We start from the raw sequence: 72089 nt of genomic DNA on the forward strand, positions 1-72089 counted from the left end.
GAGCAGGTATGCGCTACTCTGATGATTCCATGTGCTAAGACAAAGTAAGTCAGATTAGATTAGAAAGGTTCACATATGCAATAAAAAATCTGGGCATGAACCAGAGAAAAATTTGTTAGAAATTTGTGGGTTGCCCCATGTTGGGTGCCAATTAATGTACGCCAAAAATGTGGTCTTCAACCTGCAAGAAGAAAAACACTTCAAACACACCAATGAAGCATTGCATTAGAGTTAGAAATCATACACAAGTTGGTGGATTTAAAACTCCTAAAATCGCCTCATTGTACTCTATCTCTAAGATCTCCAAGATTCAAGGTGGCTCTCACTTGAAAGAGCAGTTGATCTCTTAGATGACAACCTAGAGAACAAGATTTTAGTGATGTGCTAAGATTAAAATGGATGCAACTAAGATATTAGCTAAGATGAGATGATGGATGGAGATAGGATGCAAGATGCAAGACTAGATGATTGAGATGTTAAATGTATTCCAAATTGAAGATTAGATGATGCTAGATGAGTATAAAATACTATGAGATGATATGCAATTAACTAGATGATATGCTAAAATGAATCTAAAACGCTAATGCTAATGCTAAATGGCTTGGATGCTTGAAAATGGCTTGAATGCTTGAAGATGACAAGATGAGCTCCTTAACCTGCAAAATGACTATAATTTAGATGCACAAGATTGAGATATGAATTGAAGGAGAAATGGGCTCTATTTATATAAGAATTAGAGAATTGGATGGCTAAGATTGAATTGGCTTAAGGATGGTCAAGATTGAAAGTTATCAATCCATTTGAGATTTTCAGCCCAATCCCATGTTGACAAGAGTCACCATTAGATTGCTTGAGAGGAGAGGGAGGAGGCATTAAATGCTTTAGAGGACTTAATGGTTAATCCCATGTGGGCAAATTCATGGAATAAAGCTTTTATCCAATGAATAAAGATATTGTCCAATGGACAAAATCTTGTGCAAAGCTTAATGTGTTGAAAATGTGAAGTTTTGTAGGAGCATTAAAAGCTCTTTGGAGACCTTGGAGGTTATCTTGTTGGAAGTTAGATAACCTTCAAGACTTTTGTGAGAGTCCTACAAATTTGGGGAACTCAACAAAGTTAGCTTGTTGAAAAGATAAAACTTTAAATGCATTTAGAAGACTTTCTTCCAAAATTAGAAGTGACTTCCCCAAAATTTAGGGATGTGACCATGATAGAAGAATTAGACTAATTAAGTGGGTTTTGAGAAGTTCTAGAAGAATGCTTAGGAAGTTAATGAAAAATGTAGAAGAATGCAAGTGGGAGAAATAGGAATTTTTAATTAAAATAAAAAGATTTATTTCAACTAAAATGAATGCAACTTGCATTTGGATAGATATTTAAATAAATATTAATTTATTGAAAGAATGTGAATTTTGGATTTTATTTAAATAAATCTTAATTTATTTAAATGAGAAAAATGAGGATAAAGCATTAAATGCTTGAAGACTTTGAGGGAAACCATTAAAGGCTTAAGAAGGCTTTAAGGGAAACCATTAAAGGTTTGAGAAGACTCTAGAAGGAAGCCATTAAAGGCTTCAAGACTTTAAGGGAAGCCATTAAAAGTTTCAAGTGGGTGGGGATAAATAGGATTTCAAATAAATTATTTATTTATTTAAAATTATGGTGCAACTTGCATTTGTAGGAAAATGCAAGTGGGTGGAGGAAAATATGATTTTTTAGATAAAATAAAAGATTTATTTTAGCCAAAAGGAGATGCAACTTGCACATGTTGTAAAATGCAAGTGGGGTGAGGGAAATAGGTATTTTTAATTAAATGTAAATTTAATTAAATGAGAAAGGGGATTTTAATTAAATGATGAGTTTGATTAAAATGGAAAGGGGATTTTAATTAACTGTTGAATTTGATTAAAATGGCTAGAAGGGGATATTTAATTAACTGTTGAATTTAATTAAAATGGCTAGAAGGGGATATTTAATTAAATATTGAATTTAATTAAAATGACTTAGATAGAAGAAAGAGGGAATTAATTAAATCTTTAATTTGATTAATGGTTGATTAGAAGAAAAGGGATATTGATTAAACCTTAGTTTAGTCAATAAGCGGATTAGGGTAATTAAACAAATATAAATTCATTTAATTAGTTGTGCAAGTTCTAGGTGTCTACAGTATCCATAATCTAGAGAGCTTGAATGGAGAGAAAAGATAGATTTAAAAGAGAGAAGAGGAGGGAAAGAAGATGTCGACGAGTCATTTAGAAGATTATGAGTCGTTTCCACTGACATGTGCAGGTGACAAATAAAAAGGTGTGCTCACAATCGACATTTGAACGTTGAGATTTCACAAGATGAATGCACAACACGTGGATGTCCATGTGGCGTGCTAGTATCCAAATGAATCATGCTCGAAAATGGAAGGAGACAACGGAGACACACAACTAACAAGATTGCTGCCATGAGGGAGCTGCTAGAAAGGGGAGGTCTTGAGCGTCCTGAGAGGGAAAAGGTTGATGCAAGGGTTGAAGTGAGCCTACTTAGGTGCTAGAGGAATGATCACCAAAGTGGTTACAAAAGATGTAGGTCAAATAACAAAGGGGTATGCAATTTTCAACACTAAAGGGTGACTTAGTCCCCTCACAATGTTGTCAAGTAATCTAGATTGATTTCATAAAGTTAAGTGTGGATTAAAGTCAATTTGGGTCTTTTTAAGACTATTTGAAAATCCTTGTATAGCCTTGTAAGGAGGCATGGATGTAGTTGGTATGCAATTTTCGACACTAAAGGGTGACTTAGTCCCCTCACAATGTTTTCAAGTAATCTTGATTGATTTCATAAAGTTAAGTGTGGATTAAAGTCAATTTGGGTCTTTTTAAGACTATTTGAAAATCCTTGTATAACCTTGTAAGGAGGCATGGATGTAGTTGATACTAATTTTTTGGGTGTGTTAGGGTAGTTTTTAGGGAGTTTAGGGTGGATTGGAGGTGATTAGGGTCCTCCCTATTGTCTCCCTCATGCATAGGTGTCACTTAGTGATCAAAGATGTTGTTTGGCACTTCATCTCCACACTTTTTTGCCAGTTTCATGTTTCTCAAGCGCCCTCAAGGTATTTTGACCACACCAATGTGTTTTTGGTGTTCAAGGGGCTATATTATGTAACTAGTTCACTAATTGCCTATTAGCACGTTTGAAGGACTATAATGCAAAAACTTGGTAAACAAGGGAGTACAGTGCAAAAAGTGGACTAATGAAAAGGTTTAGGACTATGGAACATTAAAAGGACTAAGGCATGCCACACCAATGCTCATCTTGGCAAGGCACCCTAGTCCCTTGTGGGCGCCCTTGCCCAATTAGGTTGTTCAATAGGAGTTTTAGAGTCATAGAGGGTCAATTTGACCTCACTAGAGATGCCTATCAGTGCTTAGGATGTCTAGAGAATATTTGAGGTTTCCTTGTTATGTTTTTAGTGAGTTTGAGTGGTGTTGATGGTATTCATGTGCGATTTGATACTTGTTAGAGCCTATCCGTGAAATTTAGAACCTAAGAGAAGGGTTTGTTTGTTGAGTATAGTCTTGTAACTTCTTAGAGGGTCTTGTGTTCAATCTAATCACCTTATCAACCTTTTCTAATGTGTTTGGATACCTTTCCCTATGCCTAGTAGACATTTCATGATCTAAGCATTATGCTTAGAGTGCATTGTCACAAGTCAACAATTTATCATATGTTCAAGGTTTGAGCTAATGTTATTCCTTATGTTGCATATGTTGTACTTAAATGTTCCAAAAAAAATAAATCCATGCATTCTTATGTCTATTTAGTTCATATTCTCGAGGGTTTGTTGGAAATTGACACTCATCTGATGACTTTCGGTAGTTGCTTATTGGTCTAGGGTTGTCATTGATGGCAACTCTTCTTGGTGATTCGATCCGATGATCATGATTCATCGTATCTAAAAGCTGGAGTTAACCGGTAGACAGTTAATCGGTAAAACAAGGCATCTCAGTATTATTTTGGTTTGGAATGACTTGCATTGATTGTAGTGTTTTTGGTGATTGATTTTGTGATCTCGGTGAATGGAAAGATCCTTAAGAAGTGTGTGATTATAATATTTTGGTTTGATGCTATGTTTTGTTTGAGATTGAAGTCGACATGTGACTACACATTAGACTTCCTGAAGTTGACTTGAAGGAGATTACTTTTATGTTAAGACTGGATATATAAGATTGATTTGGCGATTAGTTTTCGGTGTAATACTATTAAGGTGATTCGTTTTGGTGTGATTGAGCGTAGTTTCACATGCACATTTGGTTTGCAGACAATCTGATAGCTGACTAAGACAGAAACAAATTATTTCTAGAGCTAGTACAGTTAGAGATCTAGTGCTTAACTGAAACTCATTCTTGCATTGTTAGATGCTATCTCAGAGTTCATTTTACAGTATTATCTCATTGTAATCAAATTGTAAGTTAGTGAGACTTCCCTGAAGGTTGTAGCCTTCCGGGTCATTGTATTTGAGCAGTAAGCTCTAGGCAGTGATCCTGAATACAAGTACATTCCCCATCTATGTAATATTTATGTACTCTTGGTCATAGTATATGAATATTGTGGGTTCCAGTCCCACTGTGGTTTTTTCCCTTTCCAGGAATCCACATAAAAAAAAATTTGGTGTTGTGGATCTGTGGTTTATTTGTTGCATGTTTATGTTCTTTTCTATTATGCATTTCTAACCAGTGGATAAAGAATAAGTTTGTGGATTTGATTTTTGGCAAATCACTAATTCACCCCCCCTCTCAGCGATCTTTGATTCTAACAATTGGTATCAGAGCCTAGTTCCTCTAAGAAATCTTAACCACTTGAGTAAGATCTGAGAGATTAGTTCAATGGATTCTGGTTTTCAAAGACAACTTAATGTGGCACTTGAGGATCTTGATGTAGCTAGAAATGAGATCTATACCCTAAAGAAGAACTTGAATGTTGCTGATGAATTCATTAGTGAACTGAAGGATCAAGCAAGTGTCTGTAGAGAGAAGAGGAATGAATTGATGGACAAGTTGAAGGAGAAAGAAGATCAGGACAAAGCTGATGAAGTTGACAAGCTTGAGAGAAAAAATGTTTCCTTGAAAAATAAGATGCAATCCATTGTGATGAGGTTGACTAAGGAGATTGAGGACTGGAAGAAGAATGAAGAGAATCTAGCACAATCATTAAAGGAAAGAGTTGATGAATGCTTCAGGCTTACTTGTGAGAATGATCAGTTGAAGCTTGAGTTGACACAATCAAGGAATAATGGTCAAGAACTTGAAAGACAGATTGCTACCTTGAGGGATGAACTTGCCACTGCTAATGAGTACAAAGACAAATTCAAAGCTAGTTCAGCAAGGCTTGATGAGATGCTGGAAAGTCAGAGACATGCAAGGTTTAGGATTTGAGAAAGGTGAATCCTCTAGATCTGGACAAGGAAATGCAAAACCTGATCAGAAGAAGAGAAAGAATCCTCCGATAAGGCAACTTTGTAAAGTGGAAAATTGAACCCTAGTGGCTCCCCACCTATGAGAGAGAAAGGAAGCCACTAGGATGATTTTCACTTGGGAGATACTTTACATTCAAAAGAGGGGTTGAATCCACTAGTTTCAAATCCAAGGGGAATAAGGATGTGAATACCAAGTGGATTGCAAGGGTTATAATACAATTTTCCCTCTTTTGTAAATAGATATGTTGATTTGTTGATTATGTAGAAAATCGGAGACAAAATGGATGAAATAAGGAGCTACTAGTTCAGGATCGCATTGTAACTTCGGATCAGGGATATTTAGACTGATACAGATCTACCCTGCAAATTTGGAGAAAATTCATCGAGACTAGGTTGAAAGTGTACTTGATCCTTCGAAAAATCCGCACGTCGAAAAAGGTTTTTCCATCTCTGCAAATGAAGCCTAACCCGCAATTACAGTTGCGCACCTACAACTTACACACAGAAAAGAAGGGAAGAAGGGTTGTGGATAGGGGTTTAGCTTAGTCAAACCTCAGTTGAGGAATCAACCTTGAAAGAAAGTAATTGCAAATGCTTAAATGTAAATGATGGAAATGTATAGCTCGTAGATTTGCAATTTGTTGATGATGATTGCTTTTCTTCTTGGATGTAATCACAAGTGTTGCATGAAATGGCATGTAACATGACAAAAACCTAACACACACACATGCTTGCAAATGAATGTTGTAATGTTTCTCCAATGGATGAATGAAGAAGACACATGAAGAAGAGAACTTGATGAACGCTTGAAGACCTTCCTCTTGAATTTTGCTTATTCTCCTTATCCTTGTATATCAAATGAGGGAATTGAATCTCCTTTCTATACATGCCTAAGAGAATTATTTTTTATCTCATTGAAGGTCGACATCGGGGAGATTAAATCCTAAAAAGAAAACTGGGTTCAAGGGTCAGATGGACCTATCTTAGGGCCACCTAAAGAGGCGGGGATAGGGGCGCCACACCCCTATCTTGCCCTATTTTGGGGCTTGGACAGGGTCTTGAAGTGATATCAAGGCTGAAACTAAAGGAGACTCAGAATGAAGGTGCACAGAGGGGCCTCAATTGAGCAAGGAGATGCAGTTGCAAAGGTGAGGGCCTAAAATACAGTCAAAATTGCAAGGGTCGCAATTTTATGACTCTACAAACCTAATGCTCATAAAGTCAATGGTAGGTGTTTTACTTGCAATAAGTTTGGTCATATGGCAAGTCAATGCAGAAGTAGGATGAATAATGGAATGATGAACAATAACAATATGAATAATGTTCCTACCTTTAACGGTCAATGTTTCATATGCAATAACTTTGGACACAAGTCAAATATGTGTAGGGAAGTAATGATTAACTTTCAGAACAAAAGATTCTACGCTTGTGGAATGTTTGGACATATCTCTAATCAGTGCAGGACAAGACCAAATCAGATGAACTTCAGACCTATGCAGAATAATGTTGTTTGTAGTGCATGCAACAAAATTGATCACATTGCAAAGTACTACAGAAGCAAAAACAGTGCTCCGGTAGACAAGAACAAATTAGATGAAAAGGGAAAGGCAAAGGTAGATGAGATCAGAGATCAACATAAGAAGATGTGGGTAAAGAAGAATGAATCTAAGGTAGATAATTAATATGTACTTGAATCTGGTGCAAAACCTTCATCCGGTAACTAGGGCTTTTGGCCTTAGGAGGAGGCAAACTCATACAAATCTTGCAATACCCCTTGACGAGATTTGTAGTTGATGGATTATAGATGACAGGAATCGAATTTCAGTTGATATCTAGGATTTAGATGGTTGATTTCAACATCCGGTAGTTAAATAGGGCATTCAGTTGGATATCTGAGGCGCATTTAGAGTTTGCAAAGTTAAAAGGGAAAATATGAGAGTCATTATTCACTTTGCGAATATTGTTTTCGAGCTACAGAACCAAGGTGATCAAGGCTTCCAGGCGATCAGTGAGCTAAAAGCAATCCAGCGAGTGATCTAGGGCATCCGACAGTCAGTTGAGGTATTTTTCAAAAAGCATTTCTAAGTTTGGTTTTTTGAAAATTTGAAATGGCATCCTTGTCCTCCATTGCTACTCCACTAGTTGTTGAGGTCAAGGATAGACCCCATCCTGAGTTCAAGAAGCACCCCTACAAATATATGAAGGTTGACCTGATTGGAGCATTCTCTTCCATTTCGTACAGAGTACTGCATATAGATGATGTACGAGCCTATATTCACTGCGAGATTGAGGAAATTGACAATGAAGAAATTTTGGACCTATATACCAACAACATCATGGATGAGATCGGGAACCCCAAGCCAAAATTTGCGTAGTTGCAGAGGAAGGGTTTCACTCAATTTGTGAACTTTCTGTTGTTCGATGAAAATAAATGGGTGAGGTATGTATTGAGCAGAATTCATGCTGAATTTATATGGCTTGACGAACCCTACAAAATTACTTCAAAAGATATTAGGGTGGTAACTTGTTTGAATCAAACCAGTGACAAGCCACCTGCTATGCAAAGTCATAAACTCTACTATCAACAAGTTAACCGGTGTAGAGTTTGATGGATGCTCAATGAAGATCAACACAATCAAGGAAGATGATGTTAAGTTTGCTACGATGGTCATAGGATACAAAGTGTACCAATCTAACTGACTAAATTTTGTATCTGACACTACAATACATGCAACCTACCAGATGGTCAAAGAAGATCTTCATTATGATTTGTGTGGTGTTCTGCTGGAGGAATTGAAGATATATTTGAAGAAAATTAAGCAAGATAAGAAACATGTCTTCAAATTTGGTTCCTTGGTTATTTGTCTAGCACTTTACTTCATGAATTGGATCCCCATAACCAACAGAGTGCAGTGGGCTTTTGACAGACTGGTGGCCCAACAGATAAAACAGGGGCTTGACAAACTTGGTAATAGAGACAATCAGAATGTTGCATTGTGGGCATTCTTCAAAACTTTTCAAGAGAAAATGAAACAAAGAGTCAGAATCCCCAAAGAAATTATGAATTATTATGAGGGGACTATCTGCTTCATGGTAAACAAAGATGAATGTCTCATGGAGACGGTTCAACCCCAAACAATGTGGATAATGCCTATGGGCTATGAGGTTGATGCAGGGACTTTGGATGCTTATGCTCAACACTTGCTTAACGCTCCGGTGGATGCTAAAGAAGAAAGGTTCAGAGCTTGCCAAGAAAAATCAATAGAATTACACACCAAGTTCATTGAACTGACAAGAAAAAGAAAAGTTGCCAAGATAGTAGAGGACATCCTTGTTCAGGAAGGTCACCCTCATGAAAAAGTCAGAGCTGCAAGAGTTGCTAGGGATACAGTTGAAAAAAAAAAGAAACAAAAGATTACACCTACTCCAGTCAAGGTGAAAATGATAGGATCTTCTTCCACTCCGGTGAAGACACCTCCTGCTGAATTAGAACCCTTTGGTTCATCTGCAAAGGGGAAAGGCGTTCTGAGGAAGAAACAAAAGCCCCAAAGAGAGTATGTGGCAGTTTCTCCGGTGCATTCTGAAACCAAGTTAGATGTGGACATTCCTAAGGCTCTGAAGAAAGGAGATTTTTCTAGGGTTATCCAAAAACCCCAATCTGGTGCTGAGGAAAGGGCTGAAGGAGAAGAAATCAAGGTGATAGGGAGAATCTCACAAAAGAGTTGCGCCTTGATTAGTAGGTTGGTAAAAGATGTTATAGTGGGATTCCATACTTGTTCACACGCTGCTCTTGCCTAGTATCAAGTCAAACAACTAAACTCCTTTGGAATGCTCCCTAACAACTTATTTTCTCCTATTACTCAAAGATCATGACTGGGATTCACTAGAGTATATATAAACCTCCAGTTGTCAAAATCTCCACATTCACTTGCAGGGGTCTAAGATGATGTTGAGAAGGTGTTTCAATTCCCTTCATGTGGTTATGTGACCGGTTTCTCTCCATTTCTCCATCGCTTTCTCTTGTTCCTATTTTCTAGGCCTAGTAGCCCTAAGAGCCCCTTTTAGCCCTACCTTCTCGTTTTTTGCCCAATTACTCAAAAATATTCCAAAGGACCCCCTAAGAGATTTTGTGATTCGAACACCCTTTTCGACACTCTTTGAGAATCGGGAGGTAAGGTTGTCCAGTAAGACCGTACCGGTATGGACCCCAAAATGGCTCTTTTTGAGGGTTTAAGGGTTTTAAGAGTCTTGTCCGGTAGGGTTTGCTAATTTCCACACCTTGTCACACCTCCTTTCTTCTATTGAGACTCCATTAGGATTCCTTCTTCCCTGCCAAACACTTGGAACAACCACATTTGATCTTCCCTGCAAGCAATGATAAAAATAACAGTCACAATCCCTAGCCGGGCTATGACAAAGCTCGCCTAGTTTATGATGAAAAATATCTTCAAAGAAACTTATGGGACACTAAAAATAATATGTATACTTTACACAGGCTCCATGACTTGAATCCCAAGGGCTTTTGAGAAAGAACAATGGGATTTCAAGTTGGAGCCATAGCTAGGGTCTTGATCCCTTGCTCAGACTGAGAGTAGTGCAGTTGAAGAAAATTTGTAAACAAGCACTAAACCTGCACTAAGAAAAAGAGTAAAATCACTTCCTAATCTCCACAACAATATGTACTAAACCACCATGAAAGGACAATACCAATATCAAACCATCTGGTACAGACTGCTATAACCAAAATTACAAATCTTATGCAAAAATCTGAAAATTGTCTTCAAATATTATTCAGAATTTGCTCATGGATCTTCCAACCCATTTAAAATTATTTTAAAAGCATTATATATTCCTCCTTGGTCATAACCAACCACCCATCGGTTCCTGAACTACCGATTTGATCATTTTTCTAAAAGTTGCTCCAAAAATTGCAAAAAGTTGTCAAGCAACAATGACAATTTTTGCTCCATTTTGCATTTTTGCAACGTATGCATTTTTACTCACTCTAAAACCCCTAGGATGGTTCCCTAACATCAAAATAACATGTCCAAAAGCCTTATGAGGCCTTACAAAGAGTTTTACACTATTTTGTAAAATGATACCATTTTTGGCTTACAAGGGCCCATTGGCCAAAACTGAGGAAACAAGCTAAAACAAGAGACAACAAAACTACAAATAACCTTAAACCACACACTTGGACTTTTCAATAGTCCTTTATTCACTCATTAACCCCAAACATGATCAATCACTCCCAAAATTTGAAAATGCAACACTAAAACTAGGTGCTCCTGCACCACAAGGTCTGATCTTGTACTGACAAGCAAGCCTAAGCGAGGAAAGAAGACAAAATTTGACTTGGATGAGGCAATATAATCCAATAAGATGGAGACCTCCCAAACCAAGTATCACATTATTCCTCCTCTGTCTACTCAGGAATTAATAGATGAAATTATAAAAAAGATGGAAATTTGAAGAACATTTCTGTATATTATGAGAACATGGATAATAAGGATCAAAGGCAGATTGAAGAAGCTGTAATTTTGTACATGGATGTATTTAGTAAATCATTGATTGAATTAGAAAAATATATTCCAAATTTTTTGTATAGTTTAATTGATGCTAGGAGAAAATATGCTAGCCAAATGGATAGAGAAGTAAAGGAGAGTGAACTAGTCAATCGGTGCACCAGTATCACTATTGAGGAAATTGACAGATTAATTTTGTTAGCGAATAAAAAGGAATTCAAGAGAAAGCATAGATTCAACAACTTGATGGTTGGAAGAGTTGAAGAAATAAGGAGAGAAACAGTGCAATCTAGAAGAAGTTTCTTACTAATAACTGACTAGTAGAAATTGTTTCACAAAATGAAGCCACTCGGTCAGAAAATCCTCTGGTAAATGATGTAAATAAGGAGGAGGGCACTCAAGATGTTGCAGAGCAACAAATTTTGGATTATGTTGAAGTTGAGCATGTTGAGGCGAATGATAAATCAACTGAGGCAGAGGTTGGTGCACCAAGTGGTGACACTGGTGCACAGGAGGAACCCAAAAAAGACAAATCCAGACAGGTTGAAGTTGAGAAAAAGGTAGAGGAAGAACAAGAAAAACTGAATAAAGGAAAGAGTAAGGCAATGGAAACTCCGATTCTTATGGCAATTGACACATCCAAAATTCAAAGCCAAGGGAGCTTTCCACAGTTTAATATCAGTTTTGACAAACCATTCAATTAGATGTCTCCGACAGAAAGGATGATTGCTCCTGCTTCTCTCCAAGTGCAAGCCAGTCAGGAGTTAGCTCAATCAGAATCAGAAGAGAAGAGACTTATTGAGAAAACAATTTCAGTTTTGGAACAGGTGGTACCAGAACTACAACTTGATGCTAACTTCAGTTCATCCGATAAGCTTCAAAACTTAATAGATCATATATCCACTTAGTTTGATACTTTGACCAATGCATCAACTAGGTAGTATATGGAGAAATTAAAAGATGCCAAAGTTCAAACATTTTTGCAAATGATCAGCAGTGATAAGGCCCAACTTGAAAAGAAACTAAAACTAATTGATGAGGCCCTAACGGAAGATGGTAAAATTTACAAGTCTTGTCTAGTTTTGATAAATTTTACTACTGAAATAGACAAGCAAATAGATAATTGTAAAGGACAGTTAGCTCATATTTCTCAGGCATATGATCCTACAACTAACTTAACTGACAATATTGAAGGCCAAATTTTGACTATTATGGAGAAGATTAGGAATTTTGAGAAGGAGAAGGAGAGAATGGTTAGGTAGATAGGTGAACTCCGGAACTTAATTGGTCCCCGGTTATACACCTTAGTGTATCATAAGATGGACTGCATTCAAAACATGTCTCGGGAGACACCAACTGAGATTGCGGCTATAGAGTTATGGTTTTGTTTCAATTTTGGAGAAGTTGTGGGTAGGATGGAACACATATCTTGAGTTTCTTAAGATGGCATATGCAAATATACTTAAGCATGTATAGATTTGGTTATCCGGTGTATGTGTGTATATATGTACAAAATATTTTGTTGCACACCCTATCTTTGGCATTGCTATCAAAGGGGGAGAGATGAGGTGAAAAATGTACAGACTGATTGTGTATGAAGTGTACAGTTCGGTGATGCAGATTTTTGGATTGTTGATCTAAGGGAGAGTCTTAGAATTCTTTCATTCTCTTTTCATCTGGTGTACAGGTTTAACGGGTTTCTACACTTATTCATTTTTCACAGGTGTTGCCATCAATGCCAAAGGGGGAGATTGTTGGCAATTGATACTCATCCGGTGACTTCCGGTAGTTGCTTATTGGTCTAGGGTTGTCATTGATGACAAATCTTTTTGGTGATTCGATCCAGTGATCGTGATTCATCGTATTTGGAAGCTAGAGTTAACCGGTAAAATAGGGCATCTCACTATTATTTTGGTCTAGAATGACTTTCGTTGATTGCAGTGTTTTTGGTGATTGATTTTTTGATCTCAGTGAATGGGAAGATCCTTAGGAAGCATGTGATTATAATCTTTTAGTCCGGTGCTATGTTTTGTTTGAGATTGAAGCCGACATGTGACTGCATGTTACACTTCCTAAAGCCAACTTGAAGGAGATTAATTTTATGTTAAGACCGAATTTATAAGATTGATTTGGCAATTGGCTTTCGATGTAATACTATTAAGGTGATCCGTTTTGGTTTGATTGAGTGCAGTTTCACGTGCGCATTTGGTTTACAGACAATTTGGTAGTTGACTGAGACAAAAACAAAGTATTTGCAGAGCTAGTACAGTCACAGATCTAGTGCTTAATTGGAACTCATTCTTGCATTGTTAGATGCTATCTCAGAGTTCATTTTACAGTATTATCTCATTGTAATCAAATTATAAGTTAGTGAGACTTCCTTGAAGGTTGTAGCCTTCCGGGTCATTGTATTTGAGCAGTGAGCTCTTGGTAGTGAGCCTAAATGCAAATGCATTCCCCATCTATGTAATATTTATGTACTCTTGGCTATAATATATGAATATTGTGGGTTCCAGCCCCACTATGGTTTTTTCCCTTTCCAGGTTTCCATGTAAAAAGAAATTCCACTGTTGTGGATCTATGGTTTATTTGTTGCATGTTTATGTTCTTTTCAGTTATGCATTTTTAACCGGTGGATAAAGAATAAGTTTGTGGATTTGATTTCCGACAGATCACTGATTCACCCCCCCTCTCAATGATCTCTGATTGTAACAGGGTTCCTTAGTAGGGCATTACAATTCTATACACACTAATGTAGGGGAAGATGTAATGGTGAAATCAACATACCCGAGTGATTTCCTAATTAGTTTTATGCCCACCTTATCGGAAAAGTCCTTAATGCAATACCATATCTATAAGTAACATGCTTGTGTTAGGTTTGGCTCATAACCCAATTCCTATCTACATCCATTTCATCCATATTTGCATCATTTTCTCATAATTATTATACCCTTATTCACATCTACTTCCATACCTTTACTCCTTGCATTAAAATTATTATTTTACACTAGGACTCTTTTTGATTGACTTGGAATTGACTTATTTCAATCTTAAGATATATAAAAGAATGAACCTATATTTTAACTTTTCAAATTCAAACTCTAAATTTCTTACCCTTTCTTCTAGTTGTTATGGATTGACTTCATACAAGTTTGTGTGATATGTTGCTATGCAATGATATTTGAAGACATTAAATATGCAATAATAAAAAAAACACAATTCAATTTCTAAAGGGATAGAGGATTAGCTTCACATCGTCATCATCATATAGGTACTAAAGGGGTTTAAGCTATGCAAACTTCACTTATCAATTTAACAAACTCCTAAACAAATTAGAAAACACCTTGAAAAGTTCAACTATCTTGGAGACAAAGGTGGATAGGTTCTCAAGTGTATATTTTATAAGATCAATCTCACATAACATCAATTGGATCTACATAGAAAATTATATTTGTAACAATTGTTAGCAAGAAAAGTGGGAATCACCTATCAAAATTTTATACCCCAAACATTCTCTATGAATTATATTTGTATCCAAATAACAACAATTTAAAAAATTAAAATTTGAATTATAATGTGATATCTATATTAAATCTCACACACGCGCGTATGTATATGTTTATTGTTGAAATTAATTACATTTATTTATTAATTTTCTTTTTGTACATGTACCAAACTATATATATACCAAACTCAATAATAAACTTGAACTTTACAACTTTCCCCCACACCGAAAGTAAAACCACAACATATCAAGATGGAAATTTACTCCATGAAAATCTTGACTTGAAATAACACGCAGCTAGTTCAAGCCATAATCATCATTCTCTATGTACATTTATGCCTCGCCCATAAACCCAAGAGCCAAGGAAATGATCAAGAACATTATAAAATGTTTTGCTACTAATTTTGAACAAGTAGCCACCAAGTGGGTAGGTCCATGTCATTGCCCACGACTAATGAAGGCTTGCAATAAAAGATAACCTCAAAAACACCAAACACAAAAATTGCTCTTTGGGTTTCCCATAGTTTATTTTTCCCCTAAAAATATCCTAGCTAAAGGTCAGCTTGTTTCCATCTCAACCACTCTCATGCTTGCATTTGTTAGAGTCCTTGGCCAAAATATGACATACCACCGCATTATTTTCAATTCTAGTACTGACACTTCACCTCTTACATATTTCATGGAGAGCCAAATGGCAAGCCCACAAAGCCTAACATCCACCACAATGGCACTCTACACAAAGATAAACCTCAACACCTAGCCCTTACCTCATAGCAAACATTAATAACAAGATAAGGGAGACATTAAATGCCCATAAGCTAAGAAAAGTAGCTTATTCAAATCAAATGACAGAGATGTATGGAGGGCTGTAGGAAGGGCCATTAGAACATAGTTCAAGGTAGCTCAAGGGAGCATTCAAAGTGAGTGGTATAGGTAGCACTCTCCTCTTCTGCCTTCTCCTATATAAAAAATATAGTATGTTTCCTTAATCTTTCCTTTGGCTATATATGAAGTATGGCTCCAAGGCGTAGAATGTTATAGATTGGTTTTTATCTTGCAGCAGCATCATTTGCACCATTTTGTGATTCTGATCAAGGACAATGATGGCAAAATAGAAATTGAAGGAAGAGAGGATATTAAGTGGGTCCTTTACTGCATGAGCTTCCATGCTCTTTGTACTTCAATACCTCATAAAATCAAGAAGGCCCTATTATCCTCCCATTAGCCCGAAAACTCAATGTCATTACCACATTTGATATTAATACTTTCCATTTGCATTGCCATCCTCAGCCCATTGAAAAAAATAATCTTTTCTCTTCGTTTCTCTCTGTTTTCTGCTTGTCTGATACAGATGGGTTCTTCCGTGGTTTTGCAGTAGCTCTCCATATTTTCAAACTGGAGGAAGAAAGAGCAGGAATTTGTAAAGTTGTCAATTCGTGAGACAGGCTAAGTTTGCATTCTGATATCTTTATTGCCCAGAACAAGAAAAAAAAAACTGCAATAAAACAAACAGCCATTCTCATAACTCTCAGAAGCAGAACCAGTCTGATTTATGTGTAATGGTGGTTTTGTTTTTTCATTCTGTGGGTGCCTGTAAAAAATTTGTGGGTGCCTCTGAAAACTTTTTGGGTGCCTATAAAATCTTTTTGTATGCCGTTTTTGCATGTTTTGTGGTTATTTGGCGATTGGGCATTTATAATTTGGAAGGTGGCAATTGACATCATCTTTGAAAAAATATAAAACATAACAAGTCTGGTTTATTGGTCACAGTAGTTTTATCGTTTTTCTTTCTTGTGGTGCCTCTAAAGTTTATTTGGCTACCTCCAAAACTTTGTATGTGTCTTAAAAATTTCTGTGGGGGCCTGCAAAATCCCGTGACACTGTGTTGGAATGGCAAGTGGCATTTTGAGTATTGCATCATGCTATAAGTCCTTGATGCCTTAATTTACTCTACATATAACCTTTCACTAACACGATCACTAGTGTTCTGGATTCTACCTCTCATAGTCGTATCAGCAGTAGTTTCTCTTTTTGGCTAAATCATAATAGGGACATGCCTACCGAACCTTTGTGTGTGTTTGTAAATGTTAGCGCGTATTGGTCTTATGTTATTATTATTGGGTGGTTTTGATTTCATTAGGTGGCAATTGATAGCAGGTTTGGGAATGCGAAAAAATGGAGAAGAAAGCGATTGGAAGGGGTTGATTGATTCTGAAACCTTTGTGGGAGTTGTGTTGTGTAGTTTTTCAGCTTTTGAAGTATTGGGTGATTGGTTGTTTTTATTTTCCCAAAGGAGGCAATTGACAGGTCTCGGAAAACAAACAGGAGGCCAAAAACATTGCCGATTGATGCATTGGTGTGGTGGATCAGGGGTGGTCATTGATCTATGGCCAATCTGGAGCTTGCTGTGCAGAACTGCCAAGGGCAATTGATCCCTGTAGAAAAGGGAACAACAAAAAAGGCCGCAGTTTCGGCCATGAAAGATAATAACAACATCAGTAGTAATATGGAGGATTCTCGAAGAGATGAGTGGAGTACAGATGCAATTAATAACTTATTAGATGTGTATGAAACCAAATGGAACCACAGAAACAGGGGAAATCTGAAAGGAGGGGACTGGGAAGATGTAGCAACGAGGGTAAGTGCTAGAGGGGGCGGTGGCAAGTCTGCAAAATCTCCATTTCAGTGCAAGAATAAGGTTGCTAGTATGAAACAGAAGTACAGATCCGAGACCCTGTTGCAGGGGATCAATGGATCCAATACCTCAAGGTGGCCCTTTTTTGGTCGTATGGATGTCATGTTAAGGGTGAGGTCTCCTAATCCTCAACCTATTCAGACGGTTGTCCCGGACTTGAGGCAACAGGGTGGACTGCAGAGTGGGGATTCTGAGCAAGAAGTTTTCAGAATTGGTGGTAGCGGTGGTGGTGGCACGGTTGGAGCAGGCGGTGGCAATGATGGTGTTCTTCTCTCCAATGGAGTAGAACATCATAGAGTAAGAATTGGTGGAGGTGGTGGTGGCAATGGCGGTGGTTTACTCTCCAATGGGGAAGAACATAGAATGAGAATTGGTGGAGGTGGTGCTCCTCTCTTCAATGAAGAAGAACAACAAAGGACGAGGTTTGGTGGTGCTCCCTGCAATGGAGAACAACATCAACACAGGACAGAGTCTCATAGCAAAAATAATGATGGTAATAATAACAATAATGAACATCACCATGATAATAATAGTGAAGATAATGGCGAAGGGGAAGAAGGCAACGGCAATGGGGATGCTGACAATCAGAATGATGATGCATCCAATACCTTGCCCCACAGAAAACCCCTTGGGGAGAGTGACGATACTAGCACACCCAGAAGCAAATCAGCTCATTTGCAGGCCACTGTTGTTGGTGGTGGTATCAACAAATCTATTATTAAGTATAAGAAATATCTGAGCAAGGAGGTGGCTGCAAGCATAAGGTCTTTTGCGGACTCTATAATGAAGCTCGAGAGGGCTAAAATGGAGATGTTAAAGGACTCTGAAAGAATCAGGGCAGAGATGGAGGCCAGGAGAGTGGATATGGAATTGAAGAGAACTGAGATCATTATGAATACCCAGTTGGAAATTGCTAAGCTTTTGTCTGGAAAGACGAAGAAAAAGAAGCTGAAGAAAAAATCAGGTGGTACTATTGCTGTTACTGGAACTAGTACTACTAGCGCTAGTACTGATATTGCTGCTATTGCCACACAGCACGAAGTCTCTGCAGGCCCTTCTGCTGCTGCTGCTGGTATTTCATCTTCTCCAAGCAGAAACGGTGTCTCTGTGAGTGTGACTGCTGCTGCATTAAATTGTGTTCCATGTCAGGGCCTTGCTGATTTTGTTTCTAATGGAAGTCACCAACATAGTGGCAATGCTGTTCAGCAGTCTTCAATGCTTATACCTCCTCCTCCTCCTGTAGCTGCAACGCCGGGAACTTCTCATCCCAGGCCTCTTCATCATCATTTTCTTCCAACTACTGTTCCAGTCTCTGTGGTCCAGCCCATTCCTTCTTTGCAGTTCATGACTTCACCAGCTTCTCAGACCAAGCCTGATTAAACGGTAAGCTTTTAGCCTTTCAACGGGTCTTATTAGTTTCATCCTTAAGATTTTTGAAGTACCCAGTGGATATATAACCGTTCTTACTAGAAAAAAATTCAGTTGGATTCAGACTGCTTTCATGAAGTGAATTTGATTATCATTTGTACATTATAGGTCTCAGTAGTCTCAACTTTTATGTTTTTACAGTTAACCCAATGGATATGAAACAATTCTTACAATTTCTTTTCCAAATCATTTCAGATTATCTGTCATGAAGATCTGTTTGATTACAATTTTTGCAGTATCATCTCATTCCTTTCAAGCTTTAGTGTTATTTATGATACCTATTGCATATTTTATTCCTTAACTGGTTTTCAGACTTTGCTTTCGGTATATTCTAACATTTCCATTCAATGTCTTTCAAACTTTGCTTTTAGTCATATTCTAACATTTTTTCATTAGTTTTCAGGCTTTGCTATCAGTTTAATCTGTTACATTATAATGTAAAGGTTGTCCAATATTGATTCATTAGTTCCAAGCTCTAGCTTTTTATTTTCCGCATCCAATGGTGGTCAAGATAATTAGTTTTCAGCCTTTTGCCCTCTAATCAATACGAGGTGCATTCTTTTCAAACAGATTCTCACATTGTTTTCCAGGTGTTTACAGCCCCTTTTTATTACACTTAATAGATGTTAATTTCTTCAATTGTTTTTTAGCATGTCTTACATTTCTACACTGGTTTTAGGCTTTGCTATCAACAGGACATTTGCACTTATCAAATTTTGTCTGTTAACAGTTCTTAACCAAAACCTCAATAGACTTTTTCCACCTTTTACATGATTTGTCATTTGTTTGTAGACATTGCTGTCCTCAAATTCTGTATGTTATTATGTAAAACTACACGTTACTGACAGGCATTGGCACTGGTTTCCCAGATTGTAATGAACATTGAAGTGTGCATTTATAAGTCCACAGAACCTCATTGATTTCCTTCCCATCTCCAGTCAGTCTGGCAGAACTTAAGAGGTATTGAAAGTTGAAATAATCAAATCTGAATTTTTTATCTTGGGCTCACTGCTTTTTCAGTTTTGTTTAATAGATGCTTCTGCTTCTGTTAATTAATGTCAGAGAGAACCAGTATAAATTCAGTAAGCCTCAATAATTTACCCCTATGTTGTAGACTAGGTAGCATTTAACCACTACATACCCACCAACCTTTCAAAGGTTCTCTGAATTGGGATTTGCAAACCCCGAAATGCCCAACATTTGTTTTCTTATATCAAATGACTCTGATCTAATCTTGAAACTGTATAATACATATATTTATCCTTTTTATTACCAGTTGGGCCCTCTATTCAAAAGCTCTCATGTTCCATCACATAAATACTTTAATCTCCACTTGCTCTATACAAATAATATTTATGTTTACCAACTTCTATCTTTGCTAGTGATGTAACATCGTTTTCAAGTGGTGCTTTTATAATTGTTTTGGCCTGGCCATTACTAACTTTATAGGTGTTGAATAAAGTTAAGTCCAGTGTCTAATTACGTAGGCTCCTCTTAAAGTTCAGTACTTGCCTAGGAGAGTATGATGCAAGGGAAAGTTGCCATAGTTTGGTTACCTTTGGTGCTGTGCTAGAATTCCTTTTTTAAGGCTGATTCTGCAATCCAATCCATCACTTTTCTGATGATGGATCCGAAACCGCCATTAAAAAACATGCACAGTAAAAATCAAAATCAAAATCAATCAAACCAAGATCAATCAATCATACACTTCTTTTGGGTTTCAATGAAGAAAAATGGGTTTACCATCAATAATAACAAAACCCTTATTTTGGGTTTAAATGAAGAAAAATGAGTTCACCATCACTAATAACAAAACACTTGTACCATGCCATTAATGTTATACAGGTGTAGACCACTTTTTTCAATCTTTAGGATTGAATTTCCTGAACTTGAAAGCCCACAGCAGTGGCTAATTAACTCATTCTTATTCCTTTTCTATTTTTAGGATATATGAAGGCCTAAGCTACTTCATGACAAAAAAAACAAAACTCAAGAAATCAGACTGCCTATTTATAGAAAAAAATCAACTGGGCTGACATATAAGAGGGTACAATCAATTGGGTACTGCCACAAAGGGCTAAAAACTGAAGTCTACCATTAATTAGAAATGTCCTGGTTTGTTTGTATGCTTGTGGGCTGGAAGCCCACTTTAACCAGAAGTTAATATGTAGTGGGATATGCGAGGATCAGAGTTGAAGTAGAGTTTAAAGTCCTTTTGTCTTGTAGCAACTGTAGCATCTTTATATATTTTTGGTTTCGTCCTTTTTATCTTTAGCCCTCGGTTATATGCTCTTTGTCTCGAACGTCGTTTAGGCAATTTCCTTAATTTGTTTATATTGGACCCCTGACCAACCGCTTTATTTGTAGTACGGGCCTGCCGTTTTATTTGTTGTTGCAGGCTTGACTTTTCACCTTCCTCTTGCTTTCAAAAACAACGGCTCGGTTGCCGTTTACCGAGACGTACGGCCCAGCGGGCCCACTCTTTTCATGCTACGGTCCGTCCACCTGTCTTGTCTTTTTCAAATTATTTTTACTTTAACATTCTTTCGGTGGACCGAGAGCCTTCTCTCTGCGTATTAAACTACTAGTTAATGGTTTTAAAGTTTTCAGAAAAGAGAAAGAGCCCAGAGAATTGGATTAGAAGGCCAAAGCAGAGAATTAAAGGTTGGTTCTCTCTACTTTATTATGGACTGATTCTTTAGTCACTTGAGCTATGGTTTTCTGAAGGGGGGGCGAATAAGAGATTTTTTAATTGGGTGTTGTGAAATTTTTAAGGTTTTTATATTTAGGTTCTCAAAGCTTACGAAGGGATTGTTTTACAAATCTATATATCATTTGTATAAATGAAACCCCTTTGGAAGCTGACATAGGGAATACTCTAGTTTATGTATTGTTTGTTTGTACATGAGATCCATTTCTAAATCTTAGAGAGGGGTTATTTTATAGTTACCTTAGTCATCCTTTGATTTTGGGTACATAGGGACGAACTTTTTGAGGAAAGCAATTTTTTATTTTATTTTGGCTACTCAAATAATATATAAAAATATTTTAGAAATGAAAAAATAAAAAAATAATTTAATTAAATAACAATTATACTAAAAGTCCTTATTTGATACTTATTTGAGTTTAGATATAAAATGTCATGACTTTGATACTTATTTGAGTTTAGATATAAAATGTCATGACTTGGTGCCATAAAAGTCCTTATTTGATACTTATTTGAGTTTAGATATAAAATGACATGACTTGGCGCCATATATTTGGAGTTCATAAATGAATGAAATTATATGATAAATGTCTAGATAAAGAGTAGTAATAACTCTATGATTATATGATAGAGATTAGAAACCTAGAAATTAAGAGTGAGAGGAGTTAACTAATTTTGATTGCATCACTCAATTCTTTCTTAATTCTTTTGATGTGTTTCTTAATTCTTTTGATGTGTTTCTTAATTCTTTTGATCTAGTCCACACAGTGTAATTTTGTCTTGTCTTGGGTGGCATGGTTCCATCCTAAATGGAATTTGACCTTTGGTACATACAAGATATGTTCACCTAGGTCATATTTGAGATGCAATCACCTAGGTCATATTTGTCATATTTGAGATGCAATCATGTGTTGATTTGAGATGCAAGGTATATTCACCTAGTTGCATCATTATATTTGAGAAGCAAGGTATATTCACCTAGGTCATATTTGAGATGCAATCATGTGTTGATTTGAGATGCAAGGTATATTCACCTAGTTGCATCATTATATTTGAGATGCAAGGTATATTCACCTAGGTCATATTTTAGATGCAATCATGTGTGGAACAGTGTATTTTTGTCTTGGGTGTATTTTTTGTCTTGGGTGTTGTCATCATATTTAAGATGCGAGGTATGTTCATTTTGTCTTGGGTGTTGTCATCATATTTGAGATGCAAGGTATGTTCACCATTGTCATCATATTTGAGATGCAAGTTATATTCACCTAGGTCATATTTTAGTGTCTTGGGTGCACGTGTAATTTTGTCATCATATTTGAGATGCAAGGTATATTCACCTAGGTCATATTTTAGATGCAATCATATTTTAGATGCAATCATGTGTTGATCAAGTGTAATTTTGTCATCATATTTGAGATGCAATCATGTATTTTGTCATCATACTTGAGATGCAATCATGTTCCACCTAGGTCAAACGTTGCAAGGTATATTCACCTAGGTCATATTTTAGATGCAATCATGTGTAGATCAAGTGTAATTTTGTCATCATATTTGAGATGCAATCATGTTCCACCTAGGTCATATTTGAGATGCAATCATGTGTGGAACAGTGTATTCACCATATTTGAGATGCAAGGCATTTTCACCTAGGCCATATTTGAGATACAATCTTGTGTCAACACAATGTATTTTTGTGTCTTGGGTGCACGTGTAATTCTATCATCATATTTGAGATGGTCTTGTGTCAACACAGTGTATTTTTGTGTCTTGTTGTCTTGGGTGCTCTCATCATATTTGAGATGCAAGGTATTTTCACCTAGACCATATTTGAGATACAATCTTTTGGGTGCACTTGTAATTTTGTCATCATATTTGAGATGGTCTTGTGTCAACACAGTGTATTTTTGTGTCTTGGCGAGGCGTGCATATTCATTTGATCCCGGGTGCACGTGTAATTTTGTCTCTTGTCATATTTGAGATGCAAGGTATGTTCACCTAGGTCTTATTTGAGATGTAATCATGTGTGGACTTGATCACACAGTGTAATTTTGTCTCTTGTCATATTTGAGATGCAAGGTATATTGATCAAGTTGTCTATCATATTTGAGATGCAAGGTATGTTCACTTAGGTCATATTTGAGATGCAATCCACAAATGTTTTTGTCTTGGGTGGCATGATTCCATCCTAAATGGAATTTGACCTTGTGAACATACAAATCATGTGTTGATCAAGTCCACACAATGTGTTTTTGTCTTGGGTGGCATGATTCCATCCTAAATGGAATTTGACCTTGTGTACATACACCGTGTTGATCAAGTCCACATAGTGTGTTTTTGTCTTGGGTGGCATTATTCCATCCTAAATGGAATTTGACCTTGTGTACATACAAAGGTATGTTCACCTAGGTCATATCTACGTAAGGAAAATTGGGTGTACTAGGCAACACCATGGGGAGCTCCCATGCTAGAGAAAAGAGATGATTAATTTACAAGTGTCATTGTCTAATATACAAATGTGTACAAATGTGTTGTCCTAATTGTTGATTAGATGTTTTCTTTAGATTCCATTCTATCTCATCTTCTCATAGTAAAAAGTGAACTTAAATAAATGATGCTAATTGTTGATTAGATGTTTTCTTTAGATTCCATTCTATCTCATCTTCTCATAGTAAAAAGTGAACTTAAATAAATGATGAAACCCTAGACACACAACACCATGGGGACCTCCATGCTAGAGAAGAGATATTGAGTCCTTGCTTGTTAGGCTCCTAGATTAATTTGATAAAGATTGAATCAAATAGGAGAGAAGAGATATTGATGTCCTTGCTTGTTAGGCTCCTAGATTAATTTGATAAAGATTGAATCAAAGATTAAAATAAAGATGTTGGATGCTCATGTAGACAAAATAACCAATAATTTAGTTTACTTTGATAAAGATTGAATCAAAGATTAAAATAAAGATGTTGGATGCTCATGTAGACAAAATAACCAATAATTTAGTTTACAAGTGTTAGTGGCTAATATACAAACGTGTCTAATCTGTTGATTAGATGTTTTCTTTATATTCCATTCTATATCATCTTGTGATAGTAAAAAATGAACTAAAATGATGTCGTAAATTATGAAACCCTAGTCAAGGACTTGCGGCCATTTAAGAACATTGTATATATTGGTTAATTCTAGAAGGGTCTCCTTAAGAGCACAAATATAGTGGTGTGACTTAGGTGAGGATGAATGCCAAAGTAGAAATAATTGTAATCAAAAGGATATGAAACTTATGGAATTTGAGTTAGTGGAACAAATAAGTGCTCAATTGTAATCAAAAGGATATGAAACTTATGGAATTTGAGTTCGTGGAACAACTAAGTGCTCCCAACTTGTACAAATTGCTCATGAATGGAGTTTGACTTGGTGGAATAAGTAAATCCTCCCAATTTCTAAAAAAATGTTATCCCAACTTGTACAAATTGCTCATGAATGGAGTTTGACTTGGTGGAATAAGTAAATCCTCCCAATTTCTAAAAAAATGTTAGAGTGGAATTTGAGTTGTTGTAACTTATATCATTGAAATAGAGATTAGTAATAATATGCCCTTCAAGTTGTTTGTACTAAGGAATATTGAGTAGACAAATTTGAAAATAAATTTGTGACTAAAATTTGACTCTAAAAATGGAGCATGAGACAAATAACACATACTTATTTGTGGGTGTCATAACGTGAATGAATGATGTGGATAAAAAGATGCTCCCATGTTTTCCTCTAAATGATCAAGGCTGATGACACAAAACTTGCAACAATAAACAATGCATCGTGCCCAAGTGGCAAGATCAAGTGAAATCGTAGAAAGAATGCAACTATAGCTTACATAACTCTAGTATGATGAGCAAGAAAAACAAATGATAAATATATAAAATAAGATTAATTAATTAATTCAATGAAATTATGTGGACGTGGGTCTATCTCAATGGGATCACAAGATGTATAATATAAATCAATGCCCTAATGGAACTATCTTGTATGATATCGTGTTGCATCGATAATGTATAATCATGAAATGAAATGTCTGTGAACATAAACAATGTCTTATGTGCTGATTGTTATAGATTTTTTAAAATAATTGGCTTAGAAGTTCTGGTGTAGCTTTCATGTCCTTCACGAGTTTCATTAGCGGGTATTTGTTTATGCATCTTTCTTTTATTGCATCATGTTTGATACCTTCATGTGCTTAGATGTAAAATGTTGTAGGTATATTATTGGAATTTTTGTCAAGACCAATATCCTCATTATCACTTACGTTAGAAGGATCCTAATCATCTATTTCCATTCAATTGGACTTATCATGTTTTGGTGTATTTTCGTTATCATAAATATTCTCTACTTGTATCACATTTTTGTTAATAAGATATTGAATTTTATAGCTGAGTGTGTTTATCTACACATAGTCTGTCTATGTGTTTGATGATAAGCACACAAATAATTAGCCTTCAAATGCAACGGGGCAACTTTAGATGTATCAATTGGCTTAGTGGGAGGTAATTTGATGATTTAATTTTGCAGAAGTTGTTTTAAAACAGTGTGTGGAGCATTCTCCAATATAGGGAACTCTCTTTGAAGGATGTTTGCATGATGATGATCATTTTTTCTATTTTATATCACTCTTTTTGTTCTCATTTTCAAAATTTGACTCTAATTATAACTCATGGGAACATGGGAAGTGCTTGATATATGTGACACATCATTTTCTAATAAGACGAGCTCACATTGGTTTACACTAGCACATACCTCAAAAAATGGATGATCTGGAGTATTGGAGAACATTTTTTCTTTGAAGATTGGAAGTAGACTTTTGACAACTGTGTCTTGAAACTCACTGTCTAGTAGTTGGAAACTCATTTTAGCTATAATAGATCAAAATCCAAGCATATATGATTGGCTATGTTTTTCATGTTTGCATTTGTGTTACTTTTTCTATTGTTACCTTAGGCTAAAATTGAAAACAATCAACGAAAGTGTTGGCCAACTCTCCAAAAGAAGAAATGAAATCTTTACCATCATAAGTTGTGAAACTGGATGCCACATGCATGCATGTCATGTGCCACTGGATTATGTGTATGTCATATGCCAATGGATTATGTAGTATGTCACTTTTGTAATCCTTCTTTGTAGTTTTTCGCAAATCATTTAAACAATTCTCTATATTTTGTAATTTACTCATGATGGTGGAATGATTGTGTGGTGTAGAAGAAACACTGGGGTTAGAGACTATATCATAAATAATGTGCCGTATAGCCTTATGTGTATCCACATCAATTCCCTACATTTTGTAATGTACTCATGATGGTGGGTATGAAAGATTCTGTGGTGTAGAACAAACATTGGGGCTAGAAATGGTATCATCAATAATTTGCCCTATAGCCTTATGCGTATCCATGCCATGTATAAGGGTTGAGAAGATGTCATGGATTGATCATTAATTGTTTTTAGTTTGAATATCATGCTAGAAATGGTATCATCAATAATGTGCCCTATAGCCTTATGTGTATCCATGCCATGTATAAGGGTGAGGAAGATGTTATGGATTGATCATTAATTGTTTGAAGTTTAAATCTCTCATGTAATCCTAGTAAAAGTTGTAAGTAATCATAACAAGGTTCTACTTCTGTGTTTAAACCATGGGTTTCTGGATTTTGGTCAATAGGATATGGGACATCATAATAATCACAGAACTCAAAAGATGCGATGCATTGTGAGAAGGCGTAGTAGTTACAGAACTCAAAAAGTTGTGAGAAGGCATGATATGTTCCATAAGGAAAGTCATCATAGGCATCCAAAAATGGTGTATTAACATGACACATGGATAAGTCCACAAGATCTCCTAGTAAATGGCCACTAGAGGTTGAAAGATTAGAATCTCTAGATAAGCATGCTCTAGGCCCAAGAATAAAGTAATCCATGGAAACAAATGACTGAAGCATGGAATGTTGTGTAATAACTATGTCATGAATCAAGGGCCTAAAGTAATCCATGAAACAAATGTCAAAGCATGGAATGTTGTGTAATAATTATGTCATGAATCAAGGGCCTAAAGTAATCCATGAAACAAATGACAAAGCATGGAATGTTGTGTAATAACTATGTCATGAATCAAACTATTGTCTTGTTTTCCAACCAACATATCTCCAAATGCATTCATTGTCTTGTTTTCCAACCAACATATCTCCAAATGCATTCATTAATGTCGCATCATTATTTATATGCTTGTAATATGAAGATAAAATGGATCTACCGTGTAACAGTATCTTCATTCCAACTAATCGTTGGGTCTCTAACAATGTGTGCATTGGAAATAACATGGACCACATCATCATGAAACAGGGAATCATCAAATGGATAGAGGCCTAAACAAGTATCACTAAGCTTATCATTAAATACATCACCAATAGAACAGGAACCAATGGATATAAAGGAATATCATGAGCTACATGAGGGATTATTATCATCATGGGATCTTGTAATATCATGAATATTTGAACAAGGTGGGTACTATCATCCCTAGATGTAGCAATAGGAAAGCGGGATGTACTTAAAAGCATAATCACTGTCACATGCCATAAAAGAAGTATCATCAATCATAGTGGAAAAAATAGTGAGTTTGTTTAGGATGAAGAATAAGGTGTCCATGGCTATTATATAACAATATGAAGCATACAAGGGGTTGATTGGCAATAACGTGCCAAACCCTCTAGGTAAGAAAAGTAAATGCACAAGAGAAACTCAGATATGATAAAACGGTAAAATCAGAATTTAAATCTAAACTATGTGTGGACGTGTGGGATTCACCCGTAGACCCCAAAATGTGAACCACTAAAGGCATTTAGAAGTGTGCGATGAGAGCACACACGAGAAATTCAGATATGACGAATAGTAAAATCAGAAAAAATTCAGAATCTAAATTAACATATCTATGGAGGTTATTAGAATATTTAATTATATTTTAGTCATCTATATTTAGTTCCTTGTTTAATGGTCATTTAGTTTTAAATTAACATATGTGTGGAGGTTATTAGAATATTTAATTATATTTTAGTCATCTATATTTAGTTCCTTGTTTAATGGTCATTTAGCTTTTAAGCTTTATTTAGCATTTAGCTTTTTTTTTTTTAGTTAATTAGCTTTTAAGCTTTATTTAGTGTTTAGCTTTTTAATAATTCACTTTAAATGACTTGTTCTTAATTTAGAACGTTGTAATCTCTATATATACGCTTGTATATTGTTGAATAGAATATCCGATTATTGAATCATTCATGAGTTCTTAATTTAGAACGTCCTCTTGTAATCTCTATATATACGCTTGTATATTGTTGAATAGATTATCCGATTATTGAATCATTCATTCAATTTATTTTTCATGGTATCACAGCATCGAAATTTTATTAAAAATTTCGAAAATTTTTGTTATTAAAATTTTTCGAAGTTTTTATTGAAGAGATTTAAAACTATTTTTTTTTAAAAGAGCAGATTTTTTTCTTCCTGGGCAGTTTTTTTTTTGCAGGTTGAAAATTTTCCTAGGGTTTCTGCAATTTTCGACTAGGGTTTTGACCTTTCAGTTCAAGTCGAAATTTTATTTTGGTTGCAGATTCTTGGTGGGTTTTTCGAGACCTCAACTGGTTCGTCGTCAGATTTTTCTGGGTGCATCGTTTTCCATGCCTCAATTTTTCGAGCCGTTGGATTTGCATTTTGTTTTCAGATTCTTGGTGGGTTTTTTGAGAGCTTTTCTGGGTTGGTCTTAGATTTTTCTGGGTGCCTTGTTTTCCGTGCCTCATTTTTTGTGCCAGCAAATTTCCCTTGGAATTTAAAAACAGTTCACCATTTATGCTGTTTTAAGTGTGCAGAAAATTTTAATTTTTGGGTTTCTTCCAAACCTCGAAATTCGTGCCAAAATTCTCCTATAGGGTTTCAGTTTTTTCAGTAGTTGTTTCTATTTTGATTTTTTAAAAATTCGTGCCTTGGAATTCGTGCCAAAATTCTCCTATAGGGTTTCAATTTTTTCGGCAACTGTTTCTATTTTGATTTTTTTTAAAAATCAAATTCTTCTGTCTCTTGCTTTCACTTAGTTGACCTCGATCAACCTCGATTTCCGTGATGGCATCATTAACCAACATGTTGAAACACAGTCAGAAGTTCAACGGCCGCAACTACAACACCTACAACACCTGGAAAAAGCGTATGCTTACCATCTTTGAGTATCGTTGTCTTGATCAGCTTGTTTTGGGCAAGGAATCTCGTCCTACAACAACAAGTGATGATCAAGACAAACATGATGTGAAGAATCGAGGGGCTGTCATGCTTATCAAACTCTCTGTCACAGATGATCAACTCCCACAAGTGCCTTCAGGTAAAACAGCAAAAGAGATCTGGGATCTTTTGAAGGATTTTCATGAAACGTCCGACAAGAGCTGAGCTTTCTTTCTAAAGAATATGTTGTTTTCTATCATGATGGATGAGAAGTCATCTATCCAGGCACATCTTACGAAGATCAAGGACATCCGCGATCAGTTAGAAGCTATAGGCCGAACCATGGTGGAAGAGGATATGGTAGTGATCACGCTGAAACTTCCCAGATCCTACGAGCATTTCATTGATACGCTCAATATCTACTCTACTAGTGTTGATTTGAAGTTTCCTGATCTTTGCAACAAGTTGCTACAACAAGATCGATGGAAGCAACAATTTGGAAGCAACGCTAGTTCATCCACTAAATAGGCTTTCACAGCCTCAGCTTCGCATAAGTACAAGGGTAAAGCTCCTTTCTTTCCAGTAAAAAGGACAAGGTCAAGGTCAACCTCAACAGTCTTCCAAAAAGAAGAGCTTACAGTGTTCGTACTGTCATATATATGGCCATTTGGTGAAAGATTGCCGGAATTTGATAGCATCCCAGCAATCCAAACAGGGAGGGTCCAAGTAGAAAGCCAATTTTGCCACGCATTCTGATCAGAAGGAATCTGCCTTCTATGCGTTCATGGCCCAAACCTCTTCTGATGATGTTCAATCATCAGCCTGGTACATTGACTCTGGAGCCTCTCGGCATTTCACACATCGTCGGGATTGGTTTACAGAGTACATGCCTTTCACTGATTCAGTGATCTTTGGTGGAGGCGAAGAGTATATTGTTGTCGGCAAGGGCAATGTTCAGATTTCATCTGGTGGGAGGGATTTAATATTCCTCAATGTATACTTTGTACCTGGTATGAAGCTCAATCTATTGTCAGTCAGTCAGATTATGCAACATTCACCACAGCTGGATGTCATCTTTGGGTTGCACAAGTGCAAAATTGTTGACAGGGAGACTCGCACTATAGTTGCAGTTGGTATTGAATATCATGCTCTTTATAGACTTGTTGATTCTACTGGTTCTCAGGAGCTCGCCATGGCAGCTAGGAGTACTTCCATCAGCACTCTTTGGCATCAGCGATATGGGCATCTCAATGTCCACTATCTCTCTCAGTTGGTTCAAGAGGATCTAGTCGTATCATTACCTAAGATTCAAACTCAGAATCATGGATTTTGTGGAGCGTGTCAAGCAGGAAAGCAGCATAGGACTCCGTTTTCAAATGGAGACGCTTGGAGAGCATCCAAGGTCTTGTAGCTCGTTCATGCGGACATCTGTGGTCCCATGAACACTCCATCAGTCACTGACTGCAAGCATTTTCTATTATTTGTTGATGATTTCAGCAGACACATGTGGGTTTATTTTCTTAAGTAGAAATCAGAGGTGTTCACCATGTTTCAGACGTTTAAGGCCTTAGTGGAAAAAACATCTAGCTGTCAGATAGTCACTCTTCGGTCCGACAATGGAGGGGAATTTTGTTCTACAGAGTTCACCAACTTTTGTGCATCACATGGCATTAAGCATCAGCTTACCACACCTTACACCCCACAGCAGAACGATGTTGTTGAGCGCAGGAACCGTATAGTCACTGAGATGGCTCGGTCTATGTTGGAGCATAGAAATGTTCCAAAACACTTTTGGGCGGAAGCGGTCTTCACTGCAGTCTACCTTCTAAACCGGTCTCCCACAAAGGCTGTTAAGAAGATGACTCCAGAGGAAGCTTGGTCTGGCAGGAAGCCCAAAATTAGTCATTTGAAAGTTTTTGGCTCTACAACTTATGTTCGGATTCCAGATGCCACGCGCACCAAACTGGATCCAAAGAGTCAGAAATTGATGTTCACTGACTACAGTGACAACCACAAGGCATATCGGCTGGTTGATTTAGACACTAATCACCTCATATTCAGTCGAGATGTAGTATTTGATGAAGAAAGAGGGCTTTTTCAGCCTTCCTCTCCTGATTTGAGCACTGAGGATCACCCTCCAAAGGTTGTAAGTATGGGTGTTCGTCTTCCCTTAGCTCCACCTGATGGGAGGGATTTAGTTGACTCTGAAGTTGTGGGGTCTCCCAGGCATGACATTGCACCCCCTGACTTTCCTCAGGATCTTCTTGATCCACATCCAGAGGAGCTTGCTCCAGATATTCCAGGCACTCTTCATCCTACAGCAGATGTTGGTACTTCTACTCTCCGGCCTAAGTGGTGGGTCAAGACCATTGGTGATCTTCATGATGATGAGCTCATTGAAGGTAGATCAATTAGAGGTAAGAGCAAGCAACACACAGTTAATTTTGCTCTTATGGCCAACATTCACAGTATTTATGAGCCTCAAACATATACAGAGGCTAAAGGTGTACCTGAATGGGAAAAGGCTATGGCAGCAGAGCAACATAGTCTTCTGAAAAACAACACTTGGGTATTGTCCGATCTTCCTCCAGGAAAGAAGCCCATTGGCTGCAAATGGGTGTTTAAAGTCAAGTATAAAGCTGATGGAAGTCTTGATAAGTACAAGGCTCGGTTGGTGGCCAAAGGGTTTTCACAGAAGGAGGGCATCGACTATGAGGAGACATTTGCTCCCACAGCCAAGATGAGTACCATTAGGCTTGTCCTCGCTCTCTCGGCTCAATTTGGATGGAAAGTCCATCAAATGGACGTCAAGAGTGCCTTTCTCAATGGTGATTTGCAAGAAGAAGTCTACATGACGCAGCCTCCAGGTTTCAAGGTTGCCGGTAAGGAACACCAGGTATGTAGACTAATCAAAGCACTCTATGGCCTCAAACAGGCTCCTCGTGCATGGTACATTAAAATTGATAAGTACTTGATTGATCAAGGCTTTTAGAGGAGTCCTTCAGATCCCAATTTGTATGTCAAACATACTAGTGATGATATTCTATTTCTAGTAGTCTATGTTGATGATCTCATCATTACTGGCAATGCAGCACATTTGATCATGCAGGTCAAACAAAATTTGTGTCAGCATTTTGATATGACAGATTTGAGACTTCTCCATTATTGTCTCGGTGTAGAGGTTTGGCAGAGTGATAGCCACATTTTCATTTCTCAGTCAAAGTATGCCAAGAGCCTACTAGATAAGTTTCGAATGCAAGATTGTAAACTTGCATCTACACCTATGGAGATAGGGCTCAAATTATCAGCCAAATCAGATTCACCTGTTCATTCAAGCAACTAGTGGGCAGCCTCATCTATCTCACCGCCACTAGACCTGACATCAGTTATGCTGTGAGCTATATTTCTCGCTTCATGTCAGGCCCAAAAGTTGAACATTGGGTTGCAGCGAAGTGTGTGCTTAGATATGTAAAGGGCACTCTTGATTTTGGCATTCTGTACAGCAAAAGCAAAGATCCTAGGCTGGTTGGTTTCACAGACTCAAATTGGGCAGGTTGTGTTGATGACAGAAAGTCAACTTCTAGGTATGTTTTCAGCTTGGGTACAGGTGCAGTCACGTGGACTAGCAAGAAGGAACAGGCAATAGCTCTTTCCTCGACCGAAGCAGAGTATCGAGGAACTATTAAGGCAGCATGTGAGGCAATTTGGCTACGTAGGATGCTTGCAGACAGGCAAATGTCTCAACCAGGACCTACTCCCTTGTTTTGTGATAATCAAGGGGTTCTAAAATTAGCCAAAAATCCAGTCTTCCATGAGCGGACAAAGCATGTAGAGCTTCATTGTCATTTCATCCGCCAACATGCTGAAGATGGATCAGTGATACTGCAGTACATTCCTACAGAAGATCAGACTGCAGATATCCTCACCAAGTCCTTGAGCTCGGCAAAGTTTCTCAAATTTAGAGGGCAGCTTGGTGTGATGGATAGCATGACCATTAAGGGAGGGTATTAGAATATTTAATTATATTTTAGTCACCTATGTTTAGTTCCTTGTTTAATGGTCATTTAGCTTTTTAGTTAATTAGCTTTTAAGCTTTATTTAGCATTTAGCTTTTTCTTTTTAGTTAATTAGCTTTTAAGCTTTATTTAGCGTTTAGCTTTTTAGTAATTCACTTTAAACGACTTGTTCTTAATTTAGAATGTCGTCTTGTAATCTCTATATATACGCTTGTATATTGTTGAATAGATTATCCGATTATTGAATCATTCATTCAATTTATTTTTCAGAGGTGTGGGGAACCCCGAAATATGAACCAGTAAAGGCATTTAAAAAGGTCCTCAGGATTTTATGCTAAGAAGTGATCATGTTGTGGCTTGATCCAAATGTCACAGTTCTGTTCTCTCTGGAATTTGACCTTTGGTACAAGCAGATAATGTATGTTTGGTGATATTTGTGTAATGAAACTGGTGGTGCTAAGAAGCATCATTGGGACCTGTTATGGTGTAAGGGAGGAGCGATCAACTTCTTTGCTTGTAGTAGTCAGGCTTTTGGATTTATTAAAAAAGGTGAAATATAGAATAAAATAGACACATTGGATTCTAATGTAGACAAAATAATGGTAGAATATATGCAAGTGTTAGTGAATTTGTTGCCCTAATTATTGATTAGATGCTATTCCATATTTCAGTCTATGTGGTAGATAAAAAATAGAGTAGGATGATTCCTTTAAATATACAACTTTAGATACAGAAGTCAACTACTTTATATCATAAGCATATGTGCAAATTGGTTGGTTCTAGAAGGTTCCCTAAGTTCTACAACAAACCTATCATTCTAGTATTTCATACACACCTTAATGAATTATTCTATTTTTTATAAGGTAACAACTGTCGATAGAAAGTGACATAACCTTTCACTTTGCTCAAGCACACATTACATCTAAGTTTTCCCCTGGAATAATTGCCTCTTGTTTGTGCTTTCTGCAAAGTCGAGCTCTACTCCAATGATGCATCAGTTTAGACTCATTTCGAGTTTTTGAATGATTAAGCTATAATTAACTCCAAACAAGATAACACGTCAATGATGTATGCCTCTTTTATCACATTCAATTGTATTGTAGATTGACCTGGATCTTTCATGGCTTTCAACACTGCATCAACATTAGATTTATGTTCCATCTTACATTCTGACTGCCCCTTTAACAGATTGACTGTAGCCAGTTTTAGTATTCTCTCATCCTTTATGCGATCAACTAGAGCCTTTTTCTGAAGTTCCAAATCTTGCTCAGCTCTCACTTGAGCTCCTGCATCCACCCATACTCCTCATCCATCGACTTTCCTAGTTTTAGATCATCCACTAGTGCTACAAAGCACTCACGCACATTTTCATTGACTAATAATCAGCCATTTCTTCATTCTGATTTTGCATGATAGATTTAGATGGATAATTTTGCCTTTCCCAAAGGACTTCTTTGTCAAGAAGATCTAGGAGTGCCCTGTTTAAACTTTATCCTTAGGTCATAACTAATCCTTAGGAGCATAATTAAATTGGAAGAGTGGTGAACCAAAATCAAAGAAAGCAGAGCATTTTTTGGCCCCCAAGCATCACACATCTTCTCCCAACGCAATCTTTATCATCAGCTATAGAAAAACTCCATTGAAAGGAGAGAGAAAAATCCATATATTCTTTGCTAAATAGCTAGAAAAATGAGAGATTATTCTCGATGAAATACACCATATAGGGTGGCATGGGCCATTCTTTCTTTTATAGCTTCGTTGATTTTGCTAAGAATGATATAAACCCAATGAAGATAATAGAGGAAGCTTGCCAATGGCCGCTCATCCTAGATAATCAAAATGCCCACTTCAAACTAGAGCAAAGGAAATAAAGAAAACACCATATACGGAGCTCACAATTAAGTTATTAAATCTACAGTCTCCACACGCAACCATTCTATCTTCAATATCAAGAGTAGTAACATACAGAGATTTTTCTCAAGACTAGGTAGAGGAAAAGGTGTCTGAAAAAAAATCACCCAACACAAAATATCTCAAGGTGGTTCCTCCCTTTTAGCCGTCAACTATTCTTGCCAAAATAGACATGCATTCATAGTTAGCCGAACTAAAAAATTCACAATCGATGTCATTTACCAGCACTGGTGAATGTGGTCTTTGGTGGCCTGATGTTCCTTTGGAAGAGATTTCGGGCTTCATCTTCTCCCATTGCTCAAAAAGTTTGCCATTTCGTCGACAGTATTTGGAGCATCCCCACAAGGTATGGTTTCCATAAGCATTCTCCCATTGCCTTGAATCTTTAAAATTAAAAAAAAATTAAAAAGTTTTTAAGGTCGTTCATAAATGTACCTTTGAAGACAACATGTTTAGAATAATGGTTTTTAATCAAGCCATACCTGATTTTTGCAAAATAATAAAAAATAATCCTTCTTTCCCCTAATCTTCCAACACCTTTTCCTTCATTTTTCATCTATCACTCATAAAGTCGCCACTTTCTTCATTGAGTTAATGAAGGGCGTTAAGAAATATAATTTAGGCTCAAGGAAAGTAAATTAAGAAGAAGCCTTAAACATAAAGGAATCTTCGTTGATAAGCTAACTTCGAAAGCTAGGGAAAGTCAATAGCAAGACTTCTTGTTACTGCTTTTAATGATTAGAATTAAAAAGGTAGTACCTTATACAATATAGGGTGGGCTAAGGAATCTAAAAGGGTGGCTAAAGATAGGGAAGCTTGTCTAGCGTAGATGTATGACTTCTAGCTTTATTTGTTCATTAATAGCGATAGCAGGAAGTCTATTGGTTATAGGCGCCTAATCATTTCTTCAGCCACCACCAAAGTATTACTGGATTTGATCAAAATAATATGGTATGAGCTATTACATTTTATTTTGAAATATTATGGAATGCTTTTGAATGTGCTCAAATAATTCTAATGAGAGATGTTACAAGCTCAGATTTTACGCTAATACAGAAAAATTCGGAATAATTTGGAGTGTTGAATATATGTATATATATAGAGAAAGAGAGAATGAAAGATTACATCAATACTCAACATCAACATGCATGCGACATGTTGGATTATCTAGGTGACATAAGGAGGCAATATCATCAAGGACAAAAGGATAAGAGTCAATAAAGCATGAAAGCAACTCATAATTCATGATGTAAGTCTAAAATCAGTCATGCTCTTATGATTGCTCTTCCTAATATGCAGAAGCCTTTTAATTTAGAGATCGATGCTAGTGGGTGTGCTAGAGGTGGTCATCTTGCTTCAAGGTGGTAAATCTGTTTGCTAGAGGTGGTCATCTTGCTTCAAGGTGGTAAATCTGTTTGATACCATTTAGAGGCTTTTACTTAAACAATTAGAGGATATATCGTGTATGATAAATAAAATTGTATGCATAGTTCAAGCCACTAAAACATGGAGGCACTATTTGTATCCCAAAGAAACTATAGTGCACATTGATCATTATCCTCTACAATATCTACAGGGACAAAATAAATTATAAGAAGCAAGGCACTACAAATAAATTGGAGTCTTGCAACAATTTGATTTGGTGATCAAATTAAAAATGGTACTAATTTGGTGGTGAATATGCTATCTAGGTCGCCTATTTTCAAATTATTTTCAGCTATGGCTATGGTGACAGAAATAGAGCCTTTTACAAAAGACGCAGGTGGGATGACTATGTAAATGATAAAAGACTTTGTGAGGAAGTTTAAAGAACTTAAGACTCGAGGACTTGTAAAAGCAATTAAGACTTGTTGTCTCGAAGAGCATTTGCTTTACAAGGCAGGAAAACTATGTGGCAAAGGCATAATGACTCTTTCTAAGATATGACCTTTCTCTATTTTGGAGGCCATAGGTGAAAATGTTTTCAAACTTGGTCTACCCCTTTCAAGAAGATGCACTTTATTGTAAATTGTGATTACTCATAACATTAGGACCTCTCTATGTTGGGTGAAGAACAATAGTTGCTACTCTTTTAGAAGACTTGGGTGTGGAAGGTAGAGCCGCACTCAAAGAGGATGTAGTTTTAGAAAAGAAAAAAAGAGAAACTAGGAAGTCTCAGAGTCACGGAAAATATGATTCCAGATTAGAAGATTAGACTAGTAAAATGGTATTCTAAAGAAAGGGTGGAAGAACTCTTCCCCGACTTAGTGACCCATTAAGCTTTTGTGGGACCAGATGTCTCCGAAGAAGGTAGTATAGTCCTTAAGGATCATATAATTAAAATTTAAATAATAAGATGGATCTAGAAATGAACATAAGTGAGAAAAAGGAGGAGGTACGTTTCTGTGGGTTTGGTTCAGTTTCGTGTCTGCAGAGTCCTCATCTGTGTAGGTTCAGATTTGCGTCTGAGGGATTGATCCTGCACTAGTGGAAGTGACCCTTGACTATGCAAATTTAGAATTCAAAATGAAATGACTTCCTTTGCACTTCTATATAGGTCTGGAGGAAAGCTTGAGCGATTCAACAAAGTATAAGTGGAAGTGTTTGGTATGAGAGGATGGTGTTGAGTATTGTTGAAGCAAGTTCAGCTGTTTGCGAGTTATAATTTCTAGGAGATAGACAAGAGACCTAAGGGCAGCCATTGTTGTATTTACTTTTACTAATCCTTCCAAATTAATTCAATTTGGCAGTAGGGTGTTTGAAAAATTGTTTTCTCCTTGCACGGTTTTCTAGATAAATTCTTGGAGTTGTGTGAGTGTTTATATTTATGTTTTCTAAGCTTTAAAAAAAATGTTTACCCACAATATTAATACCTCTTTAATAACCTTATTTGTTTAAGCAAGGAGAAAAGTAGAAATTAATTGTTTTTCTTGAATTCTTCAAGTTTTAATATTTTATGGGTCAATATAATACATGGTACAAATTTTATATACAAATGACAAGATATGATTCATATGAATTGTCCAAATTCATATTTTTACATATAGATGTATGTGTTTAAAGTGCAATTTTTTGTGGCATGCTCTATTGGAAGGGAAATGCATTTTGAAACAATTCACTTTAGCATTGTTCAAATACACTGGAAAACTAAGGCGAGCTTAAGCTTGTGAATAGCATTTTCCAATTTTTGTACATCCTATGTCTCATCTTACTATTGGTTTTTGTATATTACTTTGTACTACAAACTAAGACTTTTACAACTTCTAGTCACTCAGTCGAACAAATTTGTACTAATATTAACTAGTCCTACCACAACTATTGGACCATTGGTCCATGCTCAACAACCGGGCCCTTTTCTCTTAATAGCATTGAACTGTCACAATGTGTAATGATGACAATGATGACAACAATGATAGAAATAGGAAATTAGTATCACACAATATTTTGAAAATGCAAATATCTTGAAACAATATCAAAAGCCTCCTTAAAAGTCTACAAAGCAGGAAAATAATTTATAATTCTATTTATGAGGCTACTAGATAGTAGTCTGAAGTGAAGGATGCAGAAAGAAATACATTGTGTCGATCGCTTCTATCCATTTCCCAAATATACCAGAATTTGTGACTAGCAATTTTTTGAAGAAACCAAAAAAATCTCTTTGCTTAGGGACTAGACTAGAGGTGTCAATTCATTCTCACAGGTTTGCAGATGTTTCACTGTTAATGTGATGCAAATTTTCCTCTGGATGTGCTCTATAAACATTGTTTATATTCTATTGCAATGTAAACTCACAAGGCCAGTTGCACAAGTGAGATATTAAGTCTTCGTTTTTTAATTTCTGCAGAATAGATTGGGGTCTAGCGATTTCCCATGTAAAATATGTTAAATGAATCACGATAGGAATGTGATTCTCAAAAGATTGAAGTGTTGGGTAAATTGAAGATAGTATGTGTTGTATTTTGCTGAAAATTGAATATGAATTGTGTTGTTATTGCAGGATGTTTGTTACTTGATAGCAAAACAACAAAGTTGTATCTACACCATCGGGCGTTTGAATTTTTGTTTTAATTCAGGTGCCATAACAACCACCAAAGAATGAGATGGGTTGCCTCTTTATTAGCCACTGGATTTTCTTGTCCAGTTTTTCCAAAGTGATAGAGTTGCACAGGAGATTCACCACCCTTGCCTTAAAAAGGCAAATGTTGTTTAAACACTTGGACATTATAATGTTTAAATTCAAGAAGTAATTAAATCTAAATTTCAAGCCTGTCCAGTGAATTTGATTTGTGATTGTCTTTTGTGGTCATGGTGATTGCATGAAGTTTTTGTTGTTAACTAGATATTTCTATCTCAGCTTGATTTTATAGAGGGCTAATTCATTTCTTGAATTTGTTTTGTGACTGGCAAAATATTCTTATTTCTTCCTCTTTCCTTTTTCGGTAAATGGAGAAATTAGTGATCTTATTTTGGATTTATCGAGGCCCATTCGATGCAATTCTTTCTGTTTATGATGGCCATATATATTAATATGAATATTGTTTTCATCCTCCTTTTATTGGGAGCTTCTACGTTAAGCCTTTTCTGATAAGGCATGGAGGTTGTCCTTGCTCTAAGCTACTCCTGGACATTCCAATACTAGCTATAGTATGGTATCTTTTTTTCAATAGAAATTATTCCATCATTGAAGAGTTTAAACTTTCATGGTCTATTCAATCAAGCTATCCAATCTTTTTTGGAAAAGCTTCTTGAAATAACTGACTGATTGTTTTATTCGTATCAATATTTTGGATCAAACTCCATTTTATCATTATTTTATTGATTTCCTTAAAAAATTAACTAAATATTTTTTAATTTTTTTGAGATTTTTTTGAGAAGAGCTTCGTCTGTAAGCTGTGGGTGAATGAATTTTTTATTGTGACTTGATAAAGAGGACAATTCTTAATACTTCATTCATTTTTTAAGAAGGCGATTTTTTGACTTTCACATTAAGAAGATTATTAGGTTAAGGTTTCCAGTGTGGAATAGAGGAGTGTCCAGAGTAGTTGGATTGTTGGTATTATTAGGTTAAGGTTTTAACAATGTGGAATAGAGGAATAAGTTGGATTGGTGGTATAAGATTTTCGTATTAAGAAGATTGCAAGAGGTGGTTTTAGATTTTCACGTTAAGAAGATTGCAAGGGTAGAATGTTCAACATTGTAAATAATAGGTGCTAAAGTATTCGGATTCTGATTAAATAAAACTTGGCTATGTTTCTGTTGGCGAAATATATTTTTGATGTCCGAAAGTTTATTGCTGCTCACACAATCATTGTTGACAGGGTGTCAACATTGTAAATAATAGGTGCTAAAGTATTCGGATTCTGATTAAATAAAACTTGGCTATGTTTCTGTTGGCGAAATATATTTTTGATGTCCGAAAGTTTATTGCTGCTCACACAATCATTGCTGACCAGTGTAAGTTGTATATCATGCTTTCTTTATCTGAAAACAATGGATTCAATCGTTTTGACAGCCAAATAATTGCATTTACCTCTGGTTGGTTGGCCGGAGCACCATGAGTGGTTGGAATGATCAACTGACTTGCTCAATTTTCTCTACAATATTGAATAAGTCTTCATGCTGCAGGAGCATCTGGCAAACTAGCTATCCATGTCAACAATTTTCTTTTGTCTTGGTTTTAATAATTCAGCTGTCAGTAGTTTGTGAATGTGTTCCTTGAACCTGAATTTACCCATCTGCAGTCCCTTAATTTGTGCCTGAATTCATCCATCGTTTAAGATAGAATTATTGGAAATATGTCATACTCGAGTTGATTTTGGGCTGGTCAAAAGAAGCCAGTGGCTTAGTTTTTGGGCTGGTCAAATGAAGCCAGTGGCTTAGTTGGCAGAGTATTCCAGCAGCAAATGGAGGTGGAGGTCCTAGGTTCAAGTCCTTGCTGTTCCAAATGAGCTGTAGCTTAACATGTGGTATTAGAGTTAGATTAGGAGCCCCATGCACCTGTAGTATGGTTTAAGTAGTGTTGGAGATAAGCCACACCTAGACCGGTGGTGGGCTGGTCAAGAGGGGCAAATGGAAGGTCTTAGGTTCGAGTTATAGATGGGTCCAAATGAGCTGTAGCTCAACATGTGGTATCAAAGTCAGGCTAGGAGTAGCTCAACATGTGATATCAGAGTCAGGCTAGGAGTTTCAAATGCTTGTGGTGTGGCTTAGGGGTGTTGGAAATAAGCCACATAGACCGACGATGGATTGGTCAAGAGAGGTCAGTAGCTCAATTGGTAAAGTATTTCAGCAACAAATGGAAGGTTCAAGGTTTGAGTTCTAGTTGGTCTAAATGAATTGTAGCTCAATATGAATCACTACTAGATGGATTGGTCAAGAGGGTTCAGTAATTCAATTGGTAGAACATTTCAGCAACAAATGGAAGGTTTGAGGTTCGAGTCGTAGCTGGTCTAAATGAACTGTAGTTCAACATGAATCGCTACCAGATAAATCACATAACAGATTTGGACTTTGTGAAGGTTCTAAGAGAAATTTAAGAGAGATTTGATCTAGATTTTTTGTTTTATTGACGAATTTATTTTTGAATCTAGAACAATATTTTTAATTCGATTTTGATCATCCAAATGAAGCTAATTGCTTAGTAAAATGAATCGAGTCTAAGCTGGTCTAAATGAGCTGTAGCTTAACATGAATCACTACTAGATATATCACATAACAGATTTGGACTTTGTGAAGGTTCTAAGAGAAATTTAAGAGAGATTTGATCTAGATTTTTTGTCTAGATTTTTTGTTTTATTGACGAATTTATTTTTGAATTTAGAACAATATATTTTTAATTAAGATTTTTGATCATTCCAAGTAAAATATTTTTTTACCCTTGCTCATAAGATAATTGAATGGATAAAAGAGTGTTTACATTTTTCCTCAGTAAATTGTATTTTCTTTTTTTGCTCAGTCGATGAGCTTGACATTTAGAGATTTAAAGAATTGTGAAAACTATTTTCACAATTCTTTATTAAGAGTTAAAGAGTGTTTTCCTTTTTGCTCATTGCATTCTTGCTGCAGTAGCTTGGCATTTAGAGATTTGAAGAATTGTCAAAATTATCTTCACTTTTTTCTTGGTTTTCAACACATTGCAAACTTTGTTTGTAATGAAAAAATATTGACATTTCTTTTTGTAAATGAATGCCAAGCATCTTAGTTTGTTTCTAATAGTTATTAAGTTGTTTTAGTTGCAGGATAAGGTTGTCATTATTTTGACAAACCAACCTTGACTTCATCAGTTTGGTATCAAAGCCTAGTTGAACGACGAGTAAAGAAAGAGGAGCAAGAAGGAATCCAAATGGAGAACTGTGAAGAGAATCAAGGGCTCAAAGGAAAGACTACTACATGAATTGGAGGATGAAGTGAAGTCATAAGGGGTTCTCATTAGGGCTTGTGATTCTATGGAAATATTAATTGAAGCTACAATGAGGGGCCAAGGTGAATCTATATTTGAAGCTTAAAAGTGGAGTTAAACTTGGATTTTTTTTCCTTTGATTTGGTGAAGGTTTTTTGAGAAATATTTTAAAATAGAGACTTGGAAGAAGACTATCTTAGAAGGATCAAGTTTGTACTCACCAAATAAATTACTTTTGCTTCATGGTCAACAAGGTTGGTTTTTTAGATTGAAGAAGCAAAATTGCATGAATAATTTGAAAATGGAGCGAAGGCATAAGAGGTTCTCATTATGACTCAAAGTTCTATGGAAATATTAATTCAAGCTATACTATGTGAGCCAAGGTGAATTTGCATCCATGAAGCTTTAAAATGAAGTTAAACTTGATTATCTTTTTATAGATTTGGAGGATCTTGAGAAGTATTTTAATATGGAGAATTGGAGGAAGATGATCTTGAAGGGTCAACTTTGTTGTCATCAAAATAATGTCAAATGTTGCATCTTCAACAATATTTAAGATGAAAGGTGATTTTGTAAATTTGATGAAGGAGCTTGAAAGGGGTTTTGACATGGAGAATTCAAAGGGAGATAATTCTAGAAGAGTCAAGTTTGCTATCACTAATATAAAGTCACATCCTACTCTATGGTGAGATAATCTTCAACAATCTTGAAGTAGACAAGGGATGTAAAAAGTATGGTTAAGACAAAATGTGAAAGCATCTTAAGGGAAAGTTTTTTTTGTGCAAACTATTTACAAAATAAGTTTGAATAATTTTAAAATTTCAGACAAAAGGTCTTGTTTGTACTAGGGTACGCTAATTCTTTTTTTGTTTACAAACTAAAACAAATCTCTATGAAGAAGAGGGACAAGTAGTTGCTTTATATTTTAGTGGAGTAAGATTTTAGCTTTAAAGATTAATTCACTCCAGTCAAGGCGGGCATTGTGGATGAGACATATCAATATGCCTTACAAATTAAGGAGAATTTCTTTAGAAAAGAACAAAGTGCACTACCAAGTAAAGGGAGATTCTATAGAGGTAGAAATCAATAAGGCACTAGAAAAGTTCAAGCATAATAAGGAGGTGAGTGTAGTACCTTACAAGAATAGATTAGAGACAGAGAGGAGGAAATTATGGTAGACGAAAAGGAAGATCATTTGGTGGCACTTTCTTTCAATGTAGACAAGCAAATCATAGGGCCTTTGAGGTCTTTCATGTTCAAAATGATAGTAAATGATGGTAGCATCAGAAGAAAGAGGCAAGCACACAAGTGGTACAAGCTAAAGAGGAATTAATGGCATCACCGAACCAATTTGATCACATTGAGCGATAAGAGAATTTGATGTTGAGAAAGACCTTACTAGTATTTCTGAAGGAAATCAGAGCAAAGGAGAAGTCTATTCAAAACCATTTGTAAGTTAGGAGGTAAGTATTATAAAATGATAATTGATAGTAGTACTATTAGTAATTTAATGTCAAGTGAAATGGTTGAAAAAACTAGGTTGAGAAGAGTAGTACATTTATATCCTTACAAAGTATCATGATTACATAAGGGTCATTAGTTGGTAGTGGATGAATAATGCTTAATTAAATTATATATTGGTTCATATTATGATGAAATATGGTGTGATGTCATGCCTCTTTATTAGGTAGACTATGACAATATGATTGTTAAGGCTATACATGATGGGAGAGAAGAAAGGAAGAAGCACACTTCATGTCCCTTGAAGGAAAAAAAAGATAAAGTGAGCAGCAATTTGTATTGTTCTCCTAGCAACAAGTAAAGGGGTTTTGAAGTCAACAAAGAAGGCAATGAAATGTTACACATAATTTCCAAACCAATGAGCTTGGGATAATGGGAAAGAAAGTGAAGTACCAAAGGAAGTAAGGTATCTGCTCCAAGAATACAAGGAAATTATTTACAATGATCTTCCAAAATATTTCTTGCCAATCCAAAAGATTATTTGCCAATAATAAGTATTACTCATCATAATATTGATGTTAGGTTTGAGTCTTCTAGACAAGGCAACATATTGGTTGAGTTGAATGGATGATGAAGAGATAAATGGACAATTGAAAGAGCTTCTTTTCAAAGAATCAATAAGAGCCTTAGTTCACATGTTGTACTTGTAGTGTTGGCACCAAAGAAAAGTATTTGAGTGGAAAATGTGAATTCTTAACTTATAACTAAGATTATAATTAAGTATTGGTTCCCATTGTTTTGTATGGATGACTTCATGAATTATCTTAAGTAGAGCTAAGTACTTCTTCAAGATAGTACAATCAATTTTGAATTTGGGAAGGTGATGAATGGAAGACCACCTTCAAAGTAATGAAGGGGTTGTACGAGTGTTTAGTAATGCTTGAGTTGATCAATGTGCCAAATTCATTAATGCAACTTATGAATGAAGTGCTGAAATAGTTCTTGGGTAAATATGCAATTGTGTACTCTCATATTCAATAGGATGTACGAACATATGTTTCATTTGAGGTAATTTGTATAAAGTTTGAAGGAAGATAAATTGTTCAATTAGAAGAATTGGTTTATTTGGAGCTTCTTGTGTCCCACAATGAGTTGAATATGGATGTATGAAAAAAATTAAGATTCACAAGAATGACCTACTTTGGAATAACCTTTGATGCCAAAGTTCCATGATTTGGCAAGTTTTTACATGAAGTCTCTTTAGGTTTTCAATGATATTTGTGCTCCAATAATGAAAAGTATTAGAGGTGATAAGAGAAAACTTATATGGATGATAAAAAGTGCAAACTAGCATTGTGAAACAAAAGATCATCAAATAGCTCATATTTGCATTAACAAACTTAAACAAAGTGTTCTAGGTTGATTATGATGCAAGTGGAATAACAATAGCTACAAGTTTAAGTCAAGAGGAGAAACCTATAGTGTATTTTAGTGAGAAGCTAAATGATGGTAAGAAGAATATTTTTTTATTTATGACCAATAATTTTAAGCTATTGTGCAAGCTCTCAAGAAATGATGACATAATTTGTTGCCTTGGGAGTATCTTATACATGGATAATTGAGTCTTGTAATAGTTTAGTAATCATCAAGATAAATTTGATTTAATGTCATATGAAATGGGTACAGTTTGTTTAGTTATTGATTTGTGGTGAAGCATAAGAGTGTGAAACCCAATGGAGTAGCTAATGCATTAAGTAGAAGAGCTTTTTGTTGAATGTGATACAAATAGAAGTAGTTGGACTTGATTGCACGAAAGAGCTATATCAAGGTTTAGATTTTAAAGAAGCATGGGTAGTATGCAAGAATGTAGTTAGCATAAATGTGTTCCATAGCTAGATTACTTTTTACAAGAAGGTTTGTTTATTTAGAGAATAGTAGTTGTATGTGTCTTAATGATTTATAAGATGAAATTGGTTAAAGAAATGTCATGTTAGATTGGTATGTCATTTTAGAGTATCAGATTCTTACCGAGTGGAACCAAAGATATAACCAGACCAAGATGGGAATTAATGTAAATAGGTAAGTAAAGTGTTGTAAAATGTGTTGGCTTACAAAATAAATTAGTCAAAGCAACAACTTATATGAGACATTAGCTATTTTAGAGTGGCCATGGGAGCATATTAGTATGTAATCTGTCTTAGGCTTACCTAGGACATAGAAGGGAATACTTTCATTTTATTTTGTTACAGTTAATAGATTTTCTAAAATGACTCTTTTTTCTACATGTAAGAGGAATAATGATACTACGTGTGATTTATTTTTTCGAAGTTCTCCACTTGCATGGATAACCAAGGAGTAGAGTGCTGGACAGAGAAAAACATTGCTGGTTATTTTTGAAGGACTTTGTGGAAGAATTTGAACACAAAATTATAGCCCACTTCACCTTACCATCCATAATTTTGTGGTCAAACAAAAGCCTTGGGAATTTGTTGAGGTCTTTTGTAGGAGACTAACTAAGAAGTTGGGATCAAGTCCAAACACAAGTTGAATTTGCATATAAGAATTCAATTAATAGGAATGTTTGTAAGCCATCCTTTCAAATTGTTTATAGGCATATATTAAGAGGTGTAATTGATTTGTTAGAAATGACAATACAAACATGTAGTTCTTGCTATAGCTTCTGGATTAGATTGTGTGAGTTTTCTATTAAGAGGTGTAATTGAGGTATAGGTATAATTGAGTTTGAGTTTTTTATTAAGAGGTGTAATTGAGGTATAGGTATAGACATATACAAATGCATTTTGGCTGCAAATGATTAGTTTGTTGTTTTCTATTTTAAAAAAAATGTAGCATTCAATTTAATGCATAAATTAATCTATAATAATTGAAAAACAAAATATCTTCATTTTCTTAAATATTTAAAACAATTTTAATTCTATTAGTCCCAAAGATGTTATTAGTTTCTATTATGGAACTATAAGAAATGATTAACTTTTAACTACTAAATAAATTTGTATTTTTCAAATCAATCAAAATCATTAATATGTTAAAAATTCAAATCAATCCTTTTTTACACATAATATAAAATTAGACATTTTATCTCCATTCTCAATAGTCAGAATAGTCTATTAAAGACAACAAAAAGAAACAAATCTATAATAATTCTAAAATAAGTGATGCATTACCTCCAAAATCTCCAACTTTTTCGTTTATTACTCTTTTACTATTCATCCTTAACTTTTTAGGTTTTAAATTATATGAAAGTGATATTACAGCTTGGAGGGCTAATATTTATGTATTTATTTGTAAATTTTATACTTGTTATATATTAAATATTTGATATAATTATATTTATTATCATATTCTATATTTTATATAATGTATTTAATAAATATATTTTTATTTATATGGAATCTTATATATTTAATTATTATTTTTACATACATATGTATATGCATGCATGCATACATACATACACACACAAACATATACATACATGCATGCATGCATACATATAACGTTTTAAAAATATTTGATATTTTTTAAATCAATAAAATGAATATGTCCCTTGCCAATGAAGTTAGGAAGGTTGATCTTCCTATGGACCCTCATGCGAGAGTTACTTGGACAACTCTAGAGCAAGGTTAGATTTAGATTAATTTTGATGGTGCCTCCAAGAACAATCCTAGAACTAGTGTTACATTGCCAAGGATCACTCTAACAAAATCTTAGCTCAAAAATATGTGTCTTGGAGTGACCACCAACAACGAGGCTGAATTCAAGGTGGCCTTGATCGAACTGGAGCGTGGAAGAGATATCAAAACAATCAAGGTGCATTTGGAGGGCGATTCCCTAATTACTGTCAATGCCATTTGATAGAGATCAATGCCTAATTGGAAGCTCTAAAAATGGATCTGACTAATCTGGGAAGTGGCAGAAGGATTCAAATCATTCAAAGTCTCACACATCTATAGAGAAGGCAACACTATGGCAGATAAATTGACCAACCTGGCTACAATCAATTTCCAACAAGGTGGATGAGGGTCAAAAACTGTCAAGTCAATTATGAATGTTTAACATTTTTAAGTCTAGACATGTAAGCTTAGTGTGTAGTTTAAGTTGTTCTGTGGATGACCTGGTTATCGATTTGGTAGCAAGATGATATTAGGGTGATAGGGGATCTCTACGAACACTTGAGAATTTGATTTATGGGAAGCATAGGTGACATTATTTTCCCTATTTGGATGGTTTGAAGTACAAGTATTCGTTGGATTCCATATCCTAGGGTCTTTCTCTAAGTAACATTCAGACAATTTGCGGCTGTAGATTCGAACTCACACACATTGGCATGATGGGATATTACATTTGGCTTGTGTGACAATGGGAACTTCTTGGAGATTGGTACAGAAAGGATGGTGCAATTTGACTTCTGCAAGATAGGCAATTATGAATTAACAAGGTTGCTTTAAGAAGTGTTGCATCATAATAATGGAAGGACAGGTAGATGCCCTTTAAATGATGAGTGTGGTGGTTAATTTTTTTCATACTATGATTTTTGTATCCAAAAAATGTGGTGTATGATGTCTATGCTTAGTTTGTATGAAATCACAAATGGCTTTTCTTGTGGAGGTCTTTGAGAAAAGGTTGAAGGGCATGCTCAAGTCGAGCTACAACTTGGTGGTTCATGTAGTGAGCATGGTGTTGGGGGAGGAGTTTATGAATTCAAAATATTGTCATTGAGTTAACACAAACATCTCGTCTATGTTCCTAGCTACTTTGTTCAAGGCTGGCAAACCCAAGGAAATGGCTCACTCATTGTGCCAAGGTGTTTTCAAGAAGCAATATTTGGGAGAAATTATTAATGTTTTGGACAATGTGGTGGATGAGAAAAGCATTTCACTCCTAGAGAACTAATATGTGGCTAGGAGGTAGGGTCGAGAGATTGTGTGGCTCCATTTGATTACGTCTGCAACTCTAAATTTGTTTGCCCGTCGAAAGTTTGCAAGGGAAAGGAGTGTTGGGTTTCTGAAGCAGATTCGAGATTTGGTGCTAAATGATGAGAATGGGTAGTTTTGCCGATATCTTTTGGATGAGGGACTGATTGAAGGCGGTATTGAGGAATCTAGTGTGGTGGTCATGACCAATCTTAAACCACACACACTAAGCAACACATTAAGCCTAAACAATGTTAATCAACTTTGAGTGTTTAACACTTTTAAGTTTAGAAGTGTATTTTTAGTGTAATATGCATTAAACAACATATTAAGCCTAGAAAATGTCAGTCAACTTTGAGTGTTTAACATTTTTAAACCTAGAAGGGTAAGTTTAGTGTGTGTGGTTTAAGCCATTTTGGTGGTCGTGAGCATAATAGGAACTTGTGGAAGACACCCCTTGTGTGGTGGTAGTGGTGGAACTCGAAGCTCACTCTACCTGCGGCCCTTCTTGTCCAGATATGCAAAATTTGTAGGAAAAAAGGTGTAGAGGTTTGGTGGTTCTGGTCTTTTATCTAGATAGTTTTGGTATGGCCTATGGCCCTCTCATTGTAATAGTAATAAATATTGGTGGTGATAGGTTAGTTTGTCGCCTTTGAGTTTAGGAGGCATTTTGGTTGATATGTTGGGTATACAGTTTGATTAGCTAGGCCTATTATAGTGGATGGTTTTGCATGAAAATAGGAAGATATAGATATGATATGACATGACAACTGAGACAACTCTATAAAACTTTTTATAATATTTAATACATATTAGGTGCAACCCCTTAGCTACTTTTGATGGATAAAAAAAATGGCAATGTCATATACTTTACATTAAATTAGAATATATATACATATTTTCTCACTTGTCTTACACATTACATATAGTCCAAACATAGAATAAATGAACAAGCTACTAAGAGGGGACATCCCCATAACATTCCTTTACTACAATAACTTCTCTATACTTATAAATTTCATCACAGGATTGCAACATTCTACAACATGTTCACCTTCTCCATCACTACCCTTTTTTCCTCTACCTTGTTGATAATAAAATCATTCTACATATCAATGTGCCTTTTCAATTGTGAAAACTTGGCTTTTTGGCTAAATTATGACCACCACAAATATCAAAGTAAATCCTCACTAATTATTGTCTTAAGAAAATATCTAACCACAATATAGAAAGCCACATTGCCTCTTTACAAGCACAATTAACTTACATGTAATTAGATTCTATATTTTAAAGATATATTATAGCTTATTTTTTCTCATAAAATTTATTGCACCACCATAGCCTATTTCTTTCTTATACAACTTATTGTACCATTCAGTAGGTTGAACTTATATCCACTAGATATAAGAAATCTCATAGCTTAACTAACCTTCCATGGGAAAAGAGAAGGGGTAGAAAGAGAGAAAATAGAAAGATAAAAAAAGAGGTAAATAGATAAAAAGAAGTCTTATTAGCATTGTATATAGGTTTGCCTATTCAATTAAATGAGCTTGATATGCCTAGTCATTATGAGATTGACAATAACCACAACTGGGGTTCACCAACCATTGCCCCGTTGTTGTAAGTGTTAGTAGCTAATTGTATTGATTCTACTTATTTAACATACTAGATACCACATGTTTGAACAAGTCACCCTACATCAGACACTTTATTTATTAAATAATGTAAAGACTTTGATATACACAATTCTTTTCATGGTTTATATAAAGGATGATATATGTCTTATTTTTACGTCGAAGGCATTCCCTATGTGAGCTTTAACAAGCTCCACTGGAGATCCAAAGTTGATATCATCTTAGAGCCGTGCAAGGCATTTGAAACAATTATAGCCATTGGACGAAAAAGCAATAAAAATCCCATCAACTACAAGAAACTTTCTATGTGCATCTTTAGTTCTCAAGCTCAATAAATTCTTTTTTATTTAAAGTTGTTTTTCTTGTTAAAAGTGATTTATTAAATAAAGTAGACTATTTTTTGTTTAATATATGTCTATTTGGAATTTGATATATTTTATTTTATTTAATTTACTAATCATTAAAAAAATCTAATATAAAATGATTTGTATGCAAAAAAGAATAAAATATATTAAAAAGTTGCTTTTAAGTCTAGATTTTAGTTTGAGCTTGTTTTAAAATTATGATTAGTGATTGTTGATTTCTTTTTAAATTTATTTGTATTAGATAATAAATATTTTATGGATTTTAAAACTTACAATTTATTAGTAGTTACTGTAAGCAATACTATTGCATTCACTTAAGCTTAATTAATCTTTTTTTTCACCAATAAAAATGATGATTATTTTTGTTTCCAAAATAAACTTGATGTTTATAAAGTTGAGATTTACATTTTAAAAATAGAAATTATTTATCTACAATATGATTGGATGAAAAAAAATGGTTTTTATAGGAGCAAATTTATAGGAATGATAGATTTTATAGGCATTTTAAAATATTTTTAATATTTAAAAAATAAATGTCTATTTTAAATAACTTTTTTCATTTTTATTAATAGTCTTGTAAATAAAGTGATTTTTTTGTATGAATATATATAATTTTTTTAATTTTTTTTTTAATATAGGTAATAAAATTGATTTAACTATTGTATAGGGATTTGATTCACACCATTTAAATAAAATAAATATAAATATAAATAAATAATTAAAAATTTTCATTACAAGCATTACACAACATATATTCCTATAAAAAAATAATAACCCATGTATCTTTTATATTATAATTTTGTATAATTTTTTTTTAAATCATTATGTTTTTTATTAATACTTTTTGAAAATCATAATTTTCTTTTTAATAATTTTAATATATACAATAAAATTTTATAGCATTTAATCATAAATTTAAATATTTTTCACTTAGTCATTAAAAAATACCTATTTTCACTTTTGTTTTTGATCGGTAAAAAATATATTTTTATTTAATTGAGATATAAGCATTACAACTTCGGAAAGATAATGAACTATCAAAAAGCTCCCAAAAGAAGACAACCATGACACTGCCATCACCACCCTCCCAAAAGCTAGATTTCAAAACCAGTAACCAACACCCACACATCCACCCCCCATACTTAAAAGTACAAAAAAACTTATTACATCTTGCCTCACATCCACCCCCCATACTTAAAAGTACAAAAAAACTTATTACATCTTGCCTCACATCCACCCCCCATACTTAAAAGTACAAAAAAACTTATTACATCTTGCCTGTCAAAAAATGGGCATTTCAACTTGAAGTTTAAAGTTCAACTGTAAAATTAACTAAAAAAGAGAGCAAAGAAAAATGGCACCTATGGGTATCGTGCCTATAATAACCTATTCATGATTCCTCCTTCATGCCTCTTGTAGTCAAGGCACTCGATTCACCAGCCACCCAATTACGACGAGAGCCTCCTCTTTCGACATGTTGTTGCCTCCTTCCTTCTGCCTTCTTACGCGTTGCCCTCGTCGGCTCGGAGAAACCACCCCACCATCCCGTCCACCTTCTGCATCATCTCCAGCATGTTTAGTTAGTTCTGCGAATAGTCTCCTTGTTATCTACCTCCTAGGGCTCTCGTTCTCCACTGCTCTCCCGCCACCCTCCTGTCTGATCACATCTTTTATGTCCATAATCTAGACGAAGATTAGAAGCCCTTCCTAGCCTCTCTTCGCGTCATACTTGAAACGCAATTTAACTTCCTCACGACGTCAAAGAAATTGAATGCGCGAGTGACGCGCCCTCATCTCCTCATTTGCCTCCGGGATACCTTCTGCGAGATTAAATCCCCATCCCGACACCGCCCACTCCAGCAAGGATTCCAAATTTAACAGATATTCCCCTGGAATTAGTCTCTTCAACACTTTTCGCACCTCTTCAACCGTGTGTCCAAGCTCTAGACCCCAAGCCATGAGCAACGAGTAGATGTCTGCTTTGCACCTGTAACGGTGACCAATGACAACCACCTCTTCTCCTAAAACCAGCTAAAGTGCTTTTAAAAGCAACGGGTCTTTAATGAGAAACATTCTCTCGAGTTTCTTTGGTGGAACAGGACCACGAAATGCTGACATCAGTTTGGAAGATTCCAAGGTGAAATTAGCTTCCATTTCTGAGCTTTCTAAAAAATTACAGAGATTTATGATAAAACTAGATTTGAAACTAGTTTCACCAACTTGCCAGGTCTATTCATTATCAGTGCGGGCATATTACGAAATTGGCATTTAATGCATGGCTCTCCACCATCGCCGCCAATTCAGAGCATGTCGCAATAACTACTCATTAACTCACACTTGCGCAAGAAAAAGGTAGCTTCTGACAAGCGATTTGAATTTAATGTCGCACCAACTTGGCAATGCGTCTTAACTCCATTTAACAGTTTTGTTTCTGTCATTCCGCCACCTCACTTCCCCTGGCTCGAGGCCACATGCTTCATTTGACAACTCATCTGCAAGAGTGTTTCCCTCTCTTTTCACGTGTGAGATGCAATAATTATCGAACATTTTTTAGTTTTTCACTTATTATATTTACATATTTGTTTAATTTCCAACACAGAGTGTGTCCTTTAACCAAAGCCTGGACAACAATTTGGGAATCACCCTCTAAATGTAATTTTGACACCTTCAGATTAGCTGCTAAATCAACTGCAAGTAGAGCTGCCTAAACTTCCGCCTCATTATTAGTGTCATCTTGAAGTCTTCTAGCCCCCTTGCACAAGACCTTTTCTTCATCATCACAAGCCACACATCCCGCTCCTGAGATCCTTGGATTGCCTTTTGATGCTCCATCAAAATTTATTTTCACCCACCCCTTCTTTGGTTTTGACCATTTAATCGTCTCTCTATCCAGACGATCACTAGTAGGATTAACCCTAGGGAACCCATGAACGGGTACCTATTTTCACTTTATTGTTTATATTATATAATTTTATAATTATTAATTGGTATTTTATTAAGATCAATTATAATTAATATTACATAAATATAATTAAAATAATATATAATCTTAAACTAATAATTAATAATTAAGTTTAAGATTAATTTTATTATTATAAGAAGAATTTCATACAATATAATTCACCACCATACCATTTATTGGACCATATAAACAGATTTCTACCCCAATGACCATATCGTGCAAAAGCTACGACCATCTCCAAAACTTACCTCCATGACTCAAAATTAAAAACATATATACATTTATAACCAACCAGTGTATATCAAAATGGTGGTGGAAACAAGATATCAACTAATTATAGACTTTCCTATCATAGACTAATGAAACCAAAATTCAAATTTTGGGTAGTAAACGTAAAAAAACTAGACCAGGTTGTCCATGACTCGCTCTATTATTCATCATCATTCATCTTTTTTATTGTCAGGGTGTTGGCCACTATCGGACACTCAAGTCCACATGCATCATGGACTGCAGTGTTAGCCATCTCTAGGAGGTCGTGCATATCATTCTCCACCCATTCTTCTTCTTCAATACCAATCCCAAAATTCAACTCCATGTTCGACTTTGGTTCATCCTCTTTTAGCAAACCCTCATGCACCATGTATTCCTTAATCCACTTGTCCTTCTTGAACATGAGCATCCTTGTCAGCCTCTATGGAAGGACAATGCTTTTGACAACCTCCATCCCATGTTGTTTCAGGGCATTCGGTTCCAGTGTCAAGATGAGGGGGAATGCCCTCACAATATCGCCATGACCACGTCGCATATAGTAGTTTTGGGGCAATGAGATGCACAGATTTTCATCCACGTTGTTTAGAACCACAACAATTTTCCCTCAAAAAGGCATGCTTTATCACCTTTTGACATAATGCCTTAGCACAAGCCTTCTTCTCTCCTGCAATCAAGACATCATCTAGGAACATGGTAGACATATCTATGTTCACCCTATATCGATGATTAGCCAAGAGGAATTATTTCCCCAACATGGTCTTAATCGCATGAATAACCAAGTGATGACTCATGGTGAGTATGGCTCCTAGTCTTTTATAAGATGTCTCTCCCAAGAAAGACATTTGTTGTTTTGTGGACTCTAGCAATATTGGCATGTCCATAGATCCCTCCTTATGCTCTCAAAAGATGGCACAACAATGTGACACATAAGCCACCGCCCTCATTCCTTTTATAGCCAATTGCCTTGTGTCAATATCATGATATTGCATTGCCCTTCACATTAATCACCTCGGTCATCCTTATTATCTTAAACACTCTAACACACAATCTAGGAGCTTGGCATCTAACTTGTCCTACACACTTCTCCCAAAATCTATAAGATGTGGGTGTTGGATATCTAATTCCTCATCACTTCAGTTGGTACCCTTTGTGCATGACACCAAGCTCACATTCCCAATATCCAGACTGAAGCTAAAATATGCTTGCCACTAAATGATTGCTTGTTACATCATCTCCACATCCTTAGTGGGATCGCCAAAATTATTAGCCCTCCTCCATTGCCACCCCATGATTTCCTATATCTACTTGTTTTGAAATTTCTTTTGCTAAGGTATTCCCTTCTCTATATACATGCATGATTTTGAAATCCAAGGACCTCCCTATCAATGTTTTGATTACCCCCAACCCTCTGTTAAGCTTCCAATTTGAGGTGGTATTTTGTCGGATAACATTGATGGTGATTAATGAATCGCCATCAAGGTGCGATTTTTCAGCATTTAATTCTGCGCCCACCTCAAGATTGAGCAAAGCTACATGAAATTCTGCTACATTTGGTGGCCACCCCAAGTGACTCCAATCTTACCCCCAATATTTGTCCTTCATGGTCTTTGGCTACAAATCCAACAGTGTTTGGGCCCAAATTGCCCATTGATGCATCGTCAAAATTAACTTTAATCCATTTAGGTTCAGGGGTAGTCCACAGAACGCCACTTCTTGAATTGTATGGAAGAATTCTATTATTATTATTATATAGAGTTTATAATTAAATTAGGATTGTATTCTTAAAAAAAATGTGTATTTTCACTATAATGTTTATATATTATTTTATTGAAGTGAGAGTTATAGTTAATATTACAAAAATATAATTTTAAAATAACGATAACTCAAAATTATAATAATTAAGAATTACAACAAATATTTTTATTACAATACTATAAAGGCAAGTACTCGCCACTACGTGGCACTTGTTATAATTTTAGAATTAATTGTATGCTTTAAAAAATCGTGGTGATTTGATTAATAATTTTAAATCTAATAATACTTTTTTTTTTTTAGCAAGGTGGCATTGCCACTTGATATGTTTTATTAATAATGAATAATTTTTACAATATATTTAAAAACTGGTTCAAACTGAGCTCTCAGAGAAAAGAACCAGCAAGAAAAACTCTGGTCATTGCTCATCAACATGATTATAGAAGAGAAGTAGTGAACAATCCTCTAGCTAGAGCTAGTTACAAAATAGAGATCAGCAAAGGAGCATGCAGGCTCTTCTACACATAAGAGCATGCAAGCTCGTTTTCCAGAATAGGAGCATGCAAGCTTATTTACAAAATAAGTTCCTGGGATATCTTGAATGCCCTACAACAAAGAACTCCTACAATCAAAATTGACATGCCCCTGCACCAAAAAACAACTACAACCAAAAAATATATATACTACAGAACGCAAAGAATTTACAAGGAACACAAGGTTCCAAAACATGACTGACACCAACGACATGAGATTTGCGGTCCACCATTATAGACAAATGCCAAAGGAGAAGAGGTGAATGCGGAAATGCTAGAGAGAAATGAAGCCCAAAATTTTTATGTTGTAAATGAAAAGAAAGAGGAGATATATCATTAAAAACTGACAAACCAAAAGAAGCGGCGTATAGAGATAATCATGAGAACAACGCTACGTCAAACTTTAAATGACATATGAAGGACAAATTCCCAATGTGAAAATAAACATCTCCAGATTTCGCACCAGAAGAGAGTACCAAACACATGAACAACATCAATAACAACCAACTTATCATTAATGAATGCCAAGTGATGATAAAGTAAAGTAAAGTACCTCAAATCAAAACCAAATGAAATTATGAAAAGAAATATCTCACCAAGAGAAGAGAATATCAACTCGTATAAACAAGCAATCATATAATAAGAAAGATTAAATCCTCAACTCTTTACAGGCTATAATTAATAGGTTTGGGAAGCTCATCAAATCACCCCCCAATCGAGAGGAATCAATAACTATTTTGTCACAACCCATATTAGTGAGGCAATCAGCCAATGCATTACCTTCACGATAAACATGTGAGATGATGAGGTGCTCAAACGTATCAAGAAGAGTCCATATTTATTCAAGAATATACTGGAAATGCCAATTATCAGCTTTTCTTGCCTTGCAAGCATTAATGACAATAGCTGAATCACCTTCAATATGAAGGTATTTGAAATTCAAATCCTTAGCCATAACAAGACCTTCTAAAAGAGCACAAGCCTCGACCATATTATTTGTGCCAGGAGAAATTGACATAGCTTTTAATGCTAATAAAGAACCCAAATGATCATGAAAAACTATCCCTATTCCTGAATCACCAGGATTTCCATGGGAGGATCCATCAAAATTCAATTTACAAAAAGGGGCATTAGGAGGATGCCATTTTATGGAATTTCTATCTACACGTATTTTCCGAATCCTTGGAAAGGCGGGTGATATAGGAATAATGAGACTTTTCCAAGAAGAGATCATAAAATTGTCCCAAGAAGAGAACTCTGAATTCATGTTAAAATATTTTTGGACATGAGCATTAACTTGCTCAATAATACTTCTTTCCAAAATCCCAAGAACAACCGATAAATCCGATGAGTCACATCTAAAAATGCACTTGTTTCTTTCCCACCAAATGGCCCATATGACTGAAGAGGGAATTATAAACCACAATCAAGCAAATAGAGAAGATGAATACAAAACTGGCCAAGACTGAAACATGTCCCATAAAGATAAAGGTAAAGGGAATGAAAGAGATAGCTTTTGTAGGACAAAATGCCAACAACTACTCACAAACTCACAATGAAGAAAAAGATGATTGAAATCTTCAAGAGCTTTACCACATAAGACACAAGAAAAAGAGGCTACAATATTAAATTTGACTAAACGATCACTAGTCAAAATTCTATTTTGCAGCGTGAGCCAGGAAAAAACACTAGCTTTAGGTAATACTGAGTTATTCCAATAGAACATAAAGGCACGATGAGGAGCATTTTGATTGGCCATTTGTTGAACAACAAAATATCCTTCTTTAATAGAGCAGTTTCCCGATTTAGAAGGGCACCAAATAAGTTGATCTTTGATGTTATAAAGGAAAGCCACTCGATCTTGCAAAATAGATTTAAAAATTTGAATTTCCTGCAAAGACAATGGCATAATAGAGGGATCCTTCCATGAGACCTTGTGAGAAAACAGATCACTACTATCTACATAATCAACCAATCTAACTCCCCATGATTGAGAAAGAACAACTGAAACAGAAGCAAGAGAATCATGCTGTGAAAGAGGGGGAAAGCCATTCTAGGAGTCTTTCCAAAAAAGAATATTCTCCCCCGAATGGACCTGCCAGGAGAGAAAATTAGAGACCACTTCCCTACATGAGATCATAAAGTTCCAAATAGCAGACCCCTGTGGAGGATTAGAAATTGTGAAGATCCTAGCAGGGTTCTGGGAATCCAAATACTTAGCCTGCATAATTTGACACCACAAAGATTGGGGCTTAGTATACATAGACCAAACTAGTTTGCCCCCAAAAGCCCTATTTCTTTTAAATAAGTCGTGAATCCCAGCAGCACCAATTTGCTTGGAAAGAGACATCTTGGTCAAAGAAATCAGTGGAATTTTTTTATCTTCTGTCATGTTGTTTTTCCAAAGAAAAGATCGAATAATCTTTTCAATTTGGGAGATGACTGATCTAGGAGCTTGAAGAACTGCGATATAGTAATTGGGAATGGCAAATAGGACCGTTTTAATGAGAATTATCCTACCTAAAAGAGACAACCACCTAGCCTTCCAAGCAGAAATATGAGATTTAAGTCTCTCAATAACCGAATTCCAAATAGAAGACTTAGCAGATCCCATAAAGAAAGGAATCCCCAAATAGGTAGAAGGAAGAGAGTCTACTGGGAAACCTAAGATATTCACAAGTCTATCAGCCACCAACTGAGGAGTATTAAAAATGAAGATCTTGGATTTATGGGGGCTAATCTGTTGGCCAAATCCAGCAGTATAAGTATCCAGAATAATTTTAATATGAGTAGCCTCTTGAATAGAAGAAAACGCAAATAAAAGTGTATCATCGGCAAAAAGGTTATGAGTGATTGACATATCAGAGTTAGGAATTAATACCCCTTGCCAAAAGCCCAGATCCCTTTGCTTAATAACCAATCCACTAAAAGCTTCTGTCATAATGATAAATAAGAAAGGAGATAAAGGATCTCCTTGTCTAACACCCTGGGTTGAAGAAAAGTATCCAGAGGGAGCTCCATTAATGATGATAGAAAATGAAGCAGTAGAAATACAACTCTTGATCCATTTACACCAGCTTTCAGAGTAACCAAATTTTCTCAAAACTTAGAGCAAAAAAGCCCAGCAAACTTTATCATAAGCCTTCATCATATCAAGTTTGACCACAAAAGCTGGGATATTGGACGAATTTATGGAATATAAAGTTTCATGAGCAATAATTGCTCCCTCATGAGTTTCCCGACCCAGAACAAAACCTCCTTGTTGAGGAGATATGATATGAGGAAGGAGAATTTTAAGTCTTAAATAAATAGCCTTGGTGAAGATTTTGTAAATAGAGTTGCACAAAGAAATGGGTCTAAATCCAGCAAAAGTTTGGGGATTTTTAGATTTCGGGATAAGGGCAATATGAGTGATGTTAATTTTTTTAAAGGATATACCCACCCCTCCTAGACTCTTCCAAAGCCATTAATAAGTCAAAACCAATAAAATCCCAACATTTCTGAAAGAACAAGATAGTAAACCCATCAGGACTTGGAGCTTTGTCAGGGGCCATGGAAAAAACAATAGAATGAAGCTCATCTAAAGAAAAAGGCCTCATAAGAAAGTCATTATCCTCATGGGAAACAAGGGAGGGGATAGAGTCTAAAAGCAAATCCACATGATGATCCATGGAGGAAGAAGAAAAAGAAGGAGATAACAATTCCTTAAAAAAAGACACCCCCTCCTCTCTAATTTGCTGATCTGAATTAAGGACATAACCAGACTTAGAATCCTTAATAGTAAAAATTGTAGAAGCAACTCTTTTAAGATTGGCTTTAGCTTGAAAGAAGGCAGTATTCCTGTCACCTTCTTTAAGCCAAACCTCACGAGACTTTTGCTGCCAATAGATTTCAACCTAGGAGCAAAGGATCTCCTAGTAATCTTGCTATTTCTTTTGAGCATCATTAGTGGAGGAATTAGTGCTGTGTCTAATAATCTCCTCATTAACAACCTTCAAATCATTGGCAACTGCCTCTTTTTCATGAAAATATTCTTAAAGACCAATTTATTCCAAGCCATAATTTGAGATTTCACGAATTTCAGTTTGGAATAAAACTGGAACATCTTAGTCCCTTTGCAAAACAAAGCACTTATCCACCATTGCTTTAATAAAGAAAGAAAATGAGGATGAGTGAACCACATTTTCTCAAACTTAAAAGAAGGTCTAATAGAGGGAACATGATCCAATTTATCAAAATTGAGCAAAATTAGGAAATGGTCAGAATCCGAGGAGTTAAGAATCTCAGAAGAAAAGGAAAAGTTGCTCAAACGTAGGTTTAGGGAAATCAAAAATCTGTCAAGGTGAGAGGCAATCTGGCATTTAGATCTCCTATTAGTCCAAGTGAAAGAACCATTAGAAGGGAAAATATCGAATAACACACTATTTTGTACAAAGGAAGAAAAGTCATTAATAACCTTCTGAGCTATAGAATTACCCCCTCTTTTTTCATTCGAGAAAAGGAGAGCATTAAAATCACCCCCAAACACAATAAAAAAATCATCATATCGTAAAAACAATTCAGATAAGGAATCCCATAAGTCGGTTTTATCTGAAGGAGAAGTCGGACCATAAATATTAAACAGAACAAAAGAGACTTCAAACCAGTCAACCTTTAACAACTGCCAATGAGAAGCAAAAGATAACATTTCAACTTTGACTGATTTAGGATTCCATAAAGTTATAAGACCACCAGAAGCACCCAAAGAAGGAACATGAACAACTTTCCAAAGGGACCATTTAGAAATTATATTATCAAAAGAATCCTGAGAAAGTTTAGACTCTTGCAATAAGATGATGTCCACTTTTGAAGAATCAATAAATTTCTTGATCCTTCCCCTTTTGTCACGGGCATTTAAGCCCCTGACATTCCAAGATAAAATCCTCATTTATCACAAGGAGAGCAACATGTCCTCCTTGTTTTGACATGGGAAGAAAATTTCTCTACAATAGTGGATTGAATACCAGCAGCAATCTCCTCCTTGATTTTAGCCAATTTTGGTTTTTGACCCCTCTTCTTAGTAGTTTTAACAATAGGGGGGGGAAACAGAAGGAGATTTCTCCAAGGCTAGCTTCTGAGAGAAATCAAATCCATACACATTAGAAACAGTTGAAGAAGGACTATCAAAAATATTTGCATCCACACCTTCAACTGAATTTGGCTAAGAAGAGGAAACATGACAATCATCATGGACAGACCCCGAAGAGGCAGAAGCAAAAGAAAAAGAAAATTCAGGAAATTCCTTTGCAACAATCTCATCAAATCGATCAGAAGAAACTGAAAATAAAATATCTAAAGCAATAAGCTGAATTTTCTCTTCAGAAATGGAAAAAGAAGGAGACATTGGAATGGGCAAAAATGAATCACTATCAAAAATCAAACTATGAACAATTTTGGTATCATCCGCTAGACCCACAAAAGAAGAACGAGGAGAAGAATTAACAGAACAATGGTTTGTGCAACCATTCGAAGGTAACAACAATTTTGGAAACGGAACTGAAGGACAATAAATTTGAAAAAAACTCACAGAGGAGAACAGAAAAGGTTCAAAATGAAATTCAGAAGACCAATAATCCTTGAAAGGACTAGGAAAAAACTTAACAGAACAAAACCAATGAATGGCAGACATAACAGAGAAGAACACGACCAGAGAGCAGAGAAAAGTAAAATCCATCAGAGGCACATCACATACTGTATATCTAGAAAAAGGAACGAGAGATGTAACAAAAAGAGGTAAAGGAGCAAAATCCTTAACATTATGATCCTTTAAAGACTGACGATCCTTACTTTTAAAAAGGGAACATTGGCAAAAATCAAATGAAAAATCTGAACAAACTTGTAAAGGTGCATCAGAATCACCACAACATTGAGAGGTGAAATGGCCAAGTAACGGAGCACAAGAATGAATAGCGATCGAATCTTGAATCACCACAGGCTAAATCCATGCACCATATTTGGAGCAAATAGTAATCTCAGAGGGAATGGGTTTAGACAGATTTAATAACAAGCAAACCCTAACCGGAAGATGAGGTCGTTCAAAAGGAACTAAATCATGCTTAATAAAAATGCCCAATTTGTTTGCCAAGATTTCAACCATATACATATCACGATACTCCAAAGGAAGATCCGAGAAAGTTACCCAGAAGGGCATAAACTATGCCTTTGCCGATTGAATATCAGAATGAGGAGACCAAGCATAGGTAAAAATTCCTATCCCAAAACAAAACCACCCTTTAAATTTATGCACACAATCCCTATACTTTTCAAAATAAAAAATCACAGTGAAATATAGAGAATCTTTATCAAACAGAAATAAATCCTTCATACCAGAGAAAGAAGCTTACCAATGAGGATAGTAGAACACAATAACTTCACAGAGTCCTGAATCATGTAATTGGGGAATATAACCTTATACTGCATAGAAGAATGCAGATTACCCCTTATCGAATTGGAAAATGCAAAGGGAGAGTTATGGGGAAGTGGATTTGGATGGAAGGGAGCTCGTTTAGCAACATGAATGTCATTCGGGGAAGAAAGGAAGTGAGGGTTCGAAACCAAAGTATTATTTGGCCAGGTGACATAAGATGGGAGGGAAGGATTACAATCCTGGGAGGGAGATCCAGAAGAATATAATGGGGAAAAACCATCAAGACACGGGGAGCCATCACAGATGTCGAATGGCGGTTGAGGTGAAACATATCTTTGCTTCCTAGGTTTTTTAGAACCAAAAAAGGAATGAAAATGCTTAAAAGTAGTCTTTGGGTGATCAACAGGATGAGGACCCAGAATGCCCTGAAATATTAATGCCTTGGGAACAGAAGATTTATAATAAGAACGCAAAGGTTTTGGAATAGAATTACCTGTAAATTTGCAAAAATATGATGAAGCTGGTAGGAATTTGTCATAAGCCAAGTCACGCCAACGACCATCCTTGACAACCCATTGAGGAGAATGATCAAAAGTTTGTAAGTGAGCCAAATCATGATTGTCAAATGGCACATCTTCCCATCGCATCTGCCTATTCGCCATTCCTAGAGGTTTCTTCAAATATCCTTGGATGCCATCACCGTCCGCCATCCTCTGTGTGTCCTTGTGATCCCACATAGATATAAAATTGTACTTAAAAACAATTCTTTTAAAAAATGTATTATTAAGGCCAAATTTATAGTCAAGTTATTAGATATGATCGTCTACCCATCGCATCTGCCTGTTCGCCATTCCTAGAGGTTTCTTCGAATATCCCTGGATGCCATCACCATCTGCCATCCTCTATGTGTCCTTGTAATCTCACGTAGAAATAAAATTGTACTTAAAAACAGTTCTTTTAAAAAAATGTATTATTAAGGCCAAATTTATAGTTAAGTTATTAGATATGATAAATCTTAGGGTAAGGATTTGGATTGTGATTCAATTAATATTAATTTTGTTTAATTACATGTTTCAAGTACACATTTTATTAATATTTAATTCTACTAAATTAAAAAAATTATTATTTTTTAATTAAAAATATTATTTCTATTAATATTTGGATTTTCATGTCTTCAGACATGTTTTGTCGCGGTTAAAACACTTTGTTGGTGAAGCGACCACCAAGGTTCAAACCCCTATTGGGCCTCTGTGCTCGCAAGGCTTGTGTCTTTGTTGGGCCATTGTGCTTGCAGGTTTGAACAAGTGGAGTGTGGGGATGAGGTCCCCCATTTGTGGCCTCATTGGTTCATAGCTTCGGGTCAAAAGCGTTTCACGTGGAGTCAGAGGGCGTGTCATGCCAATATCGCTGGTCACGTTAAAAGTTTACCAAGTATTATATATATATATATATATATATATATATATATATATATATATATATATATATATATATATATATATATATATATATATATATATATATATATATATATATATATATATATATATATATATATATATATATATATATATATATATGGACTTTGCAATTAGTTTATTTTATTTTCGTTTTTAATTAATATTTAAGTTTGAAATTTGTTTTTAATTATTTATGTCTTTCTTATGAAATTACAAATAATAATTAAAAATTATTAGAATAATTTAATTTATAATTATTTATCTTTTCAAAATTTAAATTTATCGTATAACAATTATATTTTGATTTTAATTTATATGATACATTTAAATTATATGATACATTTATTTTATCTTGTCATCTCTCTCTCTCTCTCTCTCTCTCTCTCTCTCTCTCTCTCTCTCTCTCTCTCTCTCTCTCTCTCTCTCTCTCCATATTCCTCTCTATCTCTCCCCTATCTCTATCTCCTTACCTCTCCACACACACACACACACACACACACACATGTGAGATGGATGTATCATTATCTCTATCTCTCTTATATTCACTCCATCGCTCCTACTCTCTCTATTTATCCTTTTGCCTTTCTCTATATATCACTTCACCCTAAATTTTTTCCAAGATACATTTATTTCTCTATCTCTCATTTTTATCATTATCTCTCCCTTTCTTTATCCCCATTTCTCCCTCTCTCGCTATCACTCCCTTCTTTTATATCTCTCTACTTTTCTCTCCTCTCTACTTTCCTCTCTCTCCCTTTCTACCTATTTATATATATCCACTTATCCACCTATTGCACACATAGCATAATCTTGTTGGTAATAGAACCTAGATATCTTCTTGATTAGTTTTTGTTTTAGTCATGTTTAGTACCATATAAGTGGATGCATAGTTGATTTTAAGCTTTCACTTCTCGATTGAGACCTTGGTTGCACAAACATCATCATTTCTTAAATGTCCTACCAATTGAACTTACGCACTAAACAATTGTATACAAAATACACCAATTTTTTTCCTAATTGACCTTCCACACCTCTTCGGCATACCTATTGCACACCAAAGTGTGATCGCTAGTAGTTATGCCTTTATTAAAAAGAATTGTTATTATTCAACATAGCAGTACACGTTTAAATTAAATGGATAGTGTTGTCTATTTAAAAGAATTATTATCAAACAATTCAAAAATAAAATTGACATGTAGATGAGAGAATTGGCATAGTCTCATATGATTTTGATAGTCAAATTGACATTGATAACTTCCTAACCCAATATGAATTGCTAATGATTCCAAAATAACCTAGAAACCCCCACAATTCCATACACAATTTTACATCAAAAATCAAATAGACCTCCATAGAAATATGACATCAACAATGCAAATGCATGCATAATATAGAATCTCTAAGATACCAAAGAATATTTTGCCAAAGAGGCAAAAGAAATCTTTGAAGGCATAGAGAAAAGTGCTTTAAATTTGACAAAATAACAATTAAATTGGGATTTTTTGGGGCTTTTTTGAATGTGATAGCAAGGCCATGGTTGGCTCTAAATAATGGATACTTGATAAATCTTGCAAAGACCTCCCTAATGAAATTCCTCACAAATTTAAGGTCCAATATTTAATTTGGACATTGTGAAAAAATTCACAATCTCAAATGCTTTGGATTAAATATTCAAGTCTTGGTTGCTCCACCAATTTTTAAATTATAGTTCAAATACAAAGTCACAAAGGTAAACTCCCCTAAACCCAAAATTTTTATTAAATTTATTTAATTCTTTACATCATCATATGACACAAGAGAAACGTATATTCAACTAAAAAAGAGCTTGGCAGTCTTAGATATTCAGAAAAAACTAATTAGAGGCACTTTCCCACTATGATATTGTATAGGATTTGGCTATAAAGATAGTCACCCAAGATCAAGAAAGCCTAGATGAAAGCACAAAGAACTTGGAAAATCAATATGATAAAGTAAGTTGTATGTTGATTTAAAAAATCCAATACAATAAGATTATGCACAAGAAATGATCATAGGAGAGTAACAATTGTTTTATATATATATATATATATATATATATATATATATATATATATATATATATATATATATATATATATATATATATATATATATATATATATATATATATATATAAAACACCGCAAAGGGATGTGAATATGCAACCAATGTAGGATAAAAAGAAATATTACATACATTCACATCTCCACCAAACTAGGAAGTACAAGCCAAAAGAAGCAAGTGTGAACTACCTATCTAAATACCTACATAAGGAAGTTTATTGTGTCATAGGTGCATACAATGCAATAAAATAATAAGACAAATACAAAAATAAAATAGTGCACTAACAAAAAATATCTAATAGTTGTGCACCTTAACTTTTACAACTTTGAAATTCATACCCGACAATTTTTAACAATTGAAAATTTTATAGTAAGCATAAATCCAGGGTTTCAAGTCATTGTCAAATATAATGCCACATCAACATGCTTTTGTTGATGTGTTATAAAACAAATATGTTGTATGCATTAAGTCATGTCTTTTACCACATGATTTTTTTCTTTTTGGATGTGACTTGCTCTAGAAAGTTCATTTAATTAATAGTAAATATAATCAAAACTAAAAGCCATGTATGAGGCCACATCAACATATTTTTATTTAGGTACCATAAAATACAAAGGAAACAAAAAAAATCAATAATGACACATTGAATCATGTTTTTTGGTATCTCCCACATGACATCACATAATTTATTGGTTGTCAAAGGTTGTAGCTATTCTGGCTCCAAAACGACATGCCCCTACATGATACCAAAGGCATACCATTCAAGTACAAAATATCATGAGATCGACATTCTTGGGACCCACAAATGACATGGATGTATCTGCGGCCCCGATGACGTGGATGTGCTAGACAGATCAAATAACTGGAAGACAACTAAGACGGGGGGGGGGGGGTGAATTAGTTGTCTCAGATTACCGGAACCCAAAATATTAATACCGAAATGCTCAAACCAAATACCAGAATAATAGACAAACCAATTAAGCATAAACAATAATCAGAGAGTAAATACCATCCACATGACACCAAGATTTATATGTGGAAAACCCGGTAAAGGTAAAAATTATGGTGGGAAGCCTACCCACAGTCAGATAATACTTTTGCAGTAAGTATGTGAATTACAATTGAGGAGCCTGCACTTGCAGGAAGGCCAATAACCTAGAGCGCATTGTTCATCACAAAAGGAGTCTCGCTGACTACATAGAAATCCAGACTACAATCCAGAAGAATGAATGAATTGCAAAGATAGCATCTCCTATGCCTGAGTACAATTTCGGTTAAGCTCAATACCGAATGACTAAATCCTCTTACATAAACCCAACTCAATCTCCAATGATCAACCAAATCCTCTACCTGAATGATTATTCGCACATTACATATACATATCCCTTTCTTATGACCATGATGATCTACAATGAGATCTTACATCATATATACAAACCCTCAACCACAAACAATTAGGTCGACCACCAGACAATAAAACAATTACATAATTACAAAAAATGTCAGCTTTAGACCAAACAAATAATATCCAACCCATAAGACATCCCAAAAACACATCGAGAGGTCCGATCCACACATTAAATTAAACTAGTCCATAACCTAGATCAACCGAGACCCAATATAGGTCCACACACGCTTACCATCAACCAAGTCTTGAACATGACCACCATCAGCATCTTGAATCTATACTAGAAGTTGCACCAACACCACTTATGCATATCATCAAAGATCTTCAATAAAGCTTTGCCGGTGAAACCCTCGTCAGAACCATAAACCAAGCTTCCAAGCAAACAGGATAGCATCCGATCACCAAAACAAAAACCAATTGACTGAATATGAACATGAATAAGCCAATTCCATAACCAAATCATATCGGAGCATACCAGATCATGTCGGATCCAAATTAACCAGAAACCACACAATCTATCGGGATCAGAAGGGTGCCGGTAAAGCATCCAAAACAACTAGTGTTGACATCAATGACAAAACATCAATGCAACACATAATCAATTCCTCCAAATGGCCAACAATCGCCCCCTTTGGCATTGATGGCAACACTAGATGTGAAAAACATCTAAGTACCAAGAAATGCCAAACAAGTCTCTCCCAATGGAAGACACCCAACAATATCCCACTTAAAGATATAGCAATGAAGTTCTTAAAAAAATACCAAACTCCCCCTATGAATGACATCTTTGTAAAGCTCCATTTTTCACATATATCTCTCCCGCTAATGTATAGAACTCCTTAAGTTTTTCACATCAATATCTCTCCCCCTTTGACATCAATGCTAGAAATCTGACAAAAATATCAAAGCAAAAAATAAAAACCACTGAAACACAAGGCTAACTACTCCCCCTGAGCAGTAGCATCCCCACATCAGTGCCATAATGAAGAATATCTCTGATAATACATACTGGACTGATGCCAAAAAGCATCCATTAGTTTTCTGTCGGAGGGGTAGGAAACCTTAACCCGTCTCTCAGGTACTCAACTGTTTCTTTAGGCAAAGGTTTAGTGAAAATATCTGCATTCTGCTCTTTAGTGTGCACATAAACCAGTCTAATTTCATTTTCTTCCACCTTCTCCTTCAAAAAGTTATACTTGATAGATATGTGTTTAGTCTTAGACTGAAATACCAGATTCTTTGATATGTCAGTAGCAACAAAGTTATCATAGTGAATAACTACTGATCCAGTGCAATGCACTTTGATATCCTTCAACATTTGCTTCATCCATAGAACCTGTGTACAGTTAGTAGTAGCAACAACATACTCAGCTTCAATAGTAGATAACGAAGTACATGATTGTTTCTTGTTGATCCATGAAACCAACTTTTTTCCAAGAAAGAAAGCTCCAGTGGAAGTAATTTTCTGGTCATCAACATCTCCAACCCAATCAGCATTTGTATATGCACATAAAGTAAAGTCATCATCCTTAGGGTACCACAAACCATATTCAGATGTACCTTGTAAGTATCTAAAAATCCTTTTCACCGCACTCTCATGATTTTCTCTAGGATCACTCTGATATCTAGATGCAATAGAAACAACATTCATTATGTCAAGTCTAGTCTGAGTCAAATAAAGCAGACCTCCAAGCATAGATTTGTATCTTGTAGGTTTTACCAGTGCAGAAACATCTTTCCTTGTCAATTTCTCACTTGTAACCATAGGAGTACTTACCGGTTTAGAGTCTCCCATACCAAATTTCTTTAACAATTCCTTAGCATACTTAGTTTGACTGATGAAAAATACCTTTATCAGTCTGAGTAATCTACAAACCTAAGAAAAAATTCATTTCCCCAATCATAGACATTTCAAATTCTTTCTCCATATTCTTAGAAAATTCCATGCACAACTTATCTTCACCTCCAAAAATGATGCCATCAACAAATACTTCAATAATCAGTATATCATCATCAGTGACCTTATAATATAAATTACTATCATCATTACCTTTAGTAAAACCAAGCTTCAAAAGATATTTATCTAACCTTGCATACCAAGCTATAGGTGCCCGTTTCAATCCATATAAAGTTTTCCTTAACCTGCAAACCATGTTTTTATCATCTGAAAGTGAAAAACCATCAGGTTTCTCAATATAAGCTTCCTCATCAAGATCCCCATTCAAAAATGCACACTTAACATTCATCTGATAAACCTTGTATTTTTTATGGGTAGCATAGAAAAGAAATAATCTTACAACTTCAATCCTAGCTATAGGTGCAAAAGTTTCACCATAATCAATTCCTTCCTTCTGAAAATATCCTTTACAAACCAATCTAGCCTTATTCCTTACAACTTGACCATCTTTATTTAATTTATTCCTAAAAACCCATTTAGTTCCAATAACATTCTTATTTTTAGGTTAGGGAACTAAAGTCCATGTGTTATTCTTCTCAATCCAATCTAATTCTTCTTCCATAGCTTTCAACCAACATTCATCTTTACATGCTTCAATTACTGATACCATTTCAACTTGAGAAATTAAACATGTCTCATTAGTTGCCAGTCTTCTTCTTGTCATCACTCCATTGTTCTTATCCCCAATGATTTGATCTTCTGAATGATTCAATCTCACATACCTAGGAGTCTTTTGACTCTTTGTTCCTCTTCTCAGTTCTTTAGTTAATGTTTTTTTTTTATTTTGCCAGAGTAACTAGTTCAACACTTTGTTCCAGTAAAGGTGCTACCAGTTTAGATATGATCATTTTCACTAGCGGTTCTTGCTCATAAACTCTGATTTGACCTCTATTCAGCTCATCCACCTTGACATTAGCACTCTCCACAATTCTATGCAATCTCTTTTTATAACATCTATATGTTTTGATTTCATTAGAATAACCAAGAAATACGCCTTCATCACATCCAGGATCAAATTTGCCAATGATATCATCTGATAGGGAGGATGTCACAAAAGAGTTGCAATTTTAGTTTGTAAGTTAGAAAGAGGTGTCATAGTGGGCTCCCATGTTTATTTACACCCTACTCATCATTCATGAACCAGTTCTAACAACTAAACTCTTTTGGGAAACTCTCTATCAACTAGTTTGCTCAATTACTCAAGATCCAGGCTAGAACTCACTAGAGTAAGTTCAACCATCAAGATATCAAAATCCTTAACCTTCACTTGTAGGGGGCTAGGAGGATGCTAAGATGGTGTGACAACTCCTAACATGTGGCTTTGTGGCTTGTGTCCCTTCATTTCTTCATCGCTTTCATAATTCCTATTTTCTAGGCCTAGTAGCCCTATGAGCCCCTTTTAGCCCTACCTTAACGATTTTTTCCCAATTTCTCAAAATATTCCAAAGGACCTCCTAAAATATTTAGTGATCGTAATACCCTTTTGGACATCCTTTGAGATTCAGGAGGTTATATTGTTTGACACGTCCGTACATGTACAAACCCCAAAATGACACTTTTAAGGGCTTTCTCCAATAAGGTTTACTGATCTCCACACCTTGCCACACCTCCATATTCATACTAAGACTCTGATAGACACCCTTCTTCCATGCCAATCACTTGTCTCAATCACTTTTATTCATCCCTACAAACAATAATGCAAATAACAGTTATAATCCCTAACCGGGCTATGATAGAGCTCGCCTAGGATATAATGGCAAATGGCTTCAAAGAAAATTCCAAGACATTAAAAATAATATGTACACTGTACATAAGCTCCATGACTTGAATCCCAAGGATCATTGAGAAAACACAATGGGAGTTCAAGTTGGAGCCATTGCTAGGGTCTTAATCCCTTGCTCAAACCGAGAGCTGTGCAGTTTAAGAAGAATTTCAAACAAAGCACTAAACCTGCACAATGAAAGAGTATAACCACTTCCTAAGCACCACAAAAATGAAAA

The 72089-nt window shown here is 35.5% G+C and overlaps 1 protein-coding gene across 7 annotated transcripts; it reads left to right on the forward strand.

Annotated features, from left to right (window-relative positions):
- The first annotated feature begins 15270 nt into the window (after nucleotides 1–15270).
- On the forward strand, nucleotides 15271–43261 carry LOC131029605 (trihelix transcription factor ASIL2). 7 transcript variants are annotated; one of them, XM_057960148.2, is made up of 3 exons: nucleotides 15271–15428; nucleotides 16653–18573; nucleotides 39464–39733. In XM_057960148.2, exon 2 carries the CDS (start codon nucleotides 16882–16884, stop codon nucleotides 18568–18570), a length of 1689 nt encoding a protein of 562 aa, XP_057816131.2. In that variant the 5' UTR covers nucleotides 15271–15428; nucleotides 16653–16881; the 3' UTR covers nucleotides 18571–18573; nucleotides 39464–39733. The 7 variants fall into 7 exon arrangements, with proteins under 7 accessions (XP_057816131.2, XP_057816132.2, XP_057816135.2 ...); XM_057960149.2 differs by having other exon boundaries at nucleotides 15271–15415; XM_057960152.2 differs by lacking the exon at nucleotides 39464–39733 and adding an exon at nucleotides 42699–43261 and having other exon boundaries at nucleotides 15271–18573.
- The last annotated feature ends 28828 nt before the right edge of the window (nucleotides 43262–72089 follow it).

Source organism: Cryptomeria japonica, chromosome 3 (assembly GCF_030272615.1).
Source record: "Cryptomeria japonica chromosome 3, Sugi_1.0, whole genome shotgun sequence".
Lineage (NCBI taxonomy): Eukaryota > Viridiplantae > Streptophyta > Pinopsida > Cupressales > Cupressaceae > Cryptomeria > Cryptomeria japonica.

What these genes read in the sequence shown, in the direction of transcription:
- LOC131029605 (XM_057960152.2), top strand. Translation starts at nt 16,882, where the DNA reads ATGGCCAATCTGGAGCTTGCTGTGCAGAACTGCCAAGGGCAATTGATC.